Below are 72,089 nucleotides of genomic sequence, written 5' to 3'. Positions count from 1 at the left end.
CCTTTTTATAGTTGAATATCCTAGTAGCTATTGTATTGATGAATGTTTAAGACAGGCTAGGTACAGACTGATGCTGATGGCATCGATTCCCTTATTTACAAGAGACAGGTGCGTAAAGTACCATCCTTCATCAAACAAATGTTTTGATTGATTGAACAGGTTATACAGTGAAATATCATCAATAACACTAATCATACTATATCTCAGTTTACGTGAATCTGGCAATCCAAATATATAATTTCTAAAATGCTTCAAGTCACTAAGGTGTGTATATGATGAAGATTGATTGAAGATCCAATGGCTCTTTCACGTGTGCCAACAGGATATCGATTTGTTTTGACAACGTGTCCATTACTGTGTCTTCAACGCTCAGAGAAGGAAAATAGAGACATGACATTGGCCTTACTGCAAGAACATTATTCACTCCATGCCGATGACCATTCATTTTAGAACAAAGTGTTTGTCATGTTTCCCCGACATAAACGAGACCACACAATGAACAAGATAACGTTTTCAGTTGTACCGTCGAGTGTTATATGATTTCCCTTTAAAATTGCTACTAAATTCTGGTGATGACTGTATTCGTTTTATACTACTGACTCTATATATTTATACTACTGACTTTATATTTACAAACCCTGTGTAATAGATTATTTAAATTTATGACAAATCTAACTATATCATAAATGTGTGGCATATTCAAGCCACTCTCAGTTAATCTATTAATGACCTTTACTTGACCTGTCAACCGATCGCAAAAATTGTCGTCTTGTCCATTTAACACCAAATCTAATTTCTTTCAAAGTTTCTGTCAACCGTGAAAATTACATGTACCGGAAGTAATGATAATCCATGAACATTCTACAATGTCGATATTTAGATGTAAGACAAGACCAACTCAATTCCAAAGACGAGCTTTGTATGAAAACGGAGGTAAATATTTTACTGTAATAATGTATTTGTTTACCTTTTTTTTAAATCATTGATCCCGATGAAGTTGAAAGAGATTCTTAAAAATAGACATAAGAAAAAATCAAATCAAATTTAATTATTTTATTTTGAAAAAAAAAACAATTTGCTTGTTAACTCTGTCAATATAAAATTCATTTATTGTAATTATTCAGTGTGGGAAAACACGACCCGTGTACGTGTTCATATGCCAGAGTGATATGCTATTTACATTTCAGACGTATCCCCTAGTGACAGTATTCTACAGAGTATCATTATAGAGGTGTATGTCTCAACACATAACCATCTCTTCTATGGATAACTGTCACATCAAACACACGCACACCGAATATTGCACACTAGCTTCAATCATTTGTAATGTTCGAAATTAATCCTCAATAACTTTATTATGACGTTTGATTTGAGATTACCTTGACTATGAGTTGTTGGAACGTGTACGACTGCATACTTTGTAAAATATCTGGTCTATTATAACCGTTGATCTAGATGTGAAGGTGCTGAATATTAAATTTGCGTGTTTCTAAGCATTTTTTTTACGTTGATAATTTGTAATATATCTCTTGTAATAGTATGGATGCACAGCACATGTTTCCTGTCTACTTACAATTAAGACATGACGAATACGGAGACTGAACACATAACAAAAAGTATGTTGAAACATAGAACTTGACACGGGGAATGTGGACACATAGTAATTGACATAGAGAATGTGGACACATAAAACTTGAAATAGAGAATGCAGACACATAGAAATTGACATAAAGAATGTGGACACATAGAAATTGACATAGAGAATGTGGACACATAAAACTTGAAATAGAGAATGCAGACACATAAATTGACATACAGAATGTGGACACATAGAAATTGACATGGAGAATGTGGACACATGGAAATTGACATAGAGAATGTAGACACATAAAACTTGACATAGAGAATGTAGACACATAGAACTTGACAGAGAATGTAGACACATAGAACTTGACACGGAGGATGTGGACATAGAACTTGACAACAAGAATGTAGACACACGGAACTTGACACAGAGAATGTAGACACACAGACCTTGACAAAGAGAATGTGGACACATGGAACTTGACAAAGAGAATGTGGACACATAGAACTTGACAAAGAGAATGTAGACACACAGAACTTGACATAGAGAATGTGAACACGCAGAACTTGACATAGAGAATGTAGACACATAGAACTTGACAAAGTAAATGTAGACATAGAACTTCACAAAGGAAATGTGGACACATAAAACTTGACATAGAGAATGTAGATAAAGAACTTCACAAAGGAAATGTGGACACATAGAACTTGACATAGAGAATGTGGACACATAGAACTTGACAAAGAGAATGTAGACATAGAACTTGACATAGAGAATGTAGACACACAGACCTTGACAAAGAGAATGTAGACACATAGAACTTGACAAAGAGAATGTAGACATAGAACTTGACAAAGAGAATGTAGACACATAGAAAATGTAGACATAGAGCTTGACAAAGAGAATGTGGACACATTGAACTTGACATAGAGAATGTAGACATAGAACTTGACAAAGAGAATGTGGACACATAGAACTTGACATAGAGAATGTAGTCATAGAACTTAACAAAGAGAAGGTAGACACATAGAACTTGACATGGAGAATGTTGACACATAGAACTTGACATAGAGAATGTAGACCCATAGAACTTGACATAGAGAATGTAGACATAGAACTTGACAAAGAGAATGTGGACACATAGAACTTGACATAGAGAATGTAGTCATAGAACTTAACAAAGAGAAGGTAGACACATAGAACTTGACATGGAGAATGTTGACACATAGAACTTGACATAGAGAATGTAGACCCATAGAACTTGACATAGAGAATGTAGACACATAGAACTTGACAAATAGAATGTGGACACATAGAACTTGACATAGAGAATGTAGACATAGAACTTGTCAAAGGGAATGTGGACACATAGAACTTGACAAAGAGAATGTAGACATAGAACTTGACAAAGAGAATGTGGACACATAGAACTTGACATAGAGAAGGTAGACATAGAACTTGACAAAGAGAATGTGGACACATAGAACTTGACATAGAGAATGTAGACATAGAACTCCACAAAGAGAATGTGGACACATAGAACTTGACAAAGAGAATGTAGACATAGAAGTTGACAAAGAGAATGTTGACACATAAAACTTGACATAGAGAATGTAGACACATAGAACTTGACAAAGAGAATGTAGACATAGAACTTGACAAAGAGAATGTGGACACATAGAACTTGACATAGAGAATGTAGGCATAGAACTTAACAAAGAGAAGGTAGACACATAGAACTTGACAAAGAGAATGTAGACACAAGAGCTTGACAAAGAGAATGTAGACACACAGAACTTGACATAGAGAATGTAGACATAAAGAACTTGACAAAGAGAATGTAGACATAGAACTTGACAAAGAGAATGTGGACACATAGAACTTGACATAGAGAATGTAGACATAGAACTTGACAAAGAGAATGTAGACACATAGAACTTGACAAAGAGAATGTAGACATAGAACTTGACAAATAGAATGTGGACACATAGAACTTGACATAGAGAATGTAGACATAGAACTTGTCAAAGGGAATGTGGACACATAGAACTTGACAAAGAGAATGTAGACATAGAACTTGACAAAGAGAATGTGGACACATAGAACTTGACATAGAGAAGGTAGACATAGAACTTGACAAAGAGAATGTGGACACATAAAACTTGACATAGAGAATGTAGACATAGAACTCCACAAAGAGAATGTGGACACATAGAACTTGACAAAGAGAATGTAGACATAGAAGTTGACAAAGAGAATGTTGACACATAAAACTTGACATAGAGAATGTAGACACATAGAACTTGACAAAGAGAATGTAGACATAGAACTTGACAAAGAGAATGTGGACACATAGAACTTGACATAGAGAATGTAGGCATAGAACTTAACAAAGAGAAGGTAGACACATAGAACTTGACAAAGAGAATGTAGACACAAGAGCTTGACAAAGAGAATGTAGACACACAGAACTTGACATAGAGAATGTAGACATAACGAACTTGACAAAGAGAATATAGACATAGAACTTGACAAAGAGAATGTGGACACATAGAACTTGACATAGAGAATGTAGACATAGAACTTGACAAAGAGAATGTAGACACATAGAACTTGACAAAGAGAATGTAGACATAGAACTTGACAAAGAGAATGTGGACACATAGAACTTGACATAGAGAATGTCGACATAGAACTTGACAAAGAGAATGTGGGCACATAGAACTTGACATAGAGAATGTAGTCATAGAACTTGACAAAGAGAATTTGGACACATAGAACTTGACATAGAGAATGTAGACATAGAACTTGACATATAGAATGTAGACACATATAACTTGAGAAAGAGAATGTAGACATAGAACCTGACAAAGGGAATGTGGACACATAGAACTTGACATAGAGAATGTCGACATAGAACTTGACAAAGAGAATGTGGACACATAGAACTTGACATAGAGAATGTAGTCATAGAACTTGACAAAGAGAATTTGGACACATAGAACTTGACATAGAGAATGTAGACATAGAACTTGACATAGAGAATGTAGACACATATAACTTGAAAAAGAGAATGTAGATATAGAACTTGACACGGAGACTATGGACATATAGAAATTGTCAGAGAGTGTGTGAAATGAGACGGAATTCTGAGACCTTTATTTGATGATTTATTTCACATCTCATGCAATATGGGTTCAGGCAACCGCCAAAGGTAATACTAATTTATTTAACAAGCATGTTTAAAAATAAATGCATCTGTTATATGAAATATGATGTTATCCGTGAGCCTTCCCATCTTAGATCCATAGTATTAGTTAATTAAGCAAAATCACTATAGTGCATTTTGTCTTGTTTGTGATATATCACAGCTCCATAAACGAAATGCAATTTAGTAGAAGATAATGTGCTAGATATCGATTATGTCTTAAGGTTCATTGAAACATGATAATTCTCTACATCACGCCGTTTGTAACATGCTACCCACCGTGATCGGATGTTTAGCACTGCAGTAGGTAATGTGACGATGTTTGCATCAATTGAACATACGACGTAACTGGAACCGACATAATCGACACATCTGCTCCAAAGCGTGTTGAATGTATAACTAGAACAGACACATCCAGCACGTATGCTCGAATTATAGGAATTCAGAAGTGAAACAAAATGTATCTCTCTTTATCCTACAATTATCCCATCCCATACCAAGGTGTACAACATTTAAATCTGACTTTCAAATTGATATTGCACCAAGCTCTTTTTAGAACTCAATGTTTAAAACAGAAACATATTCGTATTGATATGTGATAATTTTATACCGTGCATTATTGCATCGCTATCCGACATTTTGACAACCCGATTTTAAAATATATTAAGTAATGCAGTGTTTATATATACTTTTATTGCACATTGTTCGGATATATATTCATGACAGCTAACCCGTTTATTCGTTTTAAACATTCCTGTTTATGTTTAATCCAATCCCTATAAATTGTAAAAGAAAATGTAAAGCAATGTAAAAAACTACATTTTTAAAGTTACACAGGTTCTCTCAATAATTATGTTAGGGGAAAATTCAGCGTTCTTCAGATCTGGACTACTTCTGCTATTAATTATATTACAAGTTTTTTCAAACACTGCATTTGTATACATGATTCTAACAAAAACGGTGTCTCAATTATAACGGATGCGAACGGTACCAATTACAAAACTCAAAACCTCATTGTACATGCAATCATCTAACATCCACAATAAAACTCCAAAGCAAGTCAACAGATGCCTAATTGAATCATAAGACGGGGTGCACGAGTGATTGCAAACGAGAAAAGGACTATGGTATTACTTGATGGCATTAGGTTGTATATTTCATCGCACGTGACTGCGTATTCTATAATGTATTATGATTAAAATATAAGCTGTGGCTACATAACGTAACAACGAAATATATGAACATCAAAGAAATGAGAGTATTTCACAATTTTACACACAACAAATCACCAAGAGCCTGTCAAGGTCTTTCACAATTTACACTGTTCTATTATTACATTTCACTTCCTTCATATTAAATTGATTTTGTGCACATGTTAATTTTGACAAATATTTGAATGATTTATGGATCCGACAAAAAACACGGCCTATTCAACAAAATATGCCTTATAGCATTCCTTTGGTGAATTACTTATTATTGTTGAACCGAATTCGCGATTTTAAGATGGCATTTTCTTAATTTCTCGATGTCACATTGTTGGACTGCCTGTACAAAATTTTGTATTCACTGCGATTTTTAGAAATTCGTAAGACGCTCAGCTGGCAGATTTACACGGTTTACTCCTTTGGTTGACACTATCGCGTGAAACATATGGATGTATTCCAACAATTGATACCCAAATGTCAATAGAATATGACTGACAGAATATAATTTGAGTTAATACTCTGACAACAGCAAGGTTAGAATAGTTGTAAATAGACAAATATATTCAAATACAATCTTTACTTCATATTCTAATGATTGCCTCAATTCCAGCAATATATTCGATAGTTGTTTTTATTTGAAACAGCATTCTTTGTTAAAGCGGCAAACTCGTATACTAGCTCATTAGAAACTAAATTTGTGTGACGGGCATATAACTCATTGTGGGCAAACTTCACGGAGTGGGGAGGCTCAACTGATCACCATATAGTATTTGGCAAGGTTTACAGATATTGCAGTATTCTCCGAAATCTCTACTGAGAAGCCAATATGCAACAGTGTACGTCTTTCTTAGAATTAAAGAATGACGTACATCTCATTATATATTCTATATTCTAAAAATTCTATGAATGAATCATTTCATATATCAATGCGATCAATGTCACCCCAATGGTAGACGTTAGCACATATGAGGTTATTATGGAGTCTCCGCAAAGATATACATGTTTGAGTGCATACTTTGTTGTACCTTCGTATGACACCTATTATTATACATGTTCATAATCTAACCACTCGGTATATGAAGCCCGCAACAGTGCAAGACGTGACAATTATTAGCACTTTTAGTACGTTTTCATTCATGTCCGCCATCTTGAAAATACTGCGCAATCGTTTTTTATATGGAATTTGCAATTTTGTTTACGACTGTAATGAAATTACAGTGACAGAAGTATAATAATTATAAATACGACAAATAACATCCAGATACTGAGCAATTTCGCCAGATTGACAACATTCACACGATTCTCGCTCTTGTAGAAGAATTGGCTGTATTAATAAGGGTCAACAAGATTATAACAACAATAATAATACCATTTTTCAACCGCAAATTTCCTCATGTGTTTCATATTTCAACCGTCAAATACCCTCACGTACCATATTTCAACCACCAATTGGCCTTCACGTACCATATTTCACTCTCCAATTGTTCTCCATGTACCATATTTCAACCACCAATTGCCCTTCACGTACCATATTTCAACCGTCAAATACCCTCAAATACCATATTTCAACCGCCAATTGGCCTCCACATACCATATTTCAACCACCAATTGGCCTTCATGTACCATATTTCACTCTCCAATTGTTCTCCATGTACCATATTTCAACCACCAATTGCCTTTTACGTACCATATTTCAACCACCAATTGCCCTCCAGGTACCATATTTCAACCGCCAATTGGTCTCCACATACAATATTTCAACCACCAATTGCCCTCCAGGTACCATATTTCAAACACACAATTGCCTTTCACGTACCATATTTCAACCACCAATTGCCCTCCAGGTACCATATTTCAACCACCAATTGGCCTTCACGTACCATATTTCACTCTCCCATTGTTCTCCATGTACCATATTTCAACCACCAATTGCCTTTCACGTACCATATTTCAACCACCAATTGCCCTCCAGGTACCATATTTCAACCACCAATTGGCCTTCACGTACCATATTTCACTCTCCAATTGTTCTCCATGTACCATATTTCAACCACCAATTGCCTTTCACGTACCATATTTCAGCCACCAATTGCCCTCCAGGTACCATATTTCAACCGCCAATTGGTCTCCACATACAATATTTCAACCACCAATTGCCCTCCAGGTACCATATTTCAACCACCAATTGGCCTTCACGAACCATATTTCACTCTCCAATTGTTCTCCATGTACCATATTTCAACCACCAATTGCCTTTCACGTACCATATTTCAACCACCAATTGGCCTTCACGTACCATATTTCACTCTCCAATTGTTCTCTATGTACCATATTTCAACCACCAATTGGCCTTCACGTACCATATTTTAATCTCCAATTGCCATTCACGTACTATATTTCAACCGCCAATTGCCCCTCACGTACCATATTTCAACCTCCAATTGCCTTCACGTACCATATTTCAACCGCCAATTGCCCTTCACGTACCATATTTCAACCGCTAATTGCCTATCACGTACTATATTTCAGCCACCAATTGCCCTTCACGTACCATATTTCAACCACCAATTACTCTTCACATACTATATTTCAACCTCCAATTGCTCTTCATATACCATATTTCAGCCGCCAATTGCCCTTGACGTACCATATTTCAACCACCAATTGCCCTTCAGGTACCTATTTCAACCTTCAATTGCCCTTCACGTACCATATTTCAATCTGCAATTGCCCTTCGCGTACTATATTTCAACCACCAAATACCCTTCACGTACCATATTTCAACCGCCAATTGCCCTTCACATACCATATTTCAATCTCCAATTGCCCTCCACATATCATATTTCAACCGCCAATTGCCCTTCACGTACCATATTTCAACCTCCAATTGCCCTCACGTACCATATTTCAACCGCCAATTGCCCTTCACGTACCATATTTCAACCGCTAATTGCCTATCACGTACTATATTTCAGCCACCAATTGCCCTCCACGTACTATATTTCAGCCACCAATTGCCCTCCTTGTCCCATATTTCAACCTCCAAATGCCCTTCACGTACCATATTTCAACGTAGCGTATAAATACGCTTTCGTAAAACTGTACAGACAAGTAGATTCGAGTGGAATAATGAGGAGTCCGGCAAATTAAGCGGTCTGAGCAATATGCCCGTATTAACGGCGCTCTATACCATTGTTAGCAGAGTACGAAATGAATGTTAAATTGAACAAGTTATGATAATATCCATGATGCGTATTTGACCTTGGAAGTACAAGATAATGTGGAATATCCAATGTTATAGTAAGAATGTTAATGTATAAGGTTAGCATGGCAACCCAATGCATGACCAGTGGACATTTGAAATATTGATTACACTGAACTAAACTCGTAGGGTATAGCTACAGCTCGCGGGATCCACATTCCCAAAGAAAGTAATTACGTGGACCTTTACGTACACACGTTTGATGTGTTATGGAGATCTACATATTATCCCAGTTGATCTGAAGAGCTTTTAAACCGCAGGATATGACCAGTAACTGATATAAGTTCCCATGCACACAAGTAATCTTTTCAATACTATTGGTCTTCAATGCTTTAAATAATCATATATCAATGGATTATATCTTCAACCGTTTATCTACGTACGACTAAACTTAGTCGATTAGTTATTTTGTATCAATTCGATGCATGTACATGTGTTCACGCGCTCAACTCTCATGTACTTTCTTTAGACACATATCACAAATCCAAATGCAGTTTCCTTAAAACGCGGTGGTCGTCGCGCAGCGCATGTTCGAATTTCATGTAAATAAACAATGTATTTTACACGCGTTGCATACGTCGCTAAGAGTCCCATATCGAACAGGACGCGGCACGACGACTGCCGCCCTTTAATTTGTGCGTAATTTTCAGATCATTCGTATTTCCCGATTTCTAGACCATTAATCAACAGCTCAGTGACAGACATTCATTCTCGTCCATTCCAGTCAACTAAACGCGTTTATACAACTCAACTAAACGTGTTCACACAATTCAACTAAACGCGTTTATATATCAACTAAACGTGTTCACACAATTCAACTAAACGTGTTCACACAATTAAACTGAACGTGTTTATATATCAACTAAACGTGTTCACACAATTCAACTAAACGTGTTCACACAATTAAACTGAACGTGTTCACACAATTCAACTAAACGTGTTCACACAATTCAACTAAACGCGTTCACACAATTCAACTCCACGCGTTCATATAATTCAACTAAACGTGTTCACATAATTCAACTAAACGTGTTCACACAATTCAACTCTACGCGTTCATATAATTCAACTAAACGCGTTTATATAATTCAACTCAACGCGTTCACATAATTCAACCAAACGAGTTCATATAATTCAACTAAACGTGTTCACACAATTCAACTAAACGCGTTCCCACAATTCAACTCTACGCGTTGATGTAATTCAACTAAACGTGTTCACACAATTCAACTAAACGTGTTCACACAATTCAACTAAACACGTTCACACAATTCAACTAAACGCGTTCCCACAATTCAACTCTACGCGTTGATGTAATTCAACTAAACGTGTTCACACAATTCAACTAAACGCGTTCCCACAATTCAACTCTACGCGTTCATGTAATTCAACTAAACGTGTACACATAATTCTACTAAACGCGTTCATATAATTCAACTAAACGTGTTCAAACAATTCAACTAAACGCGTTCCCATAATTCAACTAAACACGTTCCCACAATTCAACTAAACGCGTTCATACAATTCAACTAAACACGTTCTCACAATTCAACTAAACGCGTTCATACAATTTAACTAAACACGTTCTCACAATTCAACTAAACGCGTTCATACAATTTACCTAAACACGTTCTTACAATTCAACTAAACGCGTTCATATAATTTAACTAAACACGTTCTTACAATTCAACTAAACGCGTTCATATAATTTAACTAAACACGTTCTTACAATTCAACTAAACGCGTTCTCTCAATTCAACTATGCGCCTTCATATAATTCAACTAAACACGTTCATATAATTCAACTCTCAACGCGTCCATAATATTCAACTCAACGCGGTAGGTAACCCTACCAACCCACATTTCACTGTTTTCGAAATTACATTTTATGTTATTTTTAAAAAATCAAATGAGCCAATTTGGGCGATCATGTCATCAGTATTGTGTCTGTGTTCTAACATAATATAATTTAATTCTAGGATATTTGTAGTTATAGTTCATTTCAGTCGATTCTCTCATGGCAAGTAAATATTTCTTCATAACATTATAAGTCGTAAAAACTTATACATTTGACAAAAAAATAAAATAAATAAATAAATGAAATAAAATTCCTACCTACCCTTTACTATTTTAGCTCGTTACTGGAAACGCTGGAGTTTTGTATCTTTGACCTAACTATTAATCGACTACGGGTTTGTTTTTATTAGATAACACATTGCCCCCCCCCCCAGAAAAAACGCCATTCACAGTATATTGGCTATACAATGTGTCCTCCATGACTAGTAACCTGACCCTGTAAGTGGATCCTGCAACATAAATCTGTAACCTGTGTGCTGTACCTGCCGATAAAATGGTACACATTTGTACTAAGGGTAGAGATGTAAACAACACACGTGTTCCACGTCATATCTTGCATTTATCCAATCAGAAACTACAAGAAATTGACCATTTCCGTTCACTGCGAGAATCACGCGTTATGCGTGAAATCGAACGTAAAAACAGGACAAACAAAGGTCATAGCGTCGTAGAGGCGTCAAACATCGCGTGGGATTCGACAAATGCGAAAGTATTTCGGGGGACATTTCCATGATTAATAATGTGCTCTCCACATTTGATGATAGGCAATTTCGATTAAGTAAGAGTATTCGGAAGCAATATTGCTCTGTCGAAGATCGGCCGGTCGATGTGTGCTACGAAATTAAGAAATTCGTATTCAAAATCAAATCATTCGATTTTTGCGGCAAACGTTCGACGCGCGTCTTTCATGCATCTCGCGAGATCTCGCAATTGTACGGAAAATCACCTATTAACACTCATATATTAACGGCTGTTAGCACAAACTGTTAAAGTGCACATGGCTGACCAAACTAACTACTTCAACTAAAGATACGACAATTATATACAGTACATAATACTTTATATATCGCGATGATAATAACATATGGTAAACTGGATATTTATAGGTTAGCAGGTTTCATAACATATTTTCTGTCCATAAAACTATACTGTTTGTCTCGTATCATTTATTTCTATTGTACAAAAGTGTTCTGTGCAATATCTTGTATAAATATAATTTTAATGAAATAAACAATTTCTTTAGTGTCACTGCCATCCTAAGATCATAGCATCAAGTGATGTAACGTATACATTGATGGGTTTTGTAGTCGTGGACTATTTCACAGGCACTTTAGACACACTTGTGACATACAATAATACTTTTATATATTCAATCATAATACAAAAGTAAAGTTATCTTCTTTTCCAATACATTTTGATAAATTTCCTGATCAAAAAATGTAAAAACCATGTTTTTCGGAAAGTGGGAAATGTTTCTCGTCCTATTGAATTTAATTTTGTAAGCAGAATAATTATACATACTAGGAATTAGCATAATTTTCTGAAAGACAAAATCATCAAACTAGAAAACCGTCTGCATGCAGGAAATAACACAAAAATCTACATAAAATTCACATTCAAAATAACGACGCATTATGCACCTAACATTTGCGTGTGTATCCCAACAACCAAATGCCGTAAATATCAAGTCAAGCTAATTTTACTGCAGTTTAAATGTTTTCAATGAAACATGTCAACAGTGTACTATCTAGAGAGCTGAAATCACGTGCCACATTAAATTTAGCAATGTTCTTTGTCAGGTACATACGCATACAACAAATATAATATTTTGACTCCTTTTAGATTATTATATATTTAGTATATGTCCATGGGAGGGACCCGTCTAGTCTCGATAGACCCATTTATCTTTTCAACTTCCAAATATCATACCTCCCTAATCCATCAATTTATGCTTTGAGTTACCCCGCAGTAACGACCTGCATGTGACATCTTTGATAATACAAGAAAGATTCGCAGTCGGATTATGCCCAATTACTGAGTTGAACAGAATAGCGGCAACATTTAGTTCTACATAAATATGTGAGATGATGCTCTTATAATTTGTAATGCGCATGCGTATCGCTTTATTGTAAATATAGTAGCCGAAATACTCAATCTTACATGACTAATATTTGATGTATTATTTTATTCAGCATTCGATAATCTACATGCATTATTATTGTACCGTCGTACGTTGAAATACGTAACACAACGGTCAGCGTAAGAGAGCATCGTCACCTTATCGACACATGTTTCAGAATCCTATAGAAAAATTGCGACGTAAAGCATACGAGAAGAGATATGGCGGTAGCCTTCCAGTCGTTATAGCTGTAAACATACGCTGATTATACGTAGTTTCACTTAATGGTAATAAACACCATAACCCTACGATATGTCGGGGGCGTCTATGATTGCTAGCTCCTGTGTCACCTGCGCAAATGTCGCCAGTTACAATTATCATCATGCCATAACCATCATATAAGTTAAATATACTGATCTAAATGACTCTTTTCTCATATGTACTTACCGTGTGTAGCGACATGGCCATTATAAAAGTAGAACTCTAATAAATCGCGTTCGTCCCAGGGTACCTATTAAAGTACGGCAATTATGATGTTAGGTTATTATATAGGAGTCGTTGTACCTTGTAGTCACTGACTTCTCCTCGTTAAATTCAAGCCTTTGGGCAACTATATTTGCCAACTTAGGTCTTATTTTAACTTCACTTGTCCCCTGTGAGTAAAGGTCTCTGATAGCGTAAGTAAGGTGATGATCAGTGGCGGTTGCAATCAATCTTTGTGCTTGTTTGAATCGTGTTCTCTAGTTGCAAAATTTCAACATTTGTACATATTACTTTACCTACTATAAAGTAATTTACCACTGTGACTGGTGTGGGGATTAGGTTTATGTTACAACTATGAAATTTAAACTTGTGATGTACACATTTTTATAGTTTACCATGTCACGATGTTATTGATCACACACCCGTCACGCGTTCGTAGACGGTGTTACAAATACTCAGAACAAGAATATGAAATATGAAACTATACTTTTCCCCTTAACCTCTTAACCAGACTTCCTTGCCCAAATTTTTTAGCAATTGTTTTTTATTCTTATATATTTCATTTTTATGGAAATGAACCCTAATTTTAAGGCCAACAGAAAAATTGAGTAAATTTTTAGTTTTTACTCGACAAAAATTGACTATTTTTGTCATATTCTTCTGAAGGCAAGGACAGACTATAAATAGGACTATTTTGTGAATTTGTGATGAAAAGACGGAACTGGTGGTGAAAATGTTAAATAAAATGAGGAATGTAAAATGGTTCGCATTTAACCATTTTATGCTATGTCGTTTTTTCTGTGTCGGCGATGTGCAAATCCTATAAAATTGTTCATCGATTCATCGGCTAACTTGACTTGACGACTGAATATCGAGCGCACGAATTAAGACATTTGTTGTTTCTATTGAGCATCATAATTGCCACGTAAAACAGAATACAACACCTATGTCCTCTTATAAATGTGCTATCCCCATAGGATATAACATGATAAATCAGACAACAACAATTTATGGATACTGCATAGCGGCAGTGTTTAGTATGCAAATCCCAATAGGACGCCTGCAATCAAAACTAAAGCCAATATAAATACATAATCTTCCCTTGTATGACGTGCACTTTTTAATCCGTCATTGTTCATAATCGCAATGTGAATATGATCATGCAGTCGTTTGGGGTCTTTAATCCGCCTTACGATAATCTGAGTTTATTTAGATTGAGTGATAACTGTTGAAACGCATTCAAATGAACTTCAACATGTCCTCAAACACACACACACAAAAAAAAAAAAAAAAAAACAAAAAAAAAAAAAACAAAAAAAAAAACAAACAAGGAAACAAGCAAAAATCTAAACAAAAAAAGCAACAACAAATAATTACATGATTTATCTTTGTTTGAATTCCATGGAAACTGTAGAACATCGTCATATTTCTCCCTATCTTTTGCCCCTCTGCCTTGTTAAGATCAGTTTATTCTGAATATCTTGAATACACTTGGAAATAAGTAAAACACGTATTCATCGGAAGACCCTAATGCAGATAATAACATATCTATTATCACTATCAACAACAGCAACTAAGGCAATTACTAGACGTTGTAAAACTATTTTTCATTAGCAGAAAAACTCATTTGCCATGGTTTTATTCATCTGTCCCGTAGAGTCTTCGTAACGCTGTATACGGGTAAAGGTCAGATTGGGTTGCATCTTGTATTATATTATTGAGGTGATGTATATGGAAGACTCATAATGCGGTTTAGTGGATGGAACATGAAAGGAGTCTCCATTGTATCCAAATACCACGAAAACATTGTCAAAGTATCTTTACACGATTCAATTTCTGTGTGTTTATATACACATTTTATAGAATATATAAAAGCACCCACTCATATAATATATATTTGCAATAACAGAAACAACCGACTAAGCTGATATCAGAAAACTACAGAAAACAGGACAGTATGGACATATATACATATTAGTGACTGCAGTGTACTTTCAAGAGAAATTGAGAAGCAAACTTATTCCGTTCATTTACAATTACACTAAAATAAAATAAAATAAAATACTTAAATGAGTTAAAACACGTTTTAAATATATACACACGTTTTGGGTGTTTATAATGAGGAAACATTTAAACAGGGTTAACATTGGGGAAACAATGAAATGATATACTAGTATACGAATTACTGACTGTACCATATATTGTGGGAACTATTTATCCCTTTGAGAAGAGAAAATAACAAGTTATTTTTTTTATAAATAAATTCCGATGAACATTATCTGAGATTTAATTACATTAAATATAACAGTAAGTATGATATTACACCCGGAGAGCTATATCTGCAATTTACCGCCACTATTGGTGGCACCTGGACATTGCTTACAATCATGTAGCAGCTTTACTACATTATGTGTACCGTAAGCGTTTAAACGCCTCGAGACTTAATTCCCTATGCAATACACAAATTTAATATTAGGTGTTGTATATACATTTAAATAAAAATTGTAAAATGAACACTCATGAGAAATAATTACCAGCACCCGTTTTTTACATGTGCATGAATTAAATGTTGAAGGGAAAGGTAAACGCACTTATTCCATTTTATGCATTTATGGGCTTTCTCATCAACATATCTATAAGGTTATTAATTTCTAGTATTGCTATTGCATGATCAATGTAATTAAATTGATTTTGATGTCTCTTCTCACTGCATAACAATGTTCAGTGACATGTCAGTTGATACAGTTCTTTCAATAGACAACACAGCTATTTGTATCGCATCAAATACTGCTACAGTAGTTATTGAAAGTTTTCTATGCATGACTACACTATTATTAGATAGGCACATGTAATAAGTAGATATTGATGTTTGTCTTTATTCCAAGTAGCGAATTTTGCACAATTCTACTCGTGTGTTTCACTATACTATTAGTATGTTGTACTTTAGTACCAGTGTTTCACTATACTACTAGTATGTTTCACTACACTACTAGTATGTTTCACTATACTACTACTATGTTTCACTATACTACTAGTATGTTTCACTATGCTACTAGTATGTTTCACTACACTACTAGTATGTCTCACTCTATTCTAATATGTTTCACTATACTACTAGTATGTTTCACTACACTACTAGTACGTCTCACTCTATTCTATTATGTTTCACTATACTACTAATATGTTTCACTATACTACTAGTATGTTGTACTATAGTACTAGTATGTTTCACTATACTACTAGTATGTTTCAGTATACTACTAGTGTGTTTCACTATACTACTGATATGTTTCAGTATACTACTAGTGTGTTTCACTATACTACTAGTATGTTTCACTCTATTCTAATATGTTTCACTATACTATTAGTATGTTTCACTATACTACTATAGGACCAGTGTGTTTCACTACACTACTAGTATGTTTCACTCTACAACTAGTATGTTTCACTATACAACTAGTATGTTGTACTATAGTACTAGTGTGTTTCACTATACTACTAGTATGTTTCACTATGCTACTAGTATGATTCACTACACTGCTAGTATGTTTCACTAGCACTACTAATATGTTTCAGTATACTACTAGTGTGTTTCACTATACTACTAATATGTTTCAGTATACTACTAGTGTGTTTCACTATACTACTAGTATGTTTCACTATACAACTAGTATGTTGTACTATAGTATTAATATGTTGCACTAAACTACTAGTGTGTTGTACTATAGTACTAGTATGTTTCACTCTACTACTAGTATGTTTCACTATGCTACTAGTATGATTCACTACACTGCTAGTATGTTTCACTAGCACTACTAATATGTTTCAGTATACTACTAGTGTGTTTCACTATACTACTAGTATGTTGTACTACAGTACTAGTGTGTTTCACTATACTACTAGTATGTTTCACTATACTACTAGTATGTTGTACTATAGTATTAATATGTTGCACTATACTACTAGTGTGTTGTACTATAGTACTAGTATGTTTCACTCTACTACTAGTATGTTTCACTATGCTACTAGTATGATTCACTACACTGCTAGTATGTTTCACTAGCACTACTAATATGTTTCAGTATACTACTAGTGTGTTTCACTATACTACTAGTATGTTGTACTATAGTACTAGTGTGTTTCACTATACTACTAGTATGTTTCACTATACTACTAGTATGTTTCACTATACTACTAGTATGTTGTACTATAGTATTAATATGTTGCACTATACTACTAGTGTGTTGTACTATAGTATTAATATGTTTCACTATACTAGTAGTATGTTGTACTATAGTACTAGTATGTTTCACTATACTACTAGTATGTTTCACTATACTACTAGTATGTTTCACTATACTACTAGTATGTTTCACAATACTACTAGTATGTTGTACTATACTACTAATGTGTTTCACTATACTACTAGTATGTTTCATTACACTACTAGTATGTCTCACTCTATTCTAATATGTTTCACTATAATACTAATATGTTGTACTATAGTACTAATGTGTTTCACTATACTACTAGTATGTTTCATTACACTACTAGTATGTCTCACTCTATTCTAATATGTTTCACTATACTACTAATATGTTGTACTATAGTACTAGTGTGTTTCACTACACTACTAGTATGTTTCACTACACTACTAGTATGTCTCACTCTATTCTAATATATTTCACTATACTACTAATATGTTTCACTATACTACTAGTATGTTGTACTATAGTACTAGTGTGTTTCACTATACTACTAGTATGTTTCACTACACTACTAGTATGTCTCACTCTATTCTAATATGTTTCACTATACTACTAGTATGTCTCACTCTATTCTAATGTTTCACTATACTACTACTATGTTTAACTATACTACTAGTATGTTTCACAATACTGCTAATATGTTGTACTATAGTACTAGTGTGTTTCACTATAGTACTACTGTGTTTCACTATACTACTAGTATGTTTCACTACACTACTAGTATGTCTCACTCTATTCTAATATGTTTCACTATACTACTAATATGTTTCACTATACTACTAGTATGTTGTACTATATTACTAGTGTGTTTTACTATACTACTAGCATGTTTCACTACACTACTAGTATGTCTCACTCTATTCTAATATGTTTCACTAAACTACTAATATATTTTACTATACTACTAGTATGTCTCACTCTATTCTAATGTTTCACTATACTACTAGTATGTTTCACTACACTACTAGTATGTCTCACTCTATTCTAATATGTTTCACTAAACTACTAATATATTTTACTATACTACTAGTATGTCTCACTCTATTCTAATGTTTCACTATACTACTAGTATGTTTCACTATACTACTAGTATGTTTCACTACACTACTAGTATGTCTCACTCTATTCTAATGTTTCACTATACTACTAGTATGTTGTACTATAGTACTAGTATGTTTCACTATACTACTAGTATGTTGTACTATAGTACTAGTGTGTTTCACTATACTACTAGTATGTTTCACTACACTACTAGTATGTCTCACTCTATTCTAATATGTTTCACTATACTACTATTATGTTTCACTATACTACTAATATGTTTCACTACACTACTAGTGTGTCTCACTCTATTCTAATATGTTTCACTATACTACCAGAATGTTTCACTATACTACTAGCATGTTTCACTACACTACTAGTATGTCTCACTCTATTCTAATATGTTTCACTATACTACTAGTATGTTTCACTATACTACTAGTATGTTTTACTATAATATTCGTATGTTTCACTACACTTCTAGTATGTCTCACTCTATTATAATAAGTTTCACTATACTACTAGTATGTTTCACTATACTACTAGCATGTTTCACTACACTTCTAGTATGTCTCACTCTATTCTAATATGTTTCACTATACTACTAGTATGTTTCACAATACTAATAGTATGTTTCACTATACTACTAGTATGTTTCACTCTACTACTAGTATGTTGTACTATACTACTAGTGTGTTTCACTATACTACTAGTATGTTTCACTACACTACTAGTATGTCTCACTCTATTCTAATATGTTTCACTATACTACTAGTATGGTGTACTATAGTACTAGTGTGTTTCACTACACTACTAGTATGTTTCACTATACTACTAGTATGGTGTACTATACTACTAGTGTGTTTCACTATACTACTAATATGTTTCACTACACTACTAGTGTGTCTCACTCTATTCTAATATGTTTCACTATACTACCAGTATGTTTCACTATACTACTAGCATGTTTCACTACACTACTAGTATATCTCACTCTATTCTAATATGTTTCACTATACTACTAGCATGTTTCACTATACTACTAGTATGTTTTACTATAATATTCGTATGTTTCACTACACTTCTAGTATGTCTCACTCTATTATAATAAGTTTCACTATACTACTAGTATGTTTCAATATACTACTAGCATGTTTCACTACACTTCTAGTATGTCTCACTCTATTCTAATATGTTTCACTATACTACTAGTATGTTTCACTATACTACTAGTATGTTTCACTACACTACGAGTATGTCTCACTCTATTCTAATATGTTTCACTATACTACTAATATGTTTCACTATACTAGTAGTATGTTTCACTATACTACTAATATGTTCCACTACACAACTAGTATGTCTCACTCTATTATAATATGTTTCACTACACTACTAGTATGTTTCACTACACTACTAGTATGTTTCACTATACTACTAGTATGGTGTACTATACTACTAGTGTGTTTCACTATACTACTAGTATGTTTCACTACACTACTAGTATGTCTCACTCTAGTCCAATATGTTTCACTATACTACTAATATGTTTCACTATACTACTAATATGTTGTACTATAGTACTAGTGTGTTTCACTATAATACTAGTATGTTTCACTACACTACTAGTACGTCTCACTCTATTCTAATATGTTTCACTATACTACTAATATGTTTCACTATACTACTAGTATGTTGTACTATAGTACTAGTGTGTTTCACTATACTACTAGTATGTTTCACTATACTACTAGTATGTTGTACTATAGTATTAATATGTTGCACTATACTACTAGTGTGTTGTACTATAGTATTAATATGTTTCACTATACTAGTAGTATGTTGTACTATAGTACTAGTATGTTTCACTATACTACTAGTATGTTTCACTATACTACTAGTATGTTTCACTATACTACTAGTATGTTTCACAATACTACTAGTATGTTGTACTATACTACTAATGTGTTTCACTATACTACTAGTATGTTTCATTACACTACTAGTATGTCTCACTCTATTCTAATATGTTTCACTATAATACTAATATGTTGTACTATAGTACTAATGTGTTTCACTATACTACTAGTATGTTTCATTACACTACTAGTATGTCTCACTCTATTCTAATATGTTTCACTATACTACTAATATGTTGTACTATAGTACTAGTGTGTTTCACTACACTACTAGTATGTTTCACTACACTACTAGTATGTCTCACTCTATTCTAATATATTTCACTATACTACTAATATGTTTCACTATACTACTAGTATGTTGTACTATAGTACTAGTGTGTTTCACTATACTACTAGTATGTTTCACTACACTACTAGTATGTCTCACTCTATTCTAATATGTTTCACTATACTACTAGTATGTCTCACTCTATTCTAATGTTTCACTATACTACTACTATGTTTAACTATACTACTAGTATGTTTCACAATACTGCTAATATGTTGTACTATAGTACTAGTGTGTTTCACTATAGTACTACTGTGTTTCACTATACTACTAGTATGTTTCACTACACTACTAGTATGTCTCACTCTATTCTAATATGTTTCACTATACTACTAATATGTTTCACTATACTACTAGTATGTTGTACTATATTACTAGTGTGTTTTACTATACTACTAGCATGTTTCACTACACTACTAGTATGTCTCACTCTATTCTAATATGTTTCACTAAACTACTAATATAATTTACTATACTACTAGTATGTCTCACTCTATTCTAATGTTTCACTATACTACTAGTATGTTTCACTACACTACTAGTATGTCTCACTCTATTCTAATATGTTTCACTAAACTACTAATATATTTTACTATACTACTAGTATGTCTCACTCTATTCTAATGTTTCACTATACTACTAGTATGTTTCACTATACTACTAGTATGTTTCACTACACTACTAGTATGTCTCACTCTATTCTAATGTTTCACTATACTACTAGTATGTTGTACTATAGTACTAGAATGTTTCACTATACTACTAGTATGTTGTACTATAGTACTAGTGTGTTTCACTATACTACTAGTATGTTTCACTACACTACTAGTATGTCTCACTCTATTCTAATATGTTTCACTATACTACTATTATGTTTCACTATACTACTAATATGTTTCACTACACTACTAGTGTGTCTCACTCTATTCTAATATGTTTCACTATACTACCAGAATGTTTCACTATACTACTAGCATGTTTCACTACATTACTAGTATGTCTCACTCTATTCTAATATGTTTCACTATACTACTAGTATGTTTCACTATACTACTAGTATGTTTTACTATAATATTCGTATGTTTCACTACACTTCTAGTATGTCTCACTCTATTATAATAAGTTTCACTATACTACTAGTATGTTTCACTATACTACTAGCATGTTTCACTACACTTCTAGTATGTCTCACTCTATTCTAATATGTTTCACTATACTACTAGTATGTTTCACAATACTAATAGTATGTTTCACTATACTACTAGTATGTTTCACTCTACTACTAGTATGTTGTACTATACTACTAGTGTGTTTCACTATACTACTAGTATGTTTCACTATACTACTAGTATGGTGTACTATAGTACTAGTGTGTTTCACTACACTACTAGTATGTTTCACTATACTACTAGTATGGTGTACTATAGTACTAGTGTGTTTCACTACACTACTAGTATGTTTCACTATACTACTAGTATGGTGTACTATACTACTAGTGTGTTTCACTATACTACTAATATGTTTCACTACACTACTAGTGTGTCTCACTCTATTCTAATATGTTTCACTATACTACCAGTATGTTTCACTATACTACTAGCATGTTTCACTACACTACTAGTATGTCTCACTCTATTCTAATATGTTTCACTATACTACTAGCATGTTTCACTATACTACTAGTATGTTTTACTATAATATTCGTATGTTTCACTACACTTCTAGTATGTCTCACTCTATTATAATAAGTTTCACTATACTACTAGTATGTTTCAATATACTACTAGCATGTTTCACTACACTTCTAGTATGTCTCTCTTTTCTAATATGTTTCACTATACTACTAGTATGTTTCACTATACTACTAGTATGTTTCACTACACTACGAGTATGTCTCACTCTATTCTAATATGTTTCACTATACTACTAATATGTTTCACTATACTAGTAGTATGTTTCACTATACTACTAATATGTTCCACTACACAACTAGTATGTCTCACTCTATTATAATATGTTTCACTACACTACTAGTATGTTTCACTACACTACTAGTATGTTTCACTATACTACTAGTATGGTGTACTATACTACTAGTGTGTTTCACTATACTACTAGTATGTTTCACTACACTACTAGTATGTCTCACTCTACTCCAATATGTTTCACTATACTACTAATATGTTTCACTATACTACTAATATGTTGTACTATAGTACTAGTGTGTTTCACTATAATACTAGTATGTTTCACTACACTACTAGTACGTCTCACTCTATTCTAATATGTTTCACTATACTACTAATATGTTTCACTATACTACTAGTATGTTGTACTATAGTACTAGTGTGTTTCACTATACTACTAGTATGTTTCACTATACTACTAGTATGTCTCACTCTATTCTAATATGTTTCACTAAACTACTAATATATTTTACTATACTACTAGTATGTTTCACTATACTACTAGTATGTTGCACTCTATTCTAATATGTTTCATTATACTACTAGTATATTTCACTATACTACTATGTTTCACTACACTACTAGTATGTCTCACTCTATTCTAATATGTTTCACTATACTACCAGTATGTTTCACTATACTACTAGCATTTTTCACTACACTACTAGTCTGTCTCACTCTATTCTATTATGTTTCACTATACTACTAATATGTTTCACTATACTACTAGTATGTTGTACTATAGTACTAGTGTGTTTCACTATGCTACTAGTATGTTTCACTACACTACTAGTACGTCTCACTCTATTCTATTATGTTTCACTATACTACTAATATGTTTCACTATACTACTAGTATGTTGTACTATAGTACTAGTGTGTTTCACTATACTACTAGTATGTCTCACTCTATTCTAATATGTTTCACTATACTACTAGTATGGTGTACTATAGTACTAGTGTGTTTCACTATACAACTAGTATGTTTCACTACACTACGAGTATGTCTCACTCTATTCTAATATGTTTCACTATACTACTAATATGTTTCACTATACTAGTAGTATGTTTCACTATACTACTAATATGTTTCACTACACTACTAGTATGTTTCACTATACTACTAGTATGTTTCACTATACTACTAGTATGGTGTACTATACTACTAATGTGTTTCACTATACTACTAGTATGTTTCACTACACTACTAGTATGTCTCACTCTACTCCAATATGTTTCACTATACTACTAATATGTTTCACTATACTACTAGTATGTTGTACTATAGTACTAGTGTGTTTCACTATACTACTAGTATGTTTCACTACACTACGAGTATGTCTCACTCTATTCTAATATGTTTCACTATACTACTAATATGTTTCACTATACTACTAATATGTTGTACTATAGTACTAGTGTGTTTCACTATACTACTAGTATGTTTCACTACACTACTAGTACGTCTCACTCTATTCTAATATGTTTCACTATACTACTAATATGTTTCACTATACTACTAGTATGGTGTACTATAGTACTATTGTGTTTCACTATACTACTAGTATGTTTCACTACACTACGAGTATGTCTCACTCTATTCTAATATGTTTCACTATACTAGTAGTATGTTTCACTATACTACTAATATGTTCCACTACACTACTAGTATGTCTCACTCTATTCTAATATGTTTCACTACACTACTAGTATGTTTCACTATACTACTAGTATGTTTCACTATACTACTAGTATGGTGTACTATACTACTAGTGTGTTTCGCTATACTACTAGTATGTTTCACTACACTACTAGTATGTCTCACTCTACTCCAATATGTTTCACTATACTACTAATATGTTGTACTATAGTACTAGTGTGTTTCACTATACTACTGGTATGTTTCACTACACTACTAGTACGTCTCACTCTATTCTAATATGTTTCACTATACTACTAATATGTTTCACTATACTATTAGTATGTTGTACTATAGTACTAGTGTGTTTCACTATACTACTAGTATGTTTCACTACACTACTAGTATGTCTCACTCTATTCTAATATGTTTCACTATACTACTAGTATGTTTCACTATACTACTAATATGTTTCACTATTCTACTAGTATGTTTCACTCTATTCTAATATGTTTCACTATACTACTAGTATGTTTTACTATACTACTTAGTACTAGCATGTTTCACTACACTACGAGTATGTCTCACTCTATTCTAATATGTTTCACTATACTACTAATATGTTTCACTATACTACTAATATGTTGTACTATAGTACTAGTGTGTTTCACTATACTACTAGTATGTTTCACTACACTACTAGTACGTCTCACTCTATTCTAATATGTTTCACTATACTACTAATATGTTTCACTATACTACTAGTATGGTGTACTATAGTACTATTGTGTTTCACTATACTACTAGTATGTTTCACTACACTACGAGTATGTCTCACTCTATTCTAATATGTTTCACTATACTAGTAGTATGTTTCACTATACTACTAATATGTTCCACTACACTACTAGTATGTCTCACTCTATTCTAATATGTTTCACTACACTACTAGTATGTTTCACTATACTACTAGTATGTTTCACTATACTACTAGTATGGTGTACTATACTACTAGTGTGTTTCGCTATACTACTAGTATGTTTCACTACACTACTAGTATGTCTCACTCTACTCCAATATGTTTCACTATACTACTAATATGTTGTACTATAGTACTAGTGTGTTTCACTATACTACTAGTATGTTTCACTACACTACTAGTACGTCTCACTCTATTCTAATATGTTTCACTATACTACTAATATGTTTCACTATACTATTAGTATGTTGTACTATAGTACTAGTGTGTTTCACTATACTACTAGTATGTTTCACTACACTACTAGTATGTCTCACTCTATTCTAATATGTTTCACTATACTACTAGTATGTTTCACTATACTACTAATATGTTTCACTATTCTACTAGTATGTTTCACTCTATTCTAATATGTTTCACTATACTACTAGTATGTTTTACTATACTACTTAGTACTAGCATGTTTCACTACACTACTAGTATGTCTCACTCTATTCTAATATGTTTCACTATACTACTACTATGTTTCACTATACTACTAGTATGTTGTACTATACTACTAATATGTTTCACTATACTACTAGTATGTCTCACTCTATTCTAATATGTTTCACTATACTACTAATATGTTTCACTATACTACCAGTATGCTGTACTATAGTACTAGTGTGTTTCACTATACTACTAGTATGTTTCACTACACTACGAGTATGTCTCACTCTATTCTAATATGTTTCACTATACTAGTAGTATGTTTCACTATACTACTATGTTCCACTACACTACTAGTATGTCTCACTCTATTCTAATATGTTTCACTACACTACTAGTATGTTTCACTATACTACTAGTATGTTTCACTATACTACTAGTATGGTGCACTATACTACTAGTGTGTTTCACTGTACTACTAGTATGTTTCACTACACTACTAGTATGTCTCACTCTACTCCAATATGTTTCACTATACTACTAATATGTTTCACTATACTACTAATATGTTGTACTATAGTACTAGTGTGTTTCACTATACTACTAGTATGTTTCACTACACTACGAGTACGTATCACTCTATTCTAATATGTTTCACTATACTACTAATATGTTTCACTATACTACTAGTATGTTGTACTATAGTACTAGTGTGTTTCACTATACTACTAGTATGTTTCACTACACTACTAGTATGTCTCACTCTATTCTAATATGTTTCACTATACTACTAGTATGTTGTACTATACTACTAATATGTTTCACTATACTACTAGTATGTCTCACTCTATTCTAATATGTTTCACTATACTACTAATATGTTTCACTATACTACCAGTATGCTGTACTATAGTACTAGTGTGTTTCACTATACTACTAGTATGTTTCACTACACTACGAGTATGTCTCACTCTATTCTAATATGTTTCACTATACTAGTAGTATGTTTCACTATACTACTATGTTCCACTACACTACTAGTATGTCTCACTCTATTCTAATATGTTTCACTACACTACTAGTATGTTTCACTATACTACTAGTATGTTTCACTATACTACTAGTATGGTGCACTATACTACTAGTGTGTTTCACTGTACTACTAGTATGTTTCACTACACTACTAGTATGTCTCACTCTACTCCAATATGTTTCACTATACTACTAATATGTTTCACTATACTACTAATATGTTGTACTATAGTACTAGTGTGTTTCACTATACTACTAGTATGTTTCACTACACTACGAGTACGTATCACTCTATTCTAATATGTTTCACTATACTACTAATATGTTTCACTATACTACTAGTATGTTGTACTATAGTACTAGTGTGTTTCACTATACTACTAGTATGTTTCACTACACTACTAGTATGTCTCACTCTATTCTAATATGTTTCACTATACTACTAGTATGTTTCACTATACTACTAATATGTTTCACTATTCTACTAGTATGTCTCACTCTATTCTAATATGTTTCACTATACTACTAGTATGTTTTACTATACTACTTAGTACTAGCATGTTTCACTACACTACTAGTATGTCTCACTCTATTCTAATATGTTTCACTATACTACTAGTATGTTGTACTATACTACTAATATGTTTCACTATACTACTAGTATGTCTCACTCTATTCTAATATGTTTCACTATACTACTAATATGTTTCACTATACTACCATTATGCTGTACTATAGTACTAGTGTGTTTCATTATACTACTAGTATGTTTCACTACACTACGAGTATGTCTCACTCTATTCTAATATGTTTCCCTATACTACTAATACGTTTCACTATACTAGTAGTATGTTGTACTATAGTACTAGTATGTTTCACTATACTATTAGTATGTTTCACTATACTACTAGTATGTTTCACTATACTACTAGTATGTTTCACTATACTGCTAGTATTTTACACTACAGTACTAGTATGTGTACGTAATTCAACTCGAGATTCTGATGTCAGCTGAACATGTTTGCGATTTATCACATTAAAGGGCGGTAGTCGTCGGGCCACACATGCTTGAGATATATGGGTCTCATATAAACAAAGATGGAGACTATTGACTGTTACGCAGATTAACGTGTACAGACTTAGACGTTACCAAGCTTTAATTAAGGTATTTTTTATGTGATTGGAGAGTATAGAAGAAATCACCGGCGGTAATCAGTGCAAGTTGCGCCCAGGTGAAACCTCATACTTGTGACTTTCATTAGAAAAGCGCATTGGATTGTGGGAAAATCAATGTTTAGCAACACAAGTGTCGCGCATGCGCAGCGCGACGACTGGCGCCCTTTAATTATGTTTAACAACACATGAGTTAGTTATTCGTGTTAATTCATGTAATTTACTGGAATATATAGAGTTGAGTATTTGATGATCATGTCCCTGTGATACAACTCAACACACTATAATTGTTTGAAATGAAGATCGACCATCTAACCATCATGTTATTTCAGCTTCGTTATTTACGTGAATGGCGTACACAAAGTTTACATAGTCAATGTCCTTTTCTGCCTTAATAAACAATGTGTTATGTGTAACTAAGTAACCACGAATGGCGCTTCCTATGGGTGCTACTAGTACAAACTCTAACTAGCTTAAATTTTGTGAAGAATATGATTATATGGGTTATAATAAAAACGGTAAACAAATCCAACTTTCACCTAATCCCGGTGTGACTCATCTCAACCGTATGTCTATGTTATATAGTTACAATAAATTATATTACCAATTATCATAGTATTGGAACAGCTAAGAGCTCATAAACGTCAGACAGCTGATCCAAATCAACATCCAATAAAATGAATTCAACGCGGTAGGCGTTAAATAACATGTGATAGGCTAATTGTTTGTTCCTGTTAGATTCATGGTTCCGTTAATCAGGTGAATATTCTGTTTGGGATTTATGCAGTCACGTTTAATTTATAACAATTACACTAAGAGACCAATGAGAACACTATAATGATAAACATTTTATGACTTATAACATCATGGACGATAAAACCTCAATGACGTCAAGAAAGATATTTTTCTATCTTTAGATAACGGACAGCTGACTGTAGGCATGTTGAGTTTTCATCAAAATTTGCGGTGCATATTTGAAGACGTTGGAGAAATCTGGGCCAGCGGGGAGAGACCATCAAGTATTAATCTCCCTCTGAGACTTCTCACAGACTCTGCGTTGTCTTCTTATCCCCCTTTTCTTAGCTTAGTCAATTGATGTCTGTTGAAACTTGTCCTCGCAGAGACTCATGAATGTTAACAATTTCTCGACTTTCTAAACCATTCTCAGGAAATTAATACATTTTTCATTGTTCATATAGATTGAAACATCTTATTTGTCATTCAAAAGTACGTTTATTGAAAAGTCGATCAAAAATGCAAAAATAAATCTGCTTTATTCATTACAAATTTAATGTTCATCTAATGTAAAATATTGCAGATGTCCACAAATAGAATGTCAAAGTGTGACTGCACATTCCGAATCGTCTGATATATGATATATATGATATATATATGATATATACGATATATATGTATAATATTATCAATGTGCACACATACTCTTGTGGAATCTTGACATGGCATTCAATGTTCAACTTATATACAATACATGAATATAATATTGTGGTCGTCCACATATATCTGTCAGATCTGTTATTATCTTCAATTAGCTTTTGTTTTGTCTTTTATTACCTTTATACAGTAAGTGTGGGTTTACTATATTGTAGTGGCTTGGATAAAATGTCTGAAATGTTTGATATTACTCTCAGAAGGCATACAATGTTATATATATGTATGATATATGTATCTATGTGCTTACATTGTGGACATGAAGTTGTAACTACAATTTAATACGAATACTACTGCTTCGTTATTTTGAACATTGTGTCTGTTAAATATTGAATCATTTGGAAAGTGTTGTTACCGTTTTCAAACGTCGTCTCCCACCACAGGTAACACAAAATACCGTGGTTTTATGAAGAGAATCATATAGTAATGTCAACTTTGTTACGTATTATAGCCATGAAAACGTACACAGTTTGTAGACGAATGTTCACTGCGGATATGGAATTTTTATTTCACCTCAATATTAATTTATTCTTCCAAAATGGCTTGTGTACGTAAGTAGTACTACTAACCCCCTAGGGGCGTTTTGAGAAGAAACGTCATGAATACTCTAGCTCTTCAAATAGAAAGCCCAATCGTTGTATATGGGGCGATTATTTAAATCTGCCCACGTCTGTGAAACGACATGCGTCTTGAATAAAATTTGAATTTCATTTGCATGTTTAATATCATATTAAATCGACTTATGACCGATCACCATATCGTATATAAGGAGCACTGACTTGGCACTGCCACTCAAAGGTACGGCAGAGACTGGCTGGAGCTTTCTTTTCCATTTTCTGAGAAGTTTGAATTTGAGTTTTTTGAGTTGCAACTTAAGTATCCTCACTTGACACTAGAAGCAGTTATCAAACCCACGGAGGTGAGTACTTGTTCTTTCTTGTGAATGAAATGACAGCCGTTTCTGTCCAGTTATATAATGATAATAATAATGTTACAATTGATGTATTATATACTATGCACCAGTTGAAAACTTCACAGCTCATGTAAGTAATAATGACTCACACCTTGTATAAAGATACATATAGTGGATATATGTATATATAAAAGAGGTCACGTGGTAGGAATCGAACCGTCAGTTTAATGAGGAACCAGAATGCATGTAACTACGTTTATCATCGCTCAGTAGTTCATATCGTATGTATGGGTAATTGTTGTATTAGAAATCGTGAATAGAATATGAATATGAATATTAAATTCGAAAAGCAAACTATCACAACGGAATATGTATATTCTGCTGTAGTCTAATTAGAGTTCATAGAGAGTATTGACAAGGTATTCAGGGCAGATAGCAATTTACAAATATATCTTCCTAATGCATGCCGTACCGCCAGGTGACGACAGTGTATTATTTATTAATTTTCAATATGTAGTACAATTTTACTGTGATTATTATGCAGAAAATTGTAGACAAACACGCCTCCAACTCGCTGGTAGAGAAGAAAAGCCTATGTCTCAGCGGGGATTCTGTAATCTCTATTTCAAAGTGAGGATAAGACTGAATTCAATTTGCTGGAGCCGTTATCGCACAAAGGCATTGTCCAGGCAAAGTATTAAATTCTGTAAATCGCGGTTGCTTAGATTGAAACTACATTTTTTTTTCAACCACCATTGCGAAAAGCGAAAAGAATATTCCCGCCTACTTTTAAACAGAGGCCCAATTTGAAAAGATATTTCTTCTATTTACAAGCATAATCCCTTTTCTAAATATTTGACCCAAAGATGTAGCCGTAATTGTTGCATGGATTAAAGATTCTCTCGACCTATGAGCCCATAATAATCCGTACTTAAAATATATCTCAAGAAATCCCTAGTATTAGAATATTGAATGTCCAGAATCCTTCTACTTCGATTGTTCAGGAGTTTTAGCGAAATTAAGACGTACCTATGCATGCCTGTTGGCGAAAAGATGTGCAGCCAATAAGATGATTGAAATTGTGATCTGCAAAAATATATAGTATAGGATTTAATCATGAACTTTATAATCACACGCTCATATCTTTAAGGAAAAACAATTCGGCCCATGACCTCAAGCAAATTTAGCAATATCCCAGTTTTCGTTTATCTGGAAAAAAAATGCCTCAATGAGGTGAAGCTAAACATATTGTGATAGGCCAACCCCATTGCGCAGATAGAGCATTGAAAGATAATTCATTGATAAAAAAATCTGTTCACTTCATAAATTAATCAGGCAGTAATCAGGGTAATGGCGCGTTGCATAAATGTTTTACTTGGAGTTGGCCAGAGGCACTCAGGCCAAACAGATTAGTAGTTATTCGTGAAAGTGTACCCCAAAACAAATTATAATAGGCACGATTCATGGGTTATTTTCACAATATATGGATATCTACTAGTTTGATATTTAATATTCCGATTCACGTTTGCTGTATATCTACAAATTTAGTTCACCTGAGTAGTAAATGTGAAAAGTGATGTTTTTTTAGTTTCTCGCTACTACACTAGATCCCAATAGTGAATATTACAACTCTCACATAGAAATAGATGCGTGTTTGTATGCCATTCCCTGTATATGGAATGTATAAAAGATAATTTCAATGGAGTGGCTTGTATATTCAAGAAAGTAGATTCTCAAAGCCTTTCGACTATTAAGAAGATTAGGCTCTTGCCAGCTAATTATTGTAACGCAAAACTACGCTTTCAGAGTGCCTTATGTAAGATGCTGACATCTCACGAAATTATCGGTATGTAAACACGCTTCGGATGCATCGATCGAATTGCCCAATTTGTAGGGATAACACTTTTACGTCCATCTGCTGATGTCATTATAAAATAGTTTACTACTACATTCGTAACGAGGGATTAGCGGTAACTGGCATCAATGCATTAATAATTGTTCATCTTCTAGGAGTTCTCGGTATTTTAGTGCAAGGAAAACACCGTCACTTTGTGCCAAAGACAGTGTACAACAAGAAGCTACATGCTAAAATACGTAAAATGAGCAGTATAATTCTGATATCAGATAGGTGTATCTCACATAAATAATGAAATGAAAGCAAGAGTACTGATAGGAAACGGTAGTACACTTTTGACTACCAATAACAAATATTATAGTAAAGACGGGCACACTACGAGGAGTGTCTAAAATTAAACGACGATATTTCCTTTAATTTAATAATGTTTCAATAATACTGCCTCTTGAGCGACATTCAGTATTACTTTTTGGGCCCTACACTGATTGATGAAGTCTAGATTTTATTAAAGGTTCCACGTAATATAGTTGGTGAAAAGTGTAATAAAGAAAATGCATTCCTTGAAGCTGCAATCGAGTTTACGCATACTGAGGGGCATTATGTATCACGTCACGACATTGTATTTAATTTGAACATATCCCCAAATAGACAGGTCATCATATTCAAACAAATATTAGATATAATTCAATTCCAACATGGTAAAACATTTTGATAAAAGAATAGAATAGAACATGATATATACTTTTTCATAACCCATTGCAAATGTCGTACCTATATTTGCGACCGATATTATTGAATATATAGCATTCATTTCATTTCATTTCATTATAGTGTGAATACCAGTAACACGTACATAGCAGGTAGATATTAGTTGCTTATTAAAACAGTATACTTCACATTTTTTCGTTGTAACGATTACACAGCTGAAATGGTTATTTTGTTTCTGAGTAAGAAATGATGACACACGCGAAAACATATTATATACACTACAGCCGTAATGTTCGTTATTCTTCAGTAGATGTATCGCGTATTTGGCAACATTCAAACACAACACACACTTGTACACTCACATTACCGAGATGGGACATAGGAAGAGGCATTGTAAGACAATCTACATCAATAAATGGTAATTATTATTTAACCATTTAACCATAATAAAGATATCAGACAATCTGACACTCGGTTATAATGCAATGTCAAGATACAATATATAACTTTTGACTGTGGATGATAGAAAATTTCATTTCTAGTTTGTGACGAAAGGTTTTCAATTCGTTTGTAGCTTGTCAGTGCCGAAAAACGTATTGTGCCCTGAGGCAAGACATACATTTGAAAGCATTATTGTACAAATTACATTCCATTCTCTCATTACACGACAGGGATTGGAGGTTATAGCGCCCCATGGCTATGAAATAAACCACGAAGTAGAATTTCTATAAAATCTGAAAGTAAATTATCTCGGGTCGTCGTATTTCTTTGATTCACACTCGAATTCCGTGAGTAAAATGCAGTCATAAAATGCAGCTATTTCCGGGAAAGGTGATATTGTTAAGTAATTTAACTAAATAGTGGATAATTGGTGTTATAACATGACATATGATGTAGCATCAGAGATTACTGTTATCGCTAAATGACATCAGCGTTTCTATCAGAGGCAATTTCTGTTAATATTCACTAATAAGTTTATAAATGAAAACCACTCGGTGCTCTGTGTGTAATACAGCGTTGATAAAACAAGAAGTGACGCATAGATACAATTCTCAATATTATCAGGTTAGAAAGACAGCGTGAGAGATGAATAAAACAATTTTCGGCAAAGAATAGTATATATGTAGGAAGCAAAAGTAAAGTGCGCTGCTATATAGTTTCGGTAACGTGTTTCGATTTCAGTCATCCATGATAAATACTCGCTCGTTATCGTTATCTAGGCAATTCAGATCTATTGGCTTAGAGATTGGACACCGGGAATAATATATATCATTGATAACTTTTCAAAATAAAAAATAATAATCCCGAAAAGCGATATATCGAATGTAAATTGTGGAATAATACCGCATAATGTTCACTTGGTAGTTTAAACGGGCTCAGTGACTTAGAATTAACGAGAGTTGTACAATCTGAAACTAACGAAACGAACGTTAATGTTACATAACCGATTATTAATAGTAATAAAGGCTTGAGTCGTGATTGTACACTATGTACATATTTCAATATGTTGAATGAATATGTCATGATATACACTGTCACATGCTGTTGTACTGAAAATCAATAAATCAATAAATATAATTGATTATACATTGTGTTCACATTATAGAACGATGACGTATAATATTTCAATTCGACTACGATAGCTTTGGTCACAATTTTAAATGTTGGTTATTTTACGATGTGTGTTTCGTGATTCATGGTTGATGATTTAATGACTATGACCATGTATGCTAATGCAGGCAACAAAGATTGCTGCAAATGTTTCCGCTTTTCCAATTTTCGTGGATTCATGGATTATTGAGCGTGGTAGGGGATCCTATAAGCGCTTTACCTTATAATTGAATTAAATTATTGGTATCGGAGCACAGAAGGTCACACTTATTAATACAACCACTGCAATGTATTCACTGGTTGAACATTACAATTTCATGGCTTAAAACTAGAAAGGTGACACGGTTACTGCGAGAACAGAATTAAAACATACACAATTTAATGAGTGTTTGTGTTATCACTACTCGGGGTTACCACATTAAGATCGGAGAGTAAGACGGCAAGAAGTAAAACACATTTCCCACATACTAGCATACCGATAAGACTACAGAGGGTCACATACTTATTTGTTATCGGTTGTTAATTAGTAATAAGTAACATAGTAATTTGAACAGTTCAAATGTAGTTACGATAACCATGTACTATATGTTGGCAGGCAAAAAAAATCAATCAATTGCAACATATGAGTATCAGCTGTCCTCGTGAATTGCGTTGACATTATAGAACACTTATTTGCTGAGGCAGACACTTTGATCGCATCGGTGGTTAAATCACCATGGGTCGCCTGTCAAAAAGTGATATCAAAAACAAGGCAAATGATCGGAATATTGCTGTAGTTCCAGTGTGATAAATTACCTGCAATTCGCAGGCGTCATGGCGACATAATGTTTCTATGACAATAACAACAAATTGGTTTACAAAACCATGGGATGTCGCAGACTTTCGTTCAATGCTGTATTCACAGTTTTGTTCGAGATGCTGCCGATATAACAATAAATCCAAAGCGTACCAATATTATGGACAACATTCTCTTGTTAAGATAGGTCCTAATTACATTCGCTATGTGTAAGGGCGTCCTTCAAGCTTTAAACCTGAAAGCTATATCCATTATCACTCTAAATCAAGCTTCCATTTACCGATACTCTTCGTAGTTAGTATATTTCACGTCGTTTAAAAAAGTCAATAAAGATATAGATTTATGATGTCTCATTATATGATTGTCTAGTCGTACATGATAGATTAATATTCATAACATTTAGAATATAACCGCTACATTTCAATTTGATCATGAAGGTGTTATGTGAGTAATGCTATCCGTGGTAATTGTTGAAATGTGACATTCGTACATCAAGTGGTAACAATGTATCATTCAATCGCTGATCGCTCACCTGCATAATTGGACGTGGTTTGCACATTTAAAAAAAGAAGAGTAATTCGAATCTGAACTAAAAGTCAGTCAATGCGTAACTCTAGTTCGTAATCACTCACATAGGTGTGTGCAATACAAATTGCCAATTGCGGTTCAATAGCTATTATACCGATATGAAGTGAAAAGAACGAGGCGATGAAATTCCAATCAGACTGCGCCTAACCTGCTGTGAGGTTGTCACATTCGGCGAATGAACACACTATTTCAATATGAATTGGGGAGAATATGTTAGACAGGTGTGGTTTGTCAAATGAAATGACGGCGATGGTTGGTAACTATAGGGGTCACTAATATCATAAAGTAATTTCTATTTGTCAGACTTCGATTTACATACTTTGAACTAAAATTACTACCTGTCGATGAAATTGGCGATAACATTATTTAACAGATTAGTATATGACACCAATCAGCGTGAGCGCTGTTTCCCAACATTCCCGATCCAGATACGAAAACATCGTAAACACATATATATCACGCATTTTATGCACATTACGTAATTAATTATTCATTTTGTAAACACCAGAATAAAATTATGACGTGTGTACAAACATGGACTACTTTCGAAATTACACTCATGTCTGAGTCGTCCTCAGCCAGGGGAAATGTTAATATTTGAATTCATATATCTCGTGCTAAAAGCTGTTTTCGATGAATATGCACTGACGTCATCAGTAATGGTTGTTTTAATAACGAGTTCTATTTGCCTAATGTTTGCTAAAGATACTCATACATTTGGATAATGAACCGCGCCCTCTTATGGTAATGGATGTTTGAGAGATAAAAATGTAGGTACATAAGAATTCATTGGAAATGAGGAGTTCGCTTCAAGTTGTTGAGATGAGTACAATGTGTTTGATAACAACTGCACTGATATAAAACTGGAGCTCATCTTAGTCATTCCGTGAACCAATTTTCATTATTGTAGTTTTTAGTTCCGGCGTCACGGGTACAAAGATATTACAAACAACCCATTCGCTTATGATTTAATTTATATACACGCCAAATAAGTACCACGAACGATTTCTGATTATAAGGGGATTATGTTAAACCCTGATCTTGAATATCTACTAGGCGGGTTGCAACAAAGACTTGTCTGAACTACCAATCTATAGGGATTTCGCTATCAGTTGTGGCGTACTGTGTTATTGAAATATTATATTTGTGTACTTTAATAGTATTTGTCGAAGATTATTCCATTGGAGCGTGTATATTACAATATAGGCCTAAAACTTAAAGCCTCGCTTATGTTGTGGCATTACTGACGAAGGTCGCGCTTAACGATTGTCAATAAGTCTTTAATCGTATACAACAATATAACAATTAAATGCTCTCGATGGTTTTCTAAGTGAGACTTTGAGTGTCGAATTTAATATCGACTTCAAAACGTTATTTGTTGTGCCGCGTCGCTCATAACATTCCGATGCTAGATGTGAACAGTGATGTGGTGATCGTTTTCTCACTAATAATAAGTACTGAATCCCTTATTCTCTTCTACGCACTCTTCAATTAAATATGATTGACATTTTCAAAACAGTTTAATTCCAATTTCAGCTTAAAATTGGTGTGTTGTTTCTAAAATGAACATTACCGCATTGTTGAATTCATGAACAGATTCACATAAAATGATTTATGCAAACAAATTCATTAATCATGCTTATAATTTGAATAAATACATTCCTGTGCATCCAACACATTGCATACAATCAAAACTGTCAATAGAGATCTTCTTGAGGTCTAATTTTAAGCCAGTGTTAGGAATGTGATATCATCCAGTAAATTCATAATGAACATATATGTCACGTAAAAATAAATATTTTTGTGAAAATCAAGTGATAATTCTCACTTTCAAAGCTCTTTCTGACACATTTCAGTAACTAAACACAACTGCAATGCATTGGACAAGTTGCATTTTCGTGATAATAAAACCAATCCGACAATTAGCCTACTGTAGTGTAAATGCAAATGTTGGCATTATTACCGGTATGGGATGACTTAATACGTGAAGCAAACAAATTTACTTGTAATCAAACACAGTGAATGTATCGCCGGAAAATAATCAATCAGCAAGATAAGCCAGAGTACACTGGCATTCTGCCCATACGGATGTTCATATCAGGGTTGGGAGAACGGTGTCGTATGTGCCCAATGTCCCCAATGCACGAACCATCGGCATTACAGAGAATAACGGGTGAGGTAATTAGATTCAATCCCTCAAGATATCCCTCAGTATAGGCTCTAGGTTCCAGGTCTGTAATTGCACTATGTTCCTGTACATTTGAGTATTCCAATGCGCAATACGAATTCGAGCCATGTTATTATTTCAATACTACTACACAGACCGACATTAGGAAGAAAACTTATCACGCTGAATGAGTCATTTATTCGATGTTCTATGTGGAAATTTTTGACCATGACCGAAATATAATATTCGGGATGTATATATTTTAATTTGAACCGCATATACTTATATGATATGATCCCTGTTCAATTAAAACCGAAAGTAATGAAATTAGCTGACGGCGAAAAGCCTTTTTTTACCAGCGTCGATTAATGGCAATCTTATTTACATTTTAGTCGCAGTAGGCTTGTCGCCACGCTTTATTATGCTAATATGTTCGCCATGCTGTTCATAACCTTAGGGTACTCACAGCAAATTTTGCCATGCGAGGCGGAATATGGAAACCTATTACAATAACGAGTGCGGATAAGATTCGTGTGGAAATAAATCAATAGAACAAGACGCACATAACCATCGAGATCTCGCACATAACCATCGGGATCTTGTTGTGTCCGAGCGAGCCACGAGATTTGTTTTTGTCCCACATATAGTGTTCCGTTCTCTCTCGTCATGGCGTTCATTATTCCTAAAACCATGGTTACACAGATGAAGGAACAGTGGAAACCATGTCTCATGTCTCGGACATCGAACTTCTCTGCTTTACACGTATACCCGGGATACATTCGGTATAGGACAGGTTTCTGCAACATTGTCAGAACTACAAAATGACGAATAATAGTGATATATGAGCGAAAGATTCACAGCCTGTCAAAGACGGTCGCTGATAACACAGGGTAAAATTCATCGATTACATGCATGTCAGACGGCAATGTGTGATAATTCTTGCATTCTATAAAATGCAATATTTTTGATACAAATCTCGATGGATTCGAGCGCATTTTAAGCTAGTTACATAAATGCCAACTAACACATTCCCGTGCTGCATCATCCACATCTTTTATTACAACATGTCAAGAAAATGAATGGGCATTTTTGTTTGAGAATATGGAATCAGCTATTTCGTTTATCCATTAGCTGAGATGGTTTTCTATTGCAGAACTATTCTAAACCGGAAATTGTCATTTAGTCACGTGATTTGCGGCCAGTCATAACTCATTGTGTTCGCGCTAGGCAAAACGAACCTGGTATTGACAATTTTAATTAAACATGAATCTACTTGGAGGCATTTTCGAATATTATTTCCAGGTCCAAATACAAAAATTCTTTACCGCAATTCATTAACTAAGTATCGCGTGAATGTTCGGGATTTGGGGCAATAACTAATTAAGTACGCGTGCCTACAGCCTGTAGCCACCATATCATTACTAGTTCTCCATTATTTTATACACTTTAAGGAGTATAGTTCGTGCTCTCGAGATCTTTGATTTGAAATTCGTTATCGATTGGATGGTATATGTCTCTGTCGATGCAATTCAATTAGGCCAAATCTTATTGATACAGGTACGTTATGAGACACCTTATCTATTTAACATTCTTTGAGAAATATAAAAAACAAAGTACATAGAAATCTATTGTCTCATGACACAACACACGCGACTATAATTTATATATATATATATTGAGGTCAAATGTTCTTTTACGCGACCCCAAATACCTCCATATATTACCACAGGTTCTACTATAAGTGCAGCTCAACCAGAAAATATTCACTTAAGCGGCAAGTCTTATGTTTTAGGGGAGAAAACCCAAGATGTTCTGGATCGTTGGGAGGTAACAAATTAAGTGAGAATTTGCAGTCAGTGTGTATAACGTGAATTAGGGTTAAATGGTTATTTAATGTATGCGTATTATTGTGAATGAAGTAATCAGTAAGTAGAAATGTATTGAAAATCATGTCTCTTTTGACTTTATATTACTGGTTCCCAAATTGCTATTTTTGACAGCCCCTTGAACACATTAACGCAAAGTGATGGTCGAATACTGTTTATGAGTTCCATTTTGCTTTTGTTTTTTGTGATATGTCTAACAGCGAATCGAATCAGTCTATTTAGATTGCGTGAGCAGGGCGAAACTATGATGTAAATTTTTGTATATTGTTATGCCATCCACAAAATGAAACTCGTTTTTTTTTCAAGTGCTTGTTTTTTTCATTACTTGATGTAGTACTTTATTTGTACAGCTTTTGCGATTTATTCGATGACGTCAGAATGTACGGTATGCATTTTGTTCACTTTACGCTGTTTGCCTAGCGCGTTATTCTTTGCTAGAGTATTGGTTGCCAAGAAACAGTTTAGAAGTAAGGTGAAGATAATTAGACAATTTCTAATCTATGAGGGTTCCCAGGCTGAGTGCAAATGTCATCCGTAATTTAATCCTGCTGAAGAAGATAACAGCATCTGAAAGACCATTTCTTCTCCGTACATCATTCATGATAACAGATATGTATGATAACCTCGGAAGGTGGTAAGACCACTACACTGAAAGAAATATTTGCCGAGATGTAACCCACTGATAAGAAGCGTATAAACAAGACTGAAAATTGTCAATCCTTAGAAAACAATAAGTCCGTATTGAAAAACATGGTAATATCCTAAGAATTATTTTTCCTCAAATAGAGCAGCTTATAACGTGGTATCACAGTTCTCACAGTGTGCTTGGGATATTATACTCCATTACGTTGAGGTCACAAAGTATTACTTTAATCATAAATATGCGAATCATGCTTTTGAATATGTGCAAAATTATAATGTTAGTGATATGTTAGATAACTAATGAAATATACTAAGAGTTTTGTCGCCATTTGAATTGAACAATTCGTAATTGCCTAGCTAAGCTACTGCTACATCACTTCTGTCAGGATTAATCTAACTAGATATGCTCAAAGAACACGTGTTTGCGTTTGTTATCAGATGTTAATGGTTGATGACATTTTCAGTAAAATGTCTTATGATTTGATGTGCAATGTAAACTAATGGAGAGATACCTTCACATATTTTGCCCCTTGTTTATTGGTGTGTATATTTGCTAGACATACAATTCTGTTTCTATCATTGGTGTGTATATTTGCTAGACATACAATTCTGTTACTATCATTGGTGTGTATATTTGCTAGTCATACAATTATGTTAATATTATTGGTGTGTATATTTGCTAGACATACAATTCTGTTAATATTATTGGTGTGTATATTTGCTAGACATACAATTCTGTTAATATTATTGGTGTGTATATTTGCTAGACATACAATTCTGTTAATATCATTGGTGTGTATAGTTGCTAGACATACAATTCTGTTAATATTATTGGTGTGTATATTTGCTAAACATACAATTCTGTTACTATCATTGGTGTGTATATTTGCTAGACATACAATTCTGTTAATATTATTGGTGTGTATATTTGCTAGACATACAATTCTGTTAATATCATTGGTGTGTATATTTGCTAGACATACAATTCTGTTTCTATCATTGGTGTGTATATTTGCTAGACATACAATTCTGTTAATATCATTGGTGTGTATATTTGCTAGACATACAATTCTGTTACTATCATTGGTGTGTATATTTGCTAGTCATACTCTGGTAATAATGCGACACGCATAACATGTATTTATGTATATGTGTTATTTCGCTTCTGAAAATGTTTTTCTTGCGCGAACATTGGCATAAATATGTCTGTCGGTCGCATTTTTCGAATTTTGCAAGAGTTGAAAGCGTACGTGGGTGACATAAAGCGTTGGCAACGTAGTGTATAACTGTATGACTAATACAAGTCTGTACAATGTGAAGGTCAAGAAACCAAATACTATTTACTATCACAAATGTGGGCATTAATGCGAGTAGGTGTGAAGGTCAAGTAAAATGTTGAAATTACTAACATTATGTTAGCTTCCAAAATATTTTAAAGATAATGTATATTTTCATAATTGTATTGACAATGTCACGAATACGTGCATATGCATATTCGATTAAGGTGGAAAGTTTGTTCTTAAAGTCACTGGATATATCGTTATTTTAATAATAACAAATTGTGCACGCGAGCACGTTTAATAAAAACAGAACGTCTGTACTTTACAGCTTTTGTCAGACAAAATGTTTTATCAATTTTAATTCGTAATCTTAAAATATTGCTTGAAAGCTGTTGCCGCTAAACACAGGCCGTGAATGGGAAAATGAGAAACAGTGCCGATAGACACGATGAAATATGAGAATCATCGTGCACTATGTCTGATACATTATGTGAATTATAAAATGAAATAACCCTTGGGATTCACTAAAATATTGCGATCGTTCGATGAAAGTAACTAATCTGTTAGTATTAAATTCGCTCTATTATGTTAAAGTAATTATCTACGTTACACATTATTGTCTCATGATTAATGCAACAGTTGGTGTGAGACAGTGTGTGTTTGGTTGGACAGAAATGTTTTTTTTTTTTTTTAAAAAAGGTGTCTTTTCTGTACAAATATTTGTATATAATTCACTCACACGCCATCAAATTGTAACGGCAACGCCCCTGTTTGGCGTAGGCTAGCCATGGGAGAGTTTTCACAAATTGAATAATTGTCACAAATACTAGAAAACAACAAGATTCCAAAAATCGTTCAATTCTTCAAATGATTTTGGAGCAATATCAAAATATTTTTTAGAATATCACACAATTCTTATTATAAATTCGGTGTTTAACTAACCAGTATAATAGGAAGAACGTAGAGCTACTCGTCAGATGTTGACACACACAGGTAAAGTATGTTGGAATTTAGACAAGCGCGGTTTTGCATGGTGGATAAGCTCATTATATAACTTGTCGTTTCTGTGACACGTACGTGTTTTTACATACACTCTGCAACTTACACTGAGTCATCTATAAACTCGAATTATATGACAATTCACAATGTTTGTCAGTGACGACACAATGTCGGATTTCCAACAAGAAATTCGTCAGTTTTCTGGCGCCTAAATGTGTACCCTGAGTAGTACAAAATATATAACTAGATTATGTGCATGTATCAGTCAGACTTAATGTTTTCTAGGGGGTTTCAGACGGTCTCTACCACATCACATGTTAGTAAACATATGTTCGTTCTGTGCGGTCTAATTACGCACTTATGTGAAATGATAAATTACTAGAGGAAGGAAATATTACCCATATGGCTTTCGAGTATAAACAGTGTTTCAATAGACCATTCATAAGTTTCAGTATCCTAGCAACTCCGTCATCTTGTTGTTCCGAGTTCGGAGATAGTTGCATTGTGTCACTGACCTATAACAACTACCACAGGAAAGGATACACCCTCAAGACACACCAAAACATGACACGTCATTTTAGAAAACGCGTAACATTGACAATTATAGTTGTGGCGTGTAAATATGAACTTCATCATACGAACATCGAACAAGCTTAGAGGTTGTTGACGTCATTGAACAGCATAGCATGCGTACTAGAAGCCCTCAAAAGGACTATTGGGCCTGATATCTTGCAAACACATTGACACGAGAGTCTGGTTTGGTAATTAGGTAGTAAAACACTGTCAATGGATCCGTTACGCAAGTAATATTCCAGTGTTGAAATTCCATTAGGAATAGACACAACTCGACAGCTGTAATTAATTTCACTATATGAAGGGGCTAGACGTCATAACATTGAATGGAGTATGATGAAGTTAAGTGGTGTATGGGCTGTGGACAAATAATCAATTTCTTGAGTGCACCGTTTGTAAGTGCCATGTTCCTGTATGGCACGATTAATCATTGCGTACAGTAGTGCTAAACGAATTACGAATAAATAAAAAAGGAAAGAAATACAAGGCTTAAATCAAATTGTTACTAGTTGGTGAAAATATTCAATTCCAGCGAAAATGTTATTTTCCGAACAAATGTTTGCGCATAAAACTCATTCGAATGTGCGTGTCATTTCGATATTTTTAGTACGTCATTTCCTGTACAAAGAATACTCTCAGATTCAAAAATAGATACATTTATTCCGGTTATTATGTATTCCAAGTATATCTGTACTCCAGTTTTGAAAGACACACTTCCCACTTTACAGAAACAGCTATATCTACATGCACTCTATGATATGAAGCAACTCTGCATCGTGACATCAGAAGCGATAATCCATCTTAGTGAATATCCCAGAACATTAACGGCCATTATCGAGAAAGCTCTGGGCATTTCATTCAGGACATTATAGGATTACAATCGCACAATATTTTAAGTAAAATATACATCCATATACATGTTACAGGGCAGCATAATGTACACTCATAATGTTATACATGTTACAAGGCAACGTGTACTTCATAAGGTGTACATGCTATGAGGCAACATGCGTCCAGTACTCGTCCGTACGTTGCATAGTACAATATTCCGAGATCATAAACATCCTTCTGCTTTGATAAGTTATACGCTATAGTATATATACATAGATCCAGTAATCGGCACTAAACTGAAAACACCAAGTTATTACGTGTATACTAGGGAGCACATATACTTTTTGGCTATTAATAAATTGGTTATTTTTAATAGTTACTTAGGACAACGATTACCAAATATATTACTATATATCATACTTTTTGGTCATACTTGTTTTAAATGGATGTGTTCCATAGGAAAGTACGTACTCACAAAAATATAATTCCTATTTCATATTATTCGACAATGTAGACGGGCATTTTCGTTACATTTTGAGAAATATAATCCACTTTTGTTCCATTAAACATTGATGTACAAGTCAATTTTGTGTAATTTCCGATGATATCAGGTAACCTGGATCAATCGACACTGGCGTCACGATGCGTAGTGTTATTTCCAATTCAATTCTCTCGTTATTAATAACTATTTTCAATTTTAATGACATCTTCTGACTCATCATTTCAGGATTATATTCTGTTATTGTTCAAGAAAACTAGTATCGATACAAATTCATCGTGTTCAATCGATGAAGGAATCAAGTAGGTATGATATAAATGGCGTAGTAATTGTGATTGTATTTGGAAAGATCAAGTTTCATTTAACTCATTTAAAAATAAGATGTGAATAGAAATATTTGATACGTTCTTAAATTTAAAATTTGGTTTTATTATTGCGTATCCTGACTGTTATGCTCAGACGTTGTATTAATGGAGGCTAGGGCGTATATTTTCAGGTATTATTGTTTCGTGTATGCATACACATTCTGGGACATAATTATTACTTTATAAATATATTGCCCAGTTGATTATTTTGAAATATTCGCTTAAAAGAACGATTGTATTCTCAGAATATGAACTTACACCGTGCGGTACTTGGAGTTAGCCTGCCTTCAACGCTTCGTTAAACGTATCCGCTACGCAAGCGTCTTCATATTACGTAGAGGTTAATAGCACGCTGACCTCATGGCGCTGTATGCATCTAAAAGCACGTAGATACAACAGAAACCGTCTTTTCACGCGATCACCATTATGTACATTTGGTTTATATTTAATCTATTCTTTTTTGCTGCTTCAATATTAGCACTAGCGGAAAGAAAATTAGTTTGCATTGTAGCCTGGACTTGGTATCATGTTGCTTTCAATGGAGTCTAATGCGAAGGAATCATGAACAATTGCCTTTATTCGGAAGAACACTTTTGTGATGTTTTTGCACCGGCGCATTGCAAACCATGATGCTTATGGTATTAATTCAGTAATTGTATAGGTTTTCTTTTTAAGCATGGGATAGGGGACATGGGTCATAGGTCTTGTTTAAAATTAAACTGGGTAATAAGAATATCATTATTTTAATAGAAGTGTCACTGCTAACAATTCTACATGTTGATTTTGTTAGTTACAACGTATCTGAACTGTATAGATTTGGTTTAGTTAGTTACAAATCATTAACAAAAAATTCCCTATAGTCATAGTTCCACAAACATTTGTAAATTTAAATATTATTAGAGTAATTTATTATGACGATTATTATACTCACGACAACACAGAACTCGTTACTGTGATGCTAAGATAATACAAACAATTCTACATTCAATATGATATCTCTTGTTACACGTGATTGATTTCAATTCGTGCCGTTATAATCAAAATTAAACCATTTACTCAGTGACAAAAACAATGTCAATATGTTTCATTCAATGCATTCGATAAATTCACTGAGAATGAACGACATATATTCCAACAAACAAACAAACATGCATCACGTGATGTCTGCTAGAGGTAGGAGTTATGCTATAATATGAAACAAGTAAAACACAAGATACATACACTATCTGTGTCTTTAAGATGATATCAATATATCGTTTATGAATGCATACGTAATCTATATATGCAATATTTTTTATTGTCATAAGGGTTCTAGTCAGTTATATACTGTAGTCTCTTTTCTTGGGGGTGTCGACATTTAAAACTATTGCAAACTGGTAAATAAATATTGTGTTTCAATTAAAACACGGGAGCATAATTCTACCAATTGTTTATCTATGTTCTGTTCTTCGTATGGCCCTTTCATTTCGATAACCTGATCGTGAATACAAAATCGTTGATTGGATGTGTTTAGAATTTTACTTGACTTGATTACAAATAATATACCTTCATCCGATTTTAATTACACTGGTTTCGTATTTCACCATAGAATGAATGGAATGCGAGTAAACTGATTTTTTTTTAGAATATAAACTATGTAATCAAGTAAATCTTGTTGGTATATTTTCTATGTTTTCGTCAGCTCCTTATTAACAGAGGCGTATTTTGTAACGAGATGGTTCGCTTTGACTTGACCTGTATACGGATTTGTATCGATGTTTTACTCTCTCAAACGGAAATCAATGTTCAATTTTAAGTCTACACTATTTTCTTTGAAAGGAAAAGATTCCATCGATCATCGCCGTTTGACTCCTGACAATGGTTGCAAATCAATATCCACTCCCAATGTATACATTCAGTTACACCTAGGAATAACGCACTGCCAAATGTACACATTCAAATACACCTAGAAATAACGCACTGCCAAATGTACACATTCAAATACACCTAGAAATAACGCACTCTCAAATGTACACATTCAAATACACATAGAAATAACGCACTACCAAATGTACACATTCAAATACACCTAGAAATAACGCACTCCCAAATTTACACATTCAAATACACATAGAAATAACGCACTCCCAAATGTACACATTCAAATACACCTAGAAATAACGCACTCATAATGTACACATTCAAACACACCTAGAAATAACGCACTCATAATGTACACATTCAAATACACCTAGAAATAACGCACTCTCAAATGTACACATTCAAATACACCTAGAAATAACGCACTCCCAAATGTACACATTCAAATACACATAGAAATAACGCACTCCCAAATGTACACATTCAAATACACCTAGAAATAACGCACTCATAATGTACACATTCAAACACACCTAGAAATAACGCACTCCCAAATGTACACATTCAAACACACCTAGAAATAACGCACTCATAATGTACACATTCAAATACACCTAGAAATAACGCATTCCCAAAGGTACACATTCAAATACACATAGAAATAACGCACTCCCAAATTTACACATTCAAATACACCTAGAAATAACGCACTGCCAAATGTACACATTCAAATACACCTAGAAATAACGCACTCTCAAATGTACACATTCAAATACACATAGAAATAACGCACTACCAAATGTACACATTCAAATACACCTAGAAATAACGCACTCCCAAATGTACACATTCAAATACACATAGAAATAACGCACTCCCAAATGTACACATTCAAATACACCTAGAAATAACGCACTCATAATGTACACATTCAAACACACCTAGAAATAACGCACTCATAATGTACACATTCAAATACACCTAGAAATAACGCACTCTCAAATGTACACATTCAAATACACATAGAAATAACGCACTACCAAATGTACACATTCAAATACACCTAGAAATAACGCACTCCCAACTGTACACATTCAAATACACATAGAAATAACGCACTCCCAAATGTACACATTCAAATACACCTAGAAATAACGCACTCATAATGTACACATTCAAACACACCTAGAAATAACGCACTCCCAAATGTACACATTCAAACACACCTAGAAATAACGCACTCATAATGTACACATTCAAATACACCTAGAAATAACGCATTCCCAAAGGTACACATTCAAATACACATAGAAATAACGCACTCCCAAATTTACACATTCAAATACACCTAGAAATAACGCACTCCCGAATGTACACATTCCAATACACCCAGAAATAACACACTCCCAATGTACACATTCAGTTAAACCTAGGAATAACGCACTCCCAATGAATACATTTAGTTAAACCTAGAAATAACGCACTCTCAAATGTACACATTCAAATATACCTAGAAATAACGCACTCCTAATGTACACATTCAAATACACATAGAAATAACGCACTCCCAAATGTACACATCATTGATTCAAATACACCTAGAAATAACGCACTCCCAAATGTACACATTCAAATACACCTAGAAATAACGCACTTCCAATGTACACATTCAGTTAAACCTAGGAATAACGCACTCCCAATGTATACATTCAGTTAAACCTAGAAATAACGCTCTCCCAAATGTACACATTCAAATATACCTAGAAATAACGCACTCCCAAATGTACACATTCAAATACATCTAGAAATAACGCACTTCCAATGTACACACTCAGTAAAACCTAGAAATAACGCACTCCCAATGTACACACTCAGTAAAACCTAGGAATAACGTACATCCACGTTGCTGAGGTCGTGCTTCGACTGTTCAAAATGAGAATTCCTAATTGTTAATCTGCTTAATGGAACAGACATGACTCTAAGCAAGACTGTGCAATGACGTCAGAAACAAATCATACCAACAAACGACATTTCACAATTCAAGGTATACATGTAAATTCACAAATGAAGTATTAACAGGGAGATTTTAATAAATAGAAATTGAAAGTTCGCCATCCACCTATTTAGACCAATGGAGCTCATTAACGCATGCTATTGGATGCATAACATGACGTCACTGCTTTAAACTATTCTTCGTGAACATGTAGAATACTTTGACGTGGAACCCATTAGTGAACAAAAACAAATGTCTCAGGATCAATTCCATGCATACACGTCATGACAAAATCATGTAATCATTATAAAGTTTAAATTACGTGCACCTACAAATAATACTTCAATTGAATTTGGACACAGGATAGGCACATAATCACTGAAGTTAGAGTTTATTCCTTTGTTGAGAGATCATTTTTTATAGAATTGTGTGAGAATATGATGTATATATGACATTTCAATGTACTTTATTATTAGCTAAGATTTTGATGAAACAAAATAGTCTTGTTCAGCCGTGCTACTCAAATATAAGCCAGCCGGTTCCTGTGGTGCGAAAGCCGGACAATCCCGATTATAGATTCGACATGAACCATTAGAACTAAAGTATTCGTGGACGATGCCGACCCACGCAAGAAAACTTATCCAGAGTCCGACTACACATCCTAGATAACACGCTCCCAATTGGCTCATTTTCGGTACTACCAAACTGCAAAATAGCTACTTCTAAGTTTTTCTTATTTGAAACATTTTCATTAATTATGTTACCTATTTCAATGTTATGGAATATCTATTCAAGATTCGGGATATTATAGAAACGTTTTAGAAAGTGTTCCGAATCATATAATTATTGTTTTCCCAGTCTTATAACGATAGTCAATGTGAATTTTATATGAAAATGCATTCACGTATCTTGTATGCGTATATGGAATTAATTAATATTATTTTGGTGTGATACAATGTAGACTTATCATAATTGTATATTAATCACACGATAATGGGAACTTTAAAAGTGTAAGGGTTGTTTTTATTGTAAACGTTTGTTAGCATTAATCATTAAGGAAGATCGTCAAACTGATTTAAAGTGATCGCTTTCAATTAATTAGATTGCGGATTTCCATGGAAATGTATTCGGATTAATGACGATTGAATTCTATATAAAGATTCTCTTACAGCGAATATTGGACCAGCTGCATTTGTGCAAACCTGTAAAGCCGCCCTCTCAAGTGTTTGCAATAAGCTTCTTTGAAATTCATGATTCAAGTATTTGGATTCGCCTTGAATTATTGCATAGCCAATGAACACTGATTGTATAGTAGATTGCCTTCACACCCACACGTTAATAAAAATATGCTAATACAGTGGTAACGTCACAATGTGAATAAATTATGCTAATTTGCTATGACATCACACATACATTTGCTCTATATATTTGATGTCTAAATGAAATGTTACCATACTCGTCGTACAAGAGTGTAACTACATGGATTGCTCTACCTGTTGAAAAGATACCGGCTTAGCGTTTTAATTTGACTTTGTCTTTTGTGTTACCTTAGCTGTATCCTTTTCTGTTAGCAAAGTGAGTAAATTGTTCATACAGTTCATACGTGCAGATGGATTTTAAAGACACTTCAGTATCTGTGCTACGATATGATATGATCGTCGTGGAATTGGCTGCGCATTAATGTAGCACAAATTATTTGTTCAGACAAGAGACTAATTACGGAAGACGATCCAAGAAATAGACAGTCTGTGTGATCACGTGTTGCACATACTCACTAAGTACTGTTTGTTCATTTTCAGGCGGAGATATATAATATTGGAGTAGACTGAGAATAACTATAACGCTAGGCGACAACGTAACATAAAGTGTGGGATAATAGTAACTGTCGATAAACATGAAAACCTTACTTATACTTGCCATATGCTGTATTATCATTGTAAAAGCTGAAGACCAGGTGAGTACATTGCAATATTTGTACAAACAATTCCATCATTAATTACTTAGTACTCACACCTTTACGATTTCGCGATATTCAAATTTTTTTTAACTGAAAAATAAATTATATTTGGAGGATAATTGAATCATTCGGATCAGAATACAGTACAAGAAGATGTATTTGTAATATAAAATCAGCGACCACAATCACGTAATTTTATATTTTTTGTTTGTCATCGATTTCAATAAATATCGTTGAAATTCAGAATTCCAATTTACTAAATAACCTTCCAGTGTTTATAATGGAGGTTAGCACCAATAATCATAAGCCATTATTTCATTACTGAACAAAAGTGTCGATCGGAAGTTGTTGAATTGCAAGAATTAGTATAAGAAGCCATCCGTATTTCTAGTATGATGTACGTGAGAGACGTTCCATCTGTTCCAAAGAGTTCTTCTCAGATAATTATGAAAAATCAAAATATAAAATGGAAGTATCTAACATATGTAACAATGCACATGACAGCTCGGTCCTATTTTTCATTTACGCCTATGCCACCCCATCTCTGATTTACTCAACTCGTAATCTAGATGACGTCTTTACGTTGAATAGTTTGATAGTCAGGATGATTCGATGAGTTAAAAGTATTGACACAGGATGCTGTTGATTATGTTATATGCCAAATATAACCCTAAAAAATAAATGAAATATATGTATAACATCCGTAGCTCTCCGTCGTCAGACACACACACACACACAAATATATTTTAAAAAATCCGCGGTATACAATTTGATTAATGGCGTTAATGACCAGCATGGAGAGTTAAAAAACATCGAAAATAACTTGATTTCCAAGATAATTAAAACAAATTCGTATTTCACAAGATTAGATTCAAATCTCATTCGGTTCATACTTTATACAGTGTGCTTGAATCGCGGACGAGATGCGGAGTACGATACAACGTCTGATACGTGGAGAGACGCAACGGTTGATACGCGAAGCGACACAACGATTGATACGTGTCGCCATTCGAATAAAAACATTCATTATCTTCACAAAAAATATTTTTGTTGAACCAATATATATTTGACAAACTTATTTTGGTATATATGTTTTGTAAAATGGTATACTCGGGTGTGGAGAAAGATGCTACTAATATATGCATCTTTGGATATGTAATCACTCATACAATCTGGACCCGGTATATTGTAATTTGAAAACATTTTGGCGGCGTTGTCACAGGAAGAGCATAACGGATTTTGTCGTTTGCACGGTACACCCTATTACGAAGCAAGTTATTTATTTCAGCAGAATATTAACAAGAAGCGTAAAATTCTGCTCAGGCATTACAAATAATGTTTATTTATTTCTACGTTTCCTGCGGAAATCAGATTTTCAGATCACACCGTGGATTATTGTATTTATTTTCAGCACGCTACGGGTTTTCCAACGATAATCCCTGTCGGCACCACATCATAAGTTTATATTTAGCGATGTCCGTAGTTTCTGCCAATTAAAAGTATTTTAATGTAAACTCAAAGCATCAAATATCATATGTTTATATTATTTTGAAAGAAGTAGCTTGTAATCTTGCATAAATCACATACGTATATTGAATATATGCATTTGTAATTTAATAATGACCAAAATAGTGGGGATATTTGCTGATCAGAGGTTTTTCATTAAACATGACATTTCAGAAACTGATACAGTCATTGTGTATTCACGTAAAAGATTCCAACAATCGTACCCGAACAAATTATCGTTTAATACGTGTCGCTCTCCTGCAATTTAAACATCAAACTTTGAGAATTATTGCTGTGACATACTAGCACTAGATTGGACTTAAAAGTCTACTCTTATTAATTGTTGGCAGCTGGTAAATGTGTATAATGGGATGCACTGATTTAAAGTAATTTTGAATCTTGAGTCAAATCAAACAAAACGATTCTTTTCTGTTCACAGTTGATTCAATGTCACACGATGGCAACAGTCAATGCCCTTAAATTATTTTCACTGAAAATAGCAAACTCTAATGCACAATTTGCATAAGCTATATTAAGCAACAAAAATCAGTGAATCGCACGATAATTGCCTGGTAGTGACATGTATTACACATTTAATAATTACTGGAGTCTGGGCGTTCATTACATTCCGCTTTCCGCAGTTTAACACATGCGAAGTGACAATTAAACTGGTGCCAAATTTACTCGCATCCACAGTCAACTGTGAATACCTTGTTCGTGGTGGCTGCGGTGTAATTATTGAGATGTTCCATTCATACTCTGGTGACGTGGAGACACACAAATCAATCTATGAGACTTAGAAACATGTAGTGGTCAATACGTCGTTAGCCATAATAACGAATCGGCACCATTTATTCACTTACATCTTCTTACATAGAGGGGAATATATCCTTAGATCAGAGCGAATAAATAAGAATAAATAGTTAGAATAGTCACGAATTAAAAAAAACGTTGCTTCTAGTCACGATCGGAAGCATATAAACTATCGATACACATTTTCCCCGCCCTAATTATATTCTGCTCTATATTCGTCGAGCATTAGATATCGGATAAGGGAAATCAGTAAAACAAACTAACGCGAGAAATAGTGTCCTTAGTCTATAACGACATACTCAGAGCGTATCATTATATCATCGTATCACTATATCGGTAAATGACACGTATATTCATCTTCACTCAATGGAACGTGCATTCATTTTCACTCAATGACACATATAACCTGAACCACTCAATGACACGCGTAATCTGATCCGCCCAATGCCACTTATACTAAGATCCACTCAATGACACATATAATAAGATCCATTCAATGTCACGCGTACTCTGATCCGCTCAATGTCAATGACACTTATAATTATATTCACTCAATGACACGCGTTCTCTGATCCACTCAATGAAAATTATACTAAGTTCTACTCAATGACACATATAACTAGATCCACTCAATGACACATATAACCTTAACCACTCATTGACACGCGTACTCTGGTCCGTTCAATGACACTTATACTAAGATCCACTCAGTGACACATATAATTAGATTCACTCAATGACACGTGTACTCTGACCCACTCAATGCAAAGTATACTCAGATCCACTCACTTACGCGTATGCTCATATCCACTCAATGATATTTATACCGGAACCACTCAGTGACACATATAAACCGATCCACTCAATGACACGCGTGCTCTGATCCACTCAATGACACATATACTCACATACGCTCAATGACACATACAATCTGATTCACTCAATGACACGTGTACTCTGATCACTCAATGACACGTGTACTCTGATCACTCAATGGCACGTATACATATAATCATTCAATTACATGTATCCTCGATTTCAATAATGACACGTACACTTAATCCATATAATCATATACACATATACTCCTTTATCTGCATCACATTTTTCAGAATCACAAGGAACGGGGCTAAGGTATTTAAATTCAAAATTGCCAGTGCTCCGGGCAATTTTTCTAGAAAAAAAAACGGGTCATTGCATTTTATAAATTAATTGTTGTAACCAGTGGTTCAAAATCGCGTGATTAAACAATCATGTAACCTCGAAAACCAGAAAAGGTGTTTTATTTTGTTACTCTATTGTTAAAAAATAGAGTGTTAAAAATTGTTGCTAATGATATCTCATTTTCCTTGTATTCTCTTGCAGAAAAGAAGCCTTACAGACTCACTAAAAAACCACGTCAACAAATTAGAAACACGACATTCAATAAGCAAAAGACGGTCACAGCCATGCTTTGACTACCAACTAGAGCCAATTGGGTTTTACTGCAGGGGTACAGGTAAACGTAGAAGCCATGCTGCGGGAAAACGCGATGAAAAGAAAGCAGCGCCTGATTTCGGAGTCGGTGGATTCGATCTTCTCGGAAAAAAAGCCGCGCCAGATTTCGGCGTCGGTGGGTTCGATCTTCTAGGTAAAAAAGCTGCACCCGATTTCGGTGTCGGTGGGTTCGATCTCCTCGGAAAAAAAGCAGCACCAGATTTCGGCGTCGGTGGATTCGATCTCCTCGGGAAGAAAGCAGCACCAGATTTCGGCGTCGGCGGATTCGATCTCCTCGGAAAGAAAGCAGCCCCAGATTTCGGTGTTGGTGGGTTCGATCTTCTTGGAAAGAAAGCAGCACCAGATTTCGGTGTTGGTGGGTTCGATCTTCTTGGAAAGAAAGCAGCACCAGATTTCGGTGTTGGTGGGTTCGATCTCCTCGGAAAGAAAGCAGCACCAGATTTCGGTGTTGGTGGGTTCGATCTCCTCGGAAAGAAAGCAGCCCCTGATTTCGGTGTTGGTGGGTTCGATCTCCTCGGAAAGAAAGCAGCACCAGATTTCGGAGTCGGTGGATTCGATCTCCTCGGAAAGAAAGCAGCACCAGATTTCGGAGTCGGTGGATTCGATCTCCTCGGGAAGAAAGCAGCACCAGATTTCGGAGTCGGTGGATTCGATCTCCTCGGAAAGAAAGCAGCACCAGATTTCGGAGTCGGTGGATTCGATCTCCTCGGAAAGAAAGCAGCACCAGATTTCGGTGTTGGTGGATTTGATCTTCTTGGAAAGAAAGCAGCACCAGATTTCGGTGTTGGTGGATTCGATCTCCTTGGAAAGAAAGCAGCACCGGATTTTGGCGTCGGTGGTTTTGATTTGCTTGGAAAGAAAGATGCATCCGATGACGAATAAACATATCTAAAGTAATTGGCATTCACATCAAAAATGAAATTTTATTTTCATATTCCATAAAATATATTTCGCATAGAGGTTGATCGGGTCAGGCATAACCCTTGACTCGAAAAAATACACTCGTGTCAGGCGACACATGATTGACAATACAGGACTTTGAACTGTATTTGTACACAATACGCACGATAACATCTATAAGCTTTGCGCATGACCAGCAGTGAAGTAGTATGCATGTCATTTGTGAACAGTAGCAGGTACCTAAATTCCCTATTAGGTCTGTTTTATATATGTATATATTTTCGATGTAACAAATTAGGTTTTATTTATTATTTTAATTCCATGGCAAAATAAACAGAGCATACAAGAAAATTTCGTTCTTGTAATTTGAGTTTTTAATGAATGTGCTTTGAGTATACAAATTTCTGTTGTAATAAAGGTCGATTTGATTGGGTTAAACACGTGTCGATAAATTATGTGTTATCCTGCGCACCATTGTGCGCATGTCATCATCATTGCGATGGCGAATCGAACATCGACGCAAGTAACGTCACGCATTCAACACAAGTACGACGTTCACGATAGTACAAAGCACGGTGTTATTCCTTAACGTCTGTCACTTGTCACCCATGTTAGCTACTGTAACACCGACTCCAGCAAAACAGTTCTGCTTCACCAACAAACAGATATCAATTTAAATGATCGGTAAACGACAAACAATTGAATAAATGGGTAACTATTGGCCGATGGAATAACATTGTAATACTTTATTTTCGGTTGCCATTGACTTTTATAAATATACAAGGAAATTGGTTAGTGGTAGCGATATAAAACATATAAACTGGAGATGTTATAAACATTTTATACAAATAAATTAAAATGACTGATGGAATTCGAATTGACTAATCCAGAAACGATATGGCGACATCATTACAAGTCCTAATTAATATTAATTAGTTCAATATTTTCCAATCAGCAAGCTTTTCATTTTGAATGAGTCACTTTACTACTTGGTATTTACAAATTAATATAAATATGTTTATAAGGTACAACCTTTTGCTACAACTCACTGTTGTATACGACACAATCTGTCACGTGTTTCCGTTTTGATACAGAATCATGGCGACTATCAAAGAACATTTAGCTACGCGCCAATTCTCCCTTCCAAATGCTAAAACGAAGTATTTTATGTCAATACAATGGCACTAACACTACGATAAAGACATTTCGTTTTCGACATTATGAAATTCTTTCATTTTGTTGGAGAAAATTATAGCATTTCAAAAAAGTAAACTGCATAGTTTGTAATTTCATTCTGATTATTTCAGTCATAATTCAAGATTTTTTTCTTAACAGTCTTTTGTAATCAATAATTATGAAAATTATCATGGTTGTGCATATGGACTACATTTCGTTATGAATTATTCTTAATCTATTTCTGAATTTTCTTATCAAAACAGTTATATTCAGCACCCCCCCCCCCAAAAAAAAAACGAAGGAATTTTTAAATGTTAAAAGCGGGAAGACTTTATCGCAGTGTTTCTTGTCGACAAGTTCATAATTCAAATTTAAACCGATATGTCACGGGAGATTAAGATCTGACGCATTTAAAATTCACGATCATATGATTGACTCTTAAACCACTATAACATTCAACCAATTAAATAACTACGTTGATTTACGAAAACAGCACCTTCGTGGCGCAGTGGATGTCGCCTTGTGACGCAAGCTCATCGTTAGTTTTCCGAACATCTATTGATGTTTATTAGTTTATCAATACTGAAATTTCACATCGACCACAGGTGACGTCAGACGCACCATCAATAAACGAGACACATAGTAAGACAATGACGTAGCATACCCATACCCGATGACATACCCACTTATTGTCAATGAAATTATTGTTGCCGTTGTCACAGCCTTACACCAAAACTATTTGTGCAAAAAACTAAATGCGTTGGTATACACTTGGATTAACTATCCGAATATATTAAAAATAGATATAATAGTTTATAAAATAAAGTGATTCACTAACTAAAATTAAAATTAAATTCTACGCAAATCAGATAATTATTCGTATCACATGTCAAAGACCCGGGTCGAATTATACTTCGAATATATTACCTGACTACGACTCAGACTATGAATATATAATTGAAATGGTAACACATTGTTGCATGCAGATGTATAAAACTTACATCTAACACTGAAAATTAATTGAAATGTAACACATGTTGAAAAACACATAGAGTCTCACACTGAGAAACCATGTACGGAATATCAGTGTGATCAGACCTAGTCACGTTTTTCCGTAGAAGAAATGATTTTTCCATATATACATACAATCCGGATAAACACGACGTCACATAATCATGTACCATTTGTGTAATAAAAACTCGCCATCACAAAACAACAACTGCGAAGTTCGACATTTCTTTGCAATCATGGCTACCCAATATCAGTCACTATACTGTATAAACTACCATGGCCACCCAATGCCAGTCACTAAATCGTGCATACTCCCATGGCTTCCCAATTTCAGTCACTATACTGTGTATACTCCATGGCTACCTAATATCAGACACTATACTGTGTATACTCCCATGGCTACACAATGTCAGTCACTATACGCTGTATACTCCGTGGCTACCTAATATCAGTCACTATATTATAATCATTTGGCTACCCAATGTCATTCATTATACTGTGTATACTCCCATGGCTACCTAATATCAGACACTATATTGTGTATAATCCCATGGCTACCCAATGTCAGTCACTATACGCTGTATACTCCCATGACTACCGAATATCAGTCACTAAACTGTGTATACTCCCATGACTACCCAATGTCAGTCACTGTATTGTGTATACTTCCATGGCTACCAAATGTCAGTCACTAAACTATATATACTCACATGGCTACCCAATATCAGTGACTATATTGTGTATACTCAATGGCAACCTAATATCAGTCACTATACTGTGTATACTCGCATGGCTACCAAATATCAGTCACTATATTGTGTATTCTCCCATGGCTACCCAATGTCCGTCACTATACTGTGTATATTCCCATGGCAATATAATATCAGTCACTGTATTGTGTATACTCCCATGGCTACCGAATGTCTGTCACTATACTGAGTATACTCCAATGGCTACCCAAAGTCAGTCACTGTATTGTGTATACGCCCATGGCTACCCAAAGTCAATCACAGTGTGTATAATCCCATGGCTACCTAATGTCCGTCACTATTCTAAGTATACACCCATGGCTACCAAATATCAGTCACTGTACTGTGTATTCTCCCATGGCTACACATTGTTAGTCACTATATTGTGTATACTCCCATGGCTACCCAATATCGGACACAACATTGTGTATACTCCATGGCAACCTAATGTCAGTCACTATACTGAGTATACTCCCATAGCTACATAATATCAGTCACTATACTGTGTATACTCCAATAGCTACCAAATGTCAGTCACTATATTGTGCATACTCACATGGCTATCCAATGTCAGTCACTATACTGTGTATACTCCATGGCTACCCAATGTCAGTCACTAAACAGTGTATACTCACATGGCTGTCCAATGTCAGTCACTATACGGTGTACATTACCATGGCTACCCAATGTATGTCACTCTACTGTGTATACTCCAATGGCTACCTAATGTCAGTCGCTATATTAAGTATACTCACATGGCTACCCAATATCAGTCACTATACTAAGTATACTCCCATGTCTACACAATGTCAGTCACTATATTATGTATACTCCCATGGCTACCCAATATCAGTCACTATAATGTGTATACTCCCTTGGCTACCCAATATCAGACACTATATTGTGAATATTAGCGTGGCAACCCAATATCAGACACTATACTGTGTAAACTCCCATGGCTACGCAGTATCAGAAGCTATAATGTGTATACTCCCATGGCTAACCAATATCAGTCACTATACTGTGTAAACTCCCATGGCTACCCAATGCCAGTCACTAAATCGTGCATACTCCCATGGCTTCCCAATTTCAGTCACTATACAGTGTACACTCCATGGCTACCTAATATCAGACACTATATTGTGTATAATCCCATGGCTACCCAATGTCAGTCACTATACGCTGTATACTCCCATGGCTACCCAATATCAGACACTATACTGTGTATACTCCCATGGCTACACAATGTCAGTCACTATACGGTGTATACTCCGTGGCTACCTAATATCAGTCACTGTATTATAATCATATGGCTACCCAATGTCATTCATTATACTGTGTATACTCCCATGGCTACCTAATATCAGACACTATACTGTGTATACTCCCATGGCTACCCAATATCAGTAGCTATACTGTGTATACTCCCATGGCTACACAATGTCAGTCACTATACGGTGTATACTCCGTGGCTACCTAATATCAGTCACTATATTATAATCATATGGCTACCCAATGTCATTCATTATACTGTGTATACTCCCATGGCTACCTAATATCAGACACTATACTGTGTATACTCCCATGGCTACCCAATATCAGTAGCTATACTGTGTATACTCCCATGGCTACACAATGTCAGTCACTATACGGTGTATACTCCGTGGCTACCTAATATCAGTCACTATATTATAATCATATGGCTACCCAATGTCATTCACTATACTGTGTATACTCCCATGGCTACCGAATATCAGTAACTAAACTGTGTATACTCCCATGACTAGCCAATGTCAGTCACCATACTGTGTATACTCCATGGCTACCTAATATCAGTCACTATACTGAGTATACTCCCATGGCTAATAAATATCAATCACTGTATTGTGTATACTCTAATGGCTACCCAAGTCAGTCACTGTATTGTGTATACTTCCATGGCTACCAAATGCAGTCACTAAACTATATATACTCACATGGCTACCCAATATCAGTGACTATATTGTGTATACTCAATGGCAACCTAATATCAGTCACTATACTGTGCATACTCGCATGGCTACCCAATATCAGTGACAATATTGTGTATACTCCATGGCTACCCAATATCAGCCACTATACTGTGTATACTACCATGGCTACCCAATGTCAGTCACTATACTGAGTATATTCCCATGACTACCAAATATCAGTCTCTGTATTGTGTATTCTCCCATGGCTACCCAATGTCCGTCACTATACTGTGTATATTCCCATGGCTATTTATTAGCAGTCACTGTATTGTGTATACTCCCATGGCTACCGAATGTCTGCCACTATACTGAGTAGAGTCCAATGGCTACCCAAAGTCAGTCACTGTATTGTGTATACTACTATAGCTACCCAAATTCAATTACTAAATTGTGTATACTCCCATGGCTACCTAATGCCAGTCACTATTGTAAGTATACACCCATGACTACCCAAAGTCAATCACTGTATTGTGTATACTCCCATGGCTACCGAATGTCTGTCACTATACTGAGTATACTCCAATGGCTACCCAAAGTCAGTCACTTTATTGTGTATACGCCCATGGGTACCCAAAGTCAATCACAATATTGTGTATACTTCCATGGCTACCCAATGTCAGTCACTATACTGTATAAACTCCCATGGCTACCCAATATCAGACACTATATTGTGTATATTACCATGGCTACCCAATATCAGACACTATACTGTGTATACCTCCATGACTATCCAATATCAGACACTATATTGTGCATAACCACATGGCTATCCAATGTCAGTCACTATATTATGTACAATCACATGGGTAGCCAATATAAGACACTAACTATACTGTGCATACTCCAATGGCTACACAATGTCATTCACTATATTATGTATACTCACATGGCTACCCAATATAAGACACTATACTGTATATACTCCTTTGGCTACCCAATATCAGACACTATATTGTGTATATTACCATGGCTACCCAATATCAGACACTATACTGTGTATACCTCCATGACTATCCAATATCAAACACTGTATTGTGCATACTCACATGGCTATCCAATGTCAGTCACTATATTATGTACAATCACATGGGTAGCCAATATAAGACACTATACTGTGTATACTCCAATGGCTACACAATGTCATTCACTATATTATGTATACTCACATGGCTACCCAATATAAGACACTATATTGTGTATACTCCATGGCTACCCAATATCAGTCACTATATTATGTATACTCCCATGGCTACCCAATATAAGACACTATACTGTATATACTCCCTTGGCTACCCAATATCAGACACTATATTGTGTATATTACCATGGCTACCCAATATCAGACACTATACTGTGTATACTTCCATGACTATCCAATATCAGACACTATATTGTGCATACTCACATGGCTGTCCAATGTCAGTCACTATATTATGTACACTCAAATGGGTTGCAATATAAGACACTATATTGTGTATACTCCGATGGCTACCCAATATCAGTCACTATATTATGTATACTCACATGGCTACCCAATATAAGACACTATATTGTGTATACTCCCATGGCTTCCCAATATCAGTCACTATATTATGTATACTCCCATGGCTACCCAATATCAGTCACTATTCTAAGTATACACCCATGACTACTCAAAGTCAATCACTGTATTGTGTATACTCCCATGGCTACCGAATGTCTGTCACTATACTGAGTATACTCCAATGGCTACCCAAAGTCAGTCACTTTATTGTGTATACGCCCATGGCTACCCAAAGTCAATCACTGTATTGTGTATACTCCCATGGCTACCTAATGTCAGTCACTATTCTACGTATACACCCATGGCTACCAAATATCAGTCACTGTACTGTGTATTCTCCCATGGCTACACATTGTCAGTCACTATATTGTGTATACTCCCATGGCTACCCAATATCAGTGACTATACTGTGTATACTCCCATGGCTACCCAATATCAGACACTATATTGTGTTTACTTCCATGGCTACCCATTGTCAGTCACTATACTGTATATACTCCCATGGCTACCCAATATCAGACACTATATTGTGTATATTACCATGGCTACCCAATATCAGACACTATACTGTGTACACCTCCATGACTATCCAATATCAAACACTATATTGTGCATACTCACATGGCTATCCAATGTCAGTCACTATATTATGTACAATCACATGGGTAGCCAATATAAGACACTATACTGTGTATACTCCAATGGCTACACAATGTCATTCACTATATTATGTATACTCACATGGCTACCCAATACAAGACACTATATTGTGTATACTCCATGGCTACCCAATATCAGTAACTATATTATGTATACTTCCATGGCTACCCAATATCAGACACTATATTGTGTATACTCCCATGGCTACCCAATTTCGGACACTACATTGTGTATACTCCATTGCAACCTAATGTCAGTCACTATACTGAGTATACTCCCATGGCTACAGAATGTCAGTCACTATACTGTGTAAACTCCATGCTTACCTAATGTCAGTCACTATACTGATTACACTCCTATGGCTACTCAATATCAGTCACTATATTGTCTATACTCCCATTGCTACCCAATGTCAGTTACCATTCTAAGTATAGTCCCATGGCTACCGAATATCAGTCACTATATTGTGCATACTCTCATAACTACCCAATGTCAGTCACTATACTGTGTAAACTCACATGGCTACCCAATATCAGACACTATATTGTGTATATTACCATGGCTACCCAATATCAGACACTATATTGTGCATACTCACATGGCTGTCCAATGTCAGTCACTGTACACTCAAATGGGTAGCAATATAAGACACTATATTGTGTATACTCCGACGGCTACCCAATATCAGTCACTATATTATGTATACTCACATGGCTACCCAATATAAGACACTATATTGTGTATACTCCCATGGCTTCCCAATATCAGTCACTATATTATGTATACTCCCATGGCTACCCAATATCAGTCACTATTCTAAGTATACACCCATGACTACCCAAAGTCAATCACTGTATTGTGTATACTCCCCTGGCCACCGAATGTCTGTCACTATACTGAGTATACTCCAATGGCTACCCAAAGTCAGTCACTTTATTGTGTATACGCCCATGGCTACCCAAAGTCAATCACTGTATTGTGTATACTCCCATGGCTACCCAATATCAGTCACTATATTGTGTATACTCACATAGCTACGCAATGTCAGTCACTATACTGTGTAAACTCAAATGGCTACCCAATATCACACACTATGTTGTGTATACTTCCATGGCTACCTAATATCAATCACTATATTGTGTATACTCCCTTTGCTACCCAATGTCATTCACTATTCTAAATATGTTCCTATGGCTACCGAATATCAGTCACTAAACTGTGTATACTCACAGGGCTAACAAATGTATGTCACTAAACTGTGTATACTCCCATGGCAAGCAAATGTCAGTTACTGTACGGTGTACATTACCACGACTACCCAATGTATGTCACTCTACTGTGTATATTCCAATGGCTACCCAATGTCAGTCCCTATATTATGTATACTCCCATGGCCACCCAATATAAGACACTATATTATGTATACTCCCATGGCTACCCAATATCATACACTATATTGGGTATACTTCCATGGCTACCCAATATCAGACACTATATTGTGTATACTTCCACAGCTACCCATTGTCAGACACTATACTGTGTATACTCCCATGGCTACCCAATATCAGACGCTATATTGTGTATACTCCCATGGCTACCCAATATAAGTCACTGTACTGTGTATTCTCCCATGGCTACCCAATGTCCGTCACTATAATGTGTATATTCCCATGGCTATTCAATATCAGTCACTATATTGTGTATACTCCCATAACTACCCAATGGCAGTCACTATACTGCGTAAACTCCCATGGCTAACCGATAACAGACACTATAATGTGTATACTCCAATTGCTACCCAATATCAGTCACTATACTGTGTATACTACCATGGCTACCAAACATCAGTCACTGTACTGTGTATACTCCCATGGCTACCCAATGTCAGTCACTATAATGTGTATATTCCCATGGCTATTCAATGTCAGTCACTATATTGTGTATACTCCATGGCTACCTAATATCAGTCACTATACTGAGTAAACTCCCATGGCTAACCAATATCAGACACTATGTTGTGTATAGTTTCATGGCTACCTAATATCAATCACTATACTGTGTATACTCCCATTGCTACCCAATGTCAATCACTATTCTAAGTATAGTCCTATGGTTACCGAATATCAGTCACTAAATTGTGTATACTCACATGGCTACCCAATGTATGTCACTAAACTGTGTATACACCCATGGCTCCACAAAGTCAATCACTATATTGTGAATACTCCCATGGCTAGCAAATGTCAGTCACCATTTTAAGCATAGTCCCATGGCAAAGGAAAATCAATCGCGATATTATGTATAATCACATGGCTACCCAATGTCAGTCACTAAATTGTGTATACTCACATGGCTGCCCAATTCCAGTCACTATTCTGTGTATATTACCATGGCTACCCAATGTATGTCACTCTACTGTGTATACTCCAATGGCTATCCAATGTCAGTCCCTATATTATGTATACTCCCATGGCCACCCAATATAAGACACTATATTATGTATACTCCAATGGCTACCCAATATCATACACTATATTGGGTATACTTCCATGGCTACCCAATGTCAGTCACTATACTGTATATACTCCCATGGCTACACAATATCAGACACTATATTGTGTGTATTACCATGGCGACCCAATATCAGACACTATACTGTGTATACTTCCATGACTATCCAAAATCAGAGACTATATTGTGTATACTCCAATGGATACCCAATATCAGACACTATTTTGTGTATACTACCATGGCTACCCAATATCAGTCACTATACTTTGTGTACTCCCATGGCTACCCAAAGTCAGTCACTATATTGTGTATAATTTGATGGCTACCCAATATCAAACACTACATTGTGTATACTCCATGGCTACCTAATGTCACTCACTATACTAAGTATAGACACTAAATGTCAGTCACTATACTAAGTATAGAACATGGCTACCGAATATCAGTCACTATATTGTGCATACTCACATAGCTACACAATGTCAGTCACTATACTGTGTAAACTCCCACGGCTACCGAATATCAGTCACTAAACTGCGTATACTCCCATGGCTACACAATGTCAGTCACTATACTGTTTATACTCCCATGGCTACACAATGACAGTCACTGTATTGTGTATACTCCCATGGCAACCAAATGTCAGTCACTATATTGAGTATACTCCCATGGCTACCCAAAGTCAATCACTATATTGTGTAATCTTCCATGCTAATTAATATCAGTCACTATACTGTGTATATTACCATGGCTACCAATTGTATGCCACTCTACTGTGCATACTCACATGGCTACCCAATATCAGACACTATATTATGTATATTACAATGGCTACCCAACATCAGACACTATACTGTGTATACTCCCATGGCTGCCCAATATCAGACACTATGTTGTGTATACTCCCATGGCTACCCAATATCAGAGTCTATACAGTGTATACTCCCATGGCTACCCAATATCAGACACTATAATGTGTATACTCCCATGGCTACCCAATATCAGTCACTTTACTGTGTATACTCCTATTGCTACACAATATCAGTCACTATACTGTGTATACTCCCAATGCTACCCAATGTCAGTCACTACACTGTGTATACTACCATGGCTACCCAATATCACACTCTGTATTGAGTATACGACCATGGCTACCCAATATCATATACTATATTTTGTATACCTCTATGGCTATCCAATATCAGACACTATACTGTGTATACACCCATGGCAACCCAATGTCAGTCAATATACTGTGTATACTTCCAATATCAGACACTATATTGTGTATACTTCCATGGCTACCCAATATCAGACACTATATTGTGTATACTTCCATGGCTACTCAATATCAGACACTATATTGTGTATACTCCCATGGCTACCCAATATCAGACACTATATTGTGTATACTCACATGGCTACCCAATATCAGTCAATATACTGTGTATACACCCATGGCTTCCCAATATCAGTCACTATTCTAAGTATACTTCCATGGCTGCCCAATATCAGTCACTATACTGTGTATACTCCCATGGCTAGCCAATGTCAGTCTCTATACTGTGTATACTCCCGTGCTACCCAATCTCAGACACTATACTGTGAATACACCCATGGCTAAACAATGTCAGACACTATATTGTGTATACTCCCATGGCTACGCAATATCAGTCACTATACTGTGTATACTCCCATGGCTACCCAATGTCAGTCACTATATTGTGGATACTCCCATTGCTACCCAATGTCAGTCACTATACTGTGTATACTCTCATGGCTACCCAATATCAGACACTGTATTGAGTATACTACCATGGCTACCCAATATTAGATACTATATTGTGTATACTCCCATGGCTACCCAATATAAGTCACTATGCTGTGAATACTCCCATGGCTACCCAATGTCAGTCACTATATTGTGTATACTTCTATGGCTACCCAATATCAGTCACTACACTGTGTATACCCCCATGGGTACCCAATACCAGTCACTATACTGTGTATACTTCTATGGCTACACAATATCAGTCACTGCACTGCATATATGTCCATGTCTACCCAATGTCAGTCACTATATTGTGTATACTCCCATGGCTACCAAATATCAAACACTATATTGTGTATACTCCCATGGCTACCCAATATCAGACACTATATTGTGTATACTCCCATGGCTATTCAATATCATTCACTATATTGTGTATACTCCCATAGCTACCCAATGTCAGTTACTATACTGTGTAAACTCCCATGGCTAACCAATATCAGACACTATGTTGTGTATAGTTTCATGGCTACCTAATATCAATCACTATACTGTGTATTCTCCCATTGCTACCCAATGTCAATCACTATTCTAAGTATAGTCCTATGGTTACCGAATATCAGTCACTAAATTGTGTATACTCACATGGCTACCCAATGTATGTCACTAAACTGTGTATACTCCCATGGCTCCACAAAGTCAATCACTATATTGTGAATACTCCCATGGCTAGCAAATGTCAGTCACTATTTTAAGCATAGTCCCATGGCAAAGGAAAATCAATCGCGATATTATGTATAATCACATGGCTACACAATGTCAGTCACTAAATTGTGTATACTCACATGGCTGCCCAATTCCAGTCACTATTCTGTGTATATTACCATGGCTACCCAATGTATGTTACTCTACTGTGTATACTCCAATGGCTATCCAATGTCAGTCCCTATATTATGTATACTCCCATGGCCACCCAATATAAGACAATATAATATGTATACTCCCATGGCTACCCAATATCATACACTATATTGGGTATACATCCATGGCTACCCAATGTCAGTCACTATACTGTATATACTCCCATGGCTACACAATATCAGACACTATATTGTGTGTATTACTATGGCTACCCAATATCAGACACTATATTGTGTATACTTCCATGACTATCCAAAATCAGAGACTATATTGTGTATACTCCAATGGATACCCAATATCAGACACTATTTTGTGTATACTACCATGGCTACCCAATATCAGTCACTATACTTTGTGTACTCCCATGGCTCCCCAAAGTCAGTCACTATATTGTGTATAATTTGATGGCTACCCAATATCAAACACTACATTGTGTATACTCCATGGCTACCTAATGTCACTCACTATATTGAGTATACTCCCATGGCTACTGAACAGCAGTCACTATACTGTGTATACTCCAATAGCTACGAAATGTCAGTCAGTAAATTGTGCATACTCACATGGCTATCCAATGTCAGTAACTATACTGTGTATACTCCATGGCTACATAATGTCAGTCACTATACTGAGTATACTCCTATGGCTACTCAATATCAGTCACTATATTGTGTGTACTCTAATTGCTACCCAATGTCCGTCACTATACTAAGTATAGAACATGGCTACCGAATATCAGTCACTATATTGTGCATACTCACATAGCTACACAATGTCAGTCACTATACTGTGTAAACTCCCATGGCTACCTAATATCAATCACTAGACTGTGTATACTTCCATTGATACCCAATGTCAGTCACTATTCTAAGTATAGTCCCTCGGCTACCGAATATCAGTCACTAAACTGCGTATACTCCCATGGCTACACAATGTCAGTCACTATACTGTTTATACTCCCATGGCTACACAATGACAGTCACTATATTGAGTATACTCCCATGGCTACCCAAAGTCAATCACTATATTGTGTAATCTTCCATGCTACCTAATATCAGTCACTATACTGTGTATATTACCATGGCTACCAATTGTATGCCACTCTACTGTGTATACTCACATAGCTACCCAATATCAGACACTATATTATGTATATTACAATGGCTACCCAACATCAGACACTATACTATGTATACTCCCATGGCTGCCCAATATCAGACACTATGTTGTGTATACTCCCATGGCTACCCAATATCAGACGCTATACAGTGTATACTCCCATGGCGACCCAATATCAGACACTATAATGTGTATACTCCCATGGCTACCCAATATCAGTCACTTTACTGTGTATACTCCTATTGCTACACAATATCAGTCACTATACTGTGTATACTCCAATTGCTACCCAATATCAGTAGCTATACTGTGTATACTCCCAATGCTACCCAATGTCAGTCACTACACTGTGTATACTACCATGGCTACCCAATATCCGTCACTATACTGTGTATATTCCCATGGCTACCCAATATCACTCACTATACTGTGTATACTCCCAATGCTACCCAATGTCAGTCACTACACTGTGTATACTACCATGGCTACCCAATATCACACTCTGTATTGAGTATACGACCATGGCTACCCAATATCATATACTATATTTTGTATACCTCTATGGCTATCCAATATCAGACACTATACTGTGTATACTCCCATGGCTACCCAATGTCAGTCAATATACTGTGTATACTTCCATGGCTACCCAATATCAGACACTATATTGTGTATACTTCCATGGCCACCCAATATCAGACACTATATTGTGTATACTCCCATGGCTACCCAATATCAGACACTATATTGTGTATACTCCCATGGCTACCCAATATCAGTCATTATACTGTGTATACTCCCATGGCTACGCAATATCAGTCACTATACTGTGTATACTCCCATGGCTACCCAATATCAGATACTATATTGTGTATACCTCTATGGCTACCCAATATCAGACACTATACTGTGTATACTCCCATGGCTACCCTATATCAGTCAATATACTGTGTATACTTCCATGGCTACCCAATATCAGACACTATATTGTGTATACTTCCATGGCTACACAATATCAGACACTATATTGTGTATACTCCCATGGCTCCCCAATATCAGACACTATATTGTGTATACTCCCTTGGCTACCCAATATCAGTCAATATACTGTGTATACTCCCATGGCTACCCAATATCAGTCACTATTCTAAGTATACTTCCATGGCTAACCAATATCAGTCACTATACTGTGTATACTCCCATGGCTAGCCAATGTCAGTCTCTATACTGTGTATACTCCAGTGCTACCCAATCTCAGACACTATACTGTGAATACTCCCATGGCTAAACAATGTCAGACACTATATTGTGTATACTCCCATGGCTACGCAATATCAGTCACTATACTGTGTATACTCCCATGGCTACCCAATGTCAGCCACTATATTGTGGATACTTCCATGGCTACCCAATATCAGTCACTATACTGTGTATATTTCCATGGCTACGCAATATCAGTCACTATATTGTGTATACTTCCATGGCTACCCAATGTCAGTCACTATACTATGTATACTCACATGGCTACCCAATATCAGACACTATATTGTGTATATTACCATGGCTACCCAATATCAGACACTATACTGTGTATACTCCCATGGCTGCCCAATATCAGACACTATGTTTTGTATACTCCCATGGCTACCCAATATCAGACGCTATACAGTGTATACTTCCATGGCTACCCAATATCAGACACTATAATGTGTATACTCCCATGGCTACCCAATATCAGTCACTATTCTAAGTATACTTCCATGGCTAACCAATATCAGTCACTATACTGTGTATACTCCCATGGCTAGCCAATGTCAGTCACTATACTGTGTAAACTCCCATGGCTAACCAATATCAGACACTATGTTGTGTATAGTTTCATGGCTACCTAATATCAATCACTATACTGTGTATTCTCCCATTGCTACCCAATGTCAATCACTATTCTAAGTATAGTCCTATGGTTACCGAATATCTGTCACTAAATTGTGTATACTCACATGGCTACCCAATGTATGTCACTAAACTGTGTATACTCCCATGGCTCCACAAAGTCAATCACTATATTGTGAATACTCCCATGGCTAGCAAATGTCAGTCACTATTTTAAGCATAGTCCCATGGCAAAGGAAAATCAATCGCGATATTATGTATAATCACATGGCTACACAATGTCAGTCACTAAATTGTGTATACTCACATGGCTGCCCAATTCCAGTCACTATTCTGTGTATATTACCATGGCTACCCAATGTATGTCACTCTACTGTGTATACTCCAATGGCTATCCAATGTCAGTCCCTATATTATGTATACTCCCATGGCCACCCAATATAAGACACTATAATATGTATACTCCCATGGCTACCCAATATCATACACTATATTGGGTATACATCCATGGCTACCCAATGTCAGTCACTATACTG

At 35.1% G+C, this 72,089-nt stretch overlaps 1 protein-coding gene across 3 annotated transcripts; it reads left to right on the top strand.

Annotated features, from left to right (window-relative positions):
- Positions 1-30,701: 30,701 nt before the first annotated feature.
- On the top strand, positions 30,702-56,625 carry LOC100369013 (uncharacterized). Of its 3 annotated transcripts, none has more exons than XM_006811859.2 (3): positions 30,702-30,867; positions 51,314-51,468; positions 55,156-56,625. In XM_006811859.2, the coding sequence occupies exons 2-3, from the start codon at positions 51,409-51,411 to the stop codon at positions 56,167-56,169; spliced, it is 1,074 nt and encodes a 357-aa protein (XP_006811922.1). In that variant the 5' UTR covers positions 30,702-30,867; positions 51,314-51,408; the 3' UTR covers positions 56,170-56,625. The 3 variants fall into 3 exon arrangements, with proteins under 3 accessions (XP_006811922.1, XP_085346867.1, XP_077866577.1); XM_085490741.1 differs by lacking the exon at positions 30,702-30,867 and adding an exon at positions 45,585-45,602; XM_078010451.2 differs by lacking the exon at positions 30,702-30,867 and adding an exon at positions 50,948-51,089.
- The last annotated feature ends 15,464 nt before the right edge of the window (positions 56,626-72,089 follow it).

This window comes from Saccoglossus kowalevskii, chromosome 15 (genome assembly GCF_978046115.1).
Source record: "Saccoglossus kowalevskii chromosome 15, keSacKowa6.1, whole genome shotgun sequence".
Lineage (NCBI taxonomy): Eukaryota > Metazoa > Hemichordata > Enteropneusta > Harrimaniidae > Saccoglossus > Saccoglossus kowalevskii.
This window is presented reverse-complemented; position numbering and strand designations above follow the sequence as displayed.

Bases quoted from the DNA above. Each gene is read 5' to 3' on its own strand.
- LOC100369013 (XM_006811859.2), top strand. From the start codon at position 51,409: ATGAAAACCTTACTTATACTTGCCATATGCTGTATTATCATTGTAAAA. The intron at 51,469-55,155 runs GTGAGTACATTG...ATTCTCTTGCAG, and splicing joins TTGTAAAAGCTGAAGACCAG to AAAAGAAGCCTTACAGACTC.